Below are 69,906 nucleotides of genomic sequence, written 5' to 3'. Positions count from 1 at the left end.
TGATGAGTACGCTATGAAAGTCACGAGGAATACAAAGTACATACCACTTGGCTCAATCCATGGAAACCGAAGAGCGAAAGGATAAAGGCAATCCAGATTTTCAGTTGTAATTCGTATTAGGTTTGGTTGTATTTGCATAACTCATAAGATATGATGCGAAGCTCAAATTAACATATAGACTGACCTTAGGATGCATGTTCTTTATGACATATTCATATTCATTGACTTAGGTTGGATCAAGCTGATTAATAGGCAGCTCGTCGATGAATCCCTTGGATTCGTCGACGAATGACTGAGGCCACTCGTCACCGAATGTTGTCATATCATCAACGAGAAAATACCGAGGCCCTATTTTTCTCAAACAGCCCACACGTCGATGAATCCCCTGTTTTCGTCGCTGAATGAGTGTAAAACACTCGTTGACGAATGTATCAACTTGTTGATGACTTTATAGTGCAGAACGACATTTCACTGCAGACACAGATGAAAATCTTTTATTTTAAATTATCCAATGGCCAAAATTCTTCCAAATGGCGAGAATACTTATAAACACAAATTCTAAACCCTAGGTCATCACTTTTTGCATATTTTTTAGAGCTGTGAATGTTGTTGAAAAACTTTGCCCGCACTTCAAAGCATTCATATCAAGTTTGGGCATTCGTCAACATTACCTTCAAGATCCAAGTGCTTACATTCATCATATTATGAAAAATTGATTTGCTCTTGAGGTTTGATTAAATTGATTGTTGAACATTCAATTCTATATTTTTTTATAAGCCCATCTACTCGCGTATTCTTTTATTTAATATTTTTTCGAGGAACAAGAACTTGAGTATTCTATATACTTATTTGAAAAATATTTTGGGAAAATTTTCTAGGGCTTATATCTTTGTGATATTCGAAGTTATATTTTTTATTCAAAATATTTTATATTTGAGAGCAAAAGGTTTGAATGTTTGCGATTTATAAAGTGATACTTCTATTCAAAGGATAGCTTATTGTTTTTTTCGAAAGTTGTTTAAAAGAAAATTTTAGGATCTTCAAAGCATATATCTTTAAGAAATTATTTTGTTTAGAGAAATATTGAATAAGCATTAGATCTTTAAAGCATCTTATTCATATATATTTTTATAAAGATCACAATTTTTATACATCATTGGAAAAATCACATACTGCATCTGAGCTTCATATTATATCTTGTGAAAGTGCTTAGGATTTGTATTGTACTCATTAGCTTTTTCAAAAGCATATGAGTGTTCAAGAATTTTATTCATCTATTGTATTAACAGTTCGTTTTGTGAATTGTGAGGAGGAAACTACACCCCTTGTAAGAAGTGGATTAGGAGAAAACTACGTCTCTTGTAAGCAGTGGATGTAATGGGAAGTTCCATCCCAAGTTAAGAAGCAGTATAGTCGAATCCTTGAGTAGTTTACCCAAGGCGAGGACGTAGGTCGGGTTGGCTAAATCTCATAAAAATCGTGTTTGCATCTCTCTTCCCTCAACTCTTTTAATTTCCGCTTGCACTTAATTATTTGTTTGTTGTGTATATTAAGTAATTGGGTAATCTTGTTTGCATGATAAAATCACACATTAAAATTGATAAGTTGAGAAACACTAAAATTCATGACATACATTATACAAAGCTAAACTACATGCATTATCTCTCAAATTAATATGCACAACAAATCTCACAACCATTGGCCAGATAATTGAAAACATTAGACTCAATGATGAATACTCAAAAGGAATGATAAAATTATGATCACATAGAAATAAGATTTGGACTTGTCATGAAGAGGTTACATCGTAGTCTTAGCAATAGCAATTAGCTCATAATAGAATCAAAACAATCCATAACAATTTTAGAATTCATAATGAAAATTGTATAAAGATAAGATGAAAGAGTTAATATGGAAATTGTATGTAGATTGAGAACCTCAGTCGTCAACAACTCCAATTTGGCCTCCGTATTCTTCTTCTTTTTCCAAGCTTCGAATTCCTCCTCTAATGGTGAAGAAAATCCTTTTTTTTTTTTCCAGCCTTGAATCCCTTTCTTTTATAAAGCTCTAGTCATCCTCCTTTTTTATCTCCCCAAAATATGATTCTCCAAATCCCCTCCTTTTCTACTGCCGCCTTGATGTGTGATTTTCTTTATTGAGATCTTCTCATCTTTGAAAATCTTCAGCACAAAAGTTGTGGTATTATTTTTTAGCTTTCCGTAGATACCCAGATCACCCTTTTTAGAGTTCTCTAGCAAAAGTTATGCTCCAAAAACTGAAGGGTGTTTCAGAAAATTCGAGAGAGGAATTTGAGTTTGAAAATGACTCTTGATAAAGGGAATTTGAATTTGAAAAGAAAAGTTTCCTCCTTATTTCCCATAACTCCTATAATTTATTTATTCCTAAAAAAAAAAAAAATAATAAATAAATAATATAATAAATAAGAAAAATAAACACAAACTAGCATATATACAAATAAAAGTGAAAGTAGGACAAAACTTGTATAGAAAGTAAACACATCACTGGTCATGGTAAAGGCATAGGTTGTCGGGACAGTAGAAATGGTGTTGGCGGAGGGCTAGGATTTGTAGCAAGAGTTGGTGTGGTGGAAGTAATGGTGTTGTCAATGATCAGCAACACAAGAGTGACTCTACCGCTTTCACTTATGCACGAAATTTTATTTTTTGAGTATGTGTAGTTTCAGGTGGAGGTGTATGTCTGAAAGCTCCAAATAATGAATATGAGCCAAAGTGGAGATTGTTGACTTGTGACTTATATTTAGGGTATAGTTTGAAAGCTCCAAAAAGAGGTGAATATTTGTCAAGGTGAAGATTATTGAGTTGTGACTCATATTCAGAGGATATAGTATGAAAGCTCCAAAGGAGTGAATATTCGTTAAGGTGGAGATAGTTGAGTTGTGGCTCATATTCAGAGGTTATACATTTGAAGGCTGTTACAAATTAGAGTCACAGTACAATACAGTTGTGTAATAACCCAAGAAACTTTCTTATGGCCTCGTCGACAAACACAGTGCATTCGTCAACGAGGGTACACGAGGGTCTCGTCGACGAGAACATATTTCGTCGACGAGAAGATACCGAGAGGTCGTTCCTAAGCTCTGAATTTCGTCAACAAGAAGATGGCGTTCGTCGACGAACCTCCTTCTTAGACTCGTCGACGAGATGACGTGGCTCGTCGATGAAACCTACAGTATAAATAGTGCTAATCTTAGTTTTTTATGTAGAAAACTCAGTGGAACGCTCTCTCTCCTCTCCCGTACGGTTTCTCCTGCCTCCCTCCTTGATTTCGGCCCCATCGACTGCCAGATCGACAATCTGAGGCCACCATGACGCTCCTGGGGAAGTTCTCCCTAAGTCTGCCGGAGCGGATCGTTGGTGGGACAAAGTTGGATTTCATCCTAGATTCAGGGTAATGTCTTTTTGTCAAAGTTTGGCTTCTCAATAGTTGTAGGAAATGTAGTATGCAAGGAAATAATGATATTTTGTTCTGGGATTTATGATTTTCAAGATGATGAGTGGAGAATCATGCATGTGTAGGACCCGTCATAGTAGGGGATTCTAGCGAGAATCAAGTAAGGAAATTATGTTATACTAGGCAATTCTAGTATGATTTTAGTATAAATTATATGTTTTATCAGTTTATTATTCAGAGTAGGAATTTATACAGTTTATCAGTTATTTTTAAGATGTTTTAAATTACCGTGTGGCATGAGAATATAGATATAGTACAGAATTATGCTTTACAGTATTTATACAGAAACATGTTTTACATTATTTTCAGAATTATTTTTTTATAGAGTATACAAATAGGGAATATGCTTAATAGTATACCATGATTATACAATTTTACAATACCATGACATGCAGATTTACAGTTAATAGCAGAAATGCAATTAATATAGTTATAGTTTACTACAGCGTCATGGTTAATACAGTTATTACAGAATAATGGTAAAACATATAGTTGTATATAGAGATTTATTATATAGTATCAGACCCTAATGGACCATTACAGATATAGTTTACAAAGCACAGTACCGTAGCTATATACAGTTTAGAGTGCAACCACATATTCAAATAATACGTGGTAGATAAGTCAATCGTGCCTATGTTGTGGACAGGCTCCCCGCATATTCAGATAATCGGTGAAATGTTTGAATTAGTGAAAAATATTTTAAAACCCAATTCACCCAACCCCCCTCTTGGGATCACACCAATTCCAACATGATTGCCCCAGCTGTATTCATGAACTTGATGAATAGAGTCTTTCACCAATATCTAGACCAATTTGTAGTGGTCTTTATTGATGATATACTGGTTTACTTAAAGAATTTTGAGGATCATGGGGTACATTTGAGGCTAGTACTGCAGACACTCAAGGAGAAAAAGTTTTACATCAAGTTTAGTAAGTGTGAGTTTTGGCTTTAGCAAGTTGCGTTTTTGGGTCATGTGATTTCAAGAGACGGTATTTCAGTGGTTCCCAGCAAGATTAATGCGGTGGTGAATTGGGCCAGGCCAAGGAACGTGCAAAAAGTCAGAAGTTTCTTGGGACTAACAGGCTATTATCGTTGTTTTGTGGAGGGGTTTCAGCCTTATCAGGACCTCCCACACGGTTGACCAGGAAAAATGTCAGGTTTGTGTGGGATGAAGAATGTGAGCAGAGTTTTCAAGAATTAAAGCAGCGGCTCGTTACTGCATCAGTACTAACGATTCCATCAGGAGGTGATGGGTATGTGATTTACAGTGATGCGTCTTTGAGAGTGCTCGGTTGTGTACTGATGCAGCATGGTAGAGTGGTAGCGCATGCTTCCAGGCAATTGAAAGAATATGAAAAGGACTACCTTACTCATGATTTGGAATTGACTGTTGCAGTGTACGTGCTAAAAATCTGAAGACATTACTTATATAGTGAGAGATGTGAAATATTTTCCAATCATAAGAGCCTAAAGTATTTCTTCACCTAGAAATAATTGAATATGCGGCAAAGGAGGTAGTTAGAACTCATCAAAGATTATGATTGTACCATCAGTTACCACCCAGGTAAAGCTAATGTGGTGGCTGATGCTCTGAGCCGTAAATTAGAAGATGCAGCACAATTAGCAGCGGTAATTCAGCACCCGATACAGATGGACTTGGAAAGGCTCAGCGTGGAATTAGAGAAAGATGATCCTTAGGCGATTATGGTCAGTCTAGTTGTACAGCCTACACTTTATGAAAGGATTAAAGCTGCTCAGGGGGATGATCCAAAGTTAGCAAAAGTAAGAGCTAGAATACATGATGGTTAAGGAGAAGAATTTAGCATTTCTGAAGATGGGGCTTTAAGATTTCGCACCAAATTGTGTGTGCTTGCGGATGACAGTATCAAGAGGACGATTCTAGAAGAAGCACACGGATCCTTGTACACTGTTCATCCTGGCGGTACGAAAATGTATAGGGATCTATGAGAGTATTTCTGGTGGAGTGGCATGAAGGGAGAAATAGCAAAATTTGTGCAGCAGTGCTTGATGTGCCAACAGGTTAAGACTGAGCACTAAAGGTCGGCTGGTCAATTGCAGCCACTTTTCATTCCTAAGTGAAAGTGGGACCATGTATCCATGGATTTTGTTACTAGTCTACCACCGGCGCCGCATGGTCAGAATGCCATCTAGGTAATTGTGGATAGGTTGACAAAGACAACTCATTTTCTACCCATTAGAGTTAACTACCCTATAAACAAGTTAGCAGAGATTTACATACAGGAGATTGTTTGATTCCATGGAGTGCCGGTATCCATAGTCTCATGCCGTGAACCACATTTTACATTGCAGTTCTAGAGGAGCTTGCAAAAGGCATTGGGTACTCAATTAGTGTTTAGAACCGTTTTCCATCCTCAGACACACAGTCAAACAGAGAGAATGATTCAAGTGCTTAAGGATATGTTGCGAGTGTGTGATTCAAGTGCTTAAGGATATGTTGCGAGTGTGTGTATTGGATTTTGGGGGTAGTTGAACTCAGTATATGCCATTGGTGAAATTTGCCTACAACAATAGCTACCAGGCTAGCATTGGCATGGCTCCTTATGAAGCCCTCTATGGTAGGAGGTGTCATTCTCCTTTATACTGGAATGAGCTAGGTGAGAGGCAATTTTTGGGGCTAGAGATAGTACATCAAGCATATGATAAAATTTGACTTATTCGAGATAGAATCAGTGCACCACAAAGTCGGCAGAAAAGCTATGCAGACACTTGCCGCCAGGAATTGAAATTTGAAGTGGGTGATCATGTATTTATGAAAATAGTACCACTAAAAGGAATCATGAGGTTTGGGAAGAAGGATAAGTTGAGCCCTAGATTTATTGGCCCATTTGAGATACTTGAGAAGATTGGGTTTGTCATTTATTAGTTAGCTTTACCACCATCTTTATTTAGGATTCATGACGTATTCCATGTTTCCATGTTAAGGAAATATGTCTCAAATCCTTCCCATATCATCAGCTACACATAATTGGAACTCAGTGATGTTCTAGCGTATGAGAAAGCTCCAGTGCAGATCCTAGATAGGAAAGAACATGAATTACGCAGTAAGAAGATATCATTAGTAAAAATCCTATGGAAGAATCACGCGATAGAAGAAGCCTCATGGGAGCTTGAAGATGAGATTAGATGGAAATATCCCCACTTGTTTAGTGAATACAGCAGCTGTAACGCTATGAACCCTTAAATCAGGGTCCGGTGCGTTATTCCTAATCATATCCTGATAAATCATAATCCATAACATACGCAGTGGAAAAAATAAATATAATATCTCAATTATAATACCAGAGTTTTCTAAAATCTATCTATAATTCATAATAAATTATCCATCACCTGCATTTCCATAAATACAAAACTCCTAAAATAATTCAGTATTTTCACAATCATTCCTTACTCAATAGTCTTAAAACATAAATATTTACATTTCCCAAAATTAACATAGAAATATACCATTTTCTTTTTTTATTTCCTAATAATGCTATACCTCGAGCTCTCAAAGCTCGATCTTGAGGAAATCCTGAAAAAAAAAAAAAAAAAAAAAGATAAATTCATATTCGGATAAGACACATCTTAGAAAGGGAAGAAACAATATATTAAAACAGTGTGTAGCCAACATGAGTTTATAATTAACATAATATTTAACATTTGCAAATCTTAACATAATTTCTGAAATCATTTTCTGATCCTATTCAAACACATGCAAAATATTTATCTCACAAGATTTCCTAAGGATAAGGGTGATTACCCGTCCATACAAGTAGCACTCCTCTGCTTTGATATTTAGGCAACCCAAAGGTCATAGCTAAAGCATACCAGGGCACTCACCTTACTCAGTAAACCCTCAAGTGATAAATTGATCTCGTACTCACAAAGTTCATACAAAAGTTTACCAGCAAAGGCCCTAAAGATAGAGAAATCTACCCACCCATACAAGTAGGTTCCCTCTGCCCTAGTACGTTATGCGGCTACTACCACATCTATAGCTACTAGTGCACACCTTACTCAGCAAACCCTCAGGCGAAAGGTACGCCTTGCCCAATCATAACATGTTCTACGTACATACATATTTCTAATATCATAATACATCATTCTTTCTATCATTATTCAATCATTCACATCCTTTCATGTTCATAACTTAACATTTCATTATGTTTCACTTTAAGTGACTCTTTTCCATTTGTATCATTCACATTTCACATTTCATTTCCTTGCATTGTCATTTCATTTCATAACATTTTCATTTCATTCCTTTGTACTACAGCCACTCTTTAGCCGTCATCAATTAGTCCACATAAAAATGCGTTAGAATCTGCTAACATATCTCCTTTTAGCTGTCATCAGTTAATCCACATAGAAATGAGCTAAATCTACTAACCCGGCTTTCAGCTGTTGTACATTTACCCAACATCTTTCAGCTGTTTTACTCAGCATATTTCAGCTATTTACATGGTTGCATTAATACACACAAGTAACATAGTTCATGTCATGTTTTATTCACAATGCATTACTTACTTAACCTGCATCTCATACATTTAACATATATTTCCACACATCATTTTATTTACTCATGCTACACAATTTAGCAATAAAATTCATACACTGCCTGTAAAATAAGCCAACCAACATTTAATATTCATAAACTAAAAATACCTTTCATTTCTTACATAATTATCTTGAAAATATTTCCCACTTTCATCAGTTCATTTTCGCATATACATATCTAATAAACAACCCTAAACTCGAAAAAAATATAATTTAAATAGTTGGCATTTTACCCATACCGAAACATATACACGTACATATAACATAATTTATTTTTCCATTAAATTCATAAAAATTCTGATTTAATATATATTTTTTTCCTTACCTGGTTTCTTGAACTACACCAATAGGGACCCCGAAAAGATACCTGCGGCGCTCACCCGGACCCTGAAATTAAATTTCTAGTTCCAATAAATTATTTCTGAATAAAATATTATTTAAATATTTCCTAGGGTCATAATTCCTAAATAAATAATAATACCCTTAAATATAGCCAAATTTCCCAAATCTTACTCTCGCTTTGGTCTAGGCCCTGAAAAATCTCAACTGAAAATTTACCTATGTCAAAATGACGATGAGGACGACTAGGACCACGTGGTGGTGTCCGATCGTCAATTTAACCGCATATTAATAGCGAAATTGAGAAAATGGAGAAAATTACCTTTCCCTAAGAGCAGTACCTAAGTCATTCCCATGAAAAATTTGCTCCAGCAGAAATGTCGGCAGTGGAACCAGGATTCCAACGGCACCTTCTGTTTCCCGATCCGTTGCAAACTCGTCGAGAAATTGAGAGAGAAAGAGAGAGACGGACGTGGAGCGCGCTGTAAGAATGAAGTTCAGAGGGGGGGGGGGGCGTTCTGTTCCAACATTTTCTTCTTCTTCTTCTTTCTTCTTTCACTTTATATATATATATATATATATATATATTTCTCTTATTTCAATTAGTTTGTTTTTTTTTTTAAATTAATGTAAAAATGTTTAATTTAATAATTAATTATTTAATTATTTAATTTATCTTAATTTAATTTAATTTTTTTTCTTAATTAATTTTTTTAAAATTTTTTTTCTTTTTCCCACACCATTCTTTTTATTTATTTATCTGTTATTTTATTTATTATTATTTTTAAATTATTTTAATCCTTTTAAATTTTTGGGTTTTTACATTCTCCCATCCTTATCTGTTATTTTATTTTTATTTTTTTCAAAATTATTTTAATCCTTTTAAATTTTCGGGTCTTTATAGCAGTGATGTATAATTAAGGTAATAGTAATTTTATTTTGTTTAGCATAGTGGAATTGTAATGTAGTGTATAGGATAGGTAGTATTTTGGTTTTGGGAGAATTTTCTTTTATACTTGCAATCTCCTAGAACTACACATGTAACCATGGTATTCCTCCGCCATAAGTGAGGGTAGGTAATAAGATAAGTAGACTATTTGTTTTAAGAGATAATGGACCATGTGAATAGTAAATTTTGAGGATGAAATTTTATAAGGAGGGGAGAATGTAATAACCCAAGAAAATTTCTCATGGCCTCATCGACGAACACAGGACGTTCGTCGACGAGGGTACACGAGGGTCTTGTCGATGAGAAGATACCGAGAGGTTGTTCTTAAGCTCTAAATTTTGTCAACGAAAAGATGGTGTTCATCGACGAATCTCCTTCTTAGACTCATTGACGAGATGACGTGGTTCGTCGATGAAACCCACAATATAAATAGTGTTAAACTCAGTTTTTTACGTAGAAAACTCAATAGAATGCTCTCTCTCCTCTGCCTTACGATTTTTCCTCCCTCTCTCCTCGATTTCGGCCCCATCGACTGCCAGATCGATAATTTGAGGCCACCACGATGCTCCTGGGGAAGTTCTTTCTAAGTCTGCCGGAGCGGATCATTGGCGGGACGAAGTTGGATTTCATCCCAAATTCAGGGTAAGGTTTTTTTGTCAAAGTTCGTTTATCAGCAGTTGTAGGAAATATAGTACAAGGAAATAATGATATTTTGTTTTGGGATTTATAGTTTTCAGGGTGTTGAGTGGAGAACCCTGTATGTGTAGGACCCGTCACAGTAGGGGATTCTAGTAAAAATCGGATGAGGGAAATATGTTATGTTAGGCAATTCTAGTATGATTTCAGTATAAATTATATGTTTTATCAGTTTATTATTTGGAGCAGGAATTTATACATTTTATCAGTTATGTTTAAGATGTTTTAAGTTACCGTGTGACATGAGAATATAGATACAGTACATAATCATGCTTTACAGTATTTATACAGAAACATGTTTTCCAGTATTTTCAGGATTATGTTTTACAGAATATACAAACAGGGAATACATTTTACAGTATATCATGATTATACAGTTTTACAGTATCATGACATACAGATTTACAATTAAGATCATAAATGTAGTTAATATAGTTACAGTTTACTACATCTTCATGGTTAATATAGTTATTACAGAATCATGGTAAAACAGATAGTTGTATATAAATAATTATAGTATCAGACCCTGATGGACCATTATAGATACAGTTTACAGAGCATGGTACCGTAACTATACATAGTTCAAAGTGCAATCACATATTTAGATAATACATGGTAGATAAGTCGATCGTGCATATGTTGTGGATAGGCTCCCCATCAGATATGGGTTGAGGAGGGCAGATCTGACTGACAGAGTATAGTGGTTTATCCTGGTATGCTAGTCATTGATAGATCCCTCTTATGGGCTGCACAACCTTGTCATGAGGGGTTAAATCATGACATACAGTTATCCATAGGAAAGTTTTTTAGTTATTATTATGTATATACAGTTTCATAGAAACAAAGAATATACTTATGTACATTAGAAGTATTATGAGTAGAAACTTAAAATACCGATATGTTATGCAACATGGATATAGGTGATGGTTTATATTATTTGCACGGTATTTACAGATTCAGTTATACATGATTATATAGAATCAGACTTTTATAGAATTGTAACTCATTTGTTACATACTAGCAATAGCATATGTCGTCTTACTAAGCATCGTCTCATCCCATTAAATTGATATTTTTCAAGTGATCCATCTAGGCGAGCAGATTAGGCTCATAGGTAGAGGGGCTTTAGTCTTGCCCTGTCAATAGAGTGAATATTTTTGGGAGATTGATTTTTGTATAGCTCTAGTACAGATGAGGGTGTTTATGAGGAACAATTGTATATGCATATCTTGGAGATCATCTTAGCACCCTAGTATTATGTATGCATGTGTGTATGAGAAGGTATCAGAGATACGAAATTTCATAGTATTTATTATTGGAAAGTCATAAGATATTCATAGAATATAGTAGGTCGTTACAAGTTGTATATCATATGAGGGTACAATATAGAGTCATGATGCAATACGACAATATATTATATGAAGGTACGTTACAAAATGCTAGAGTCATGGTTTAATACAACTATATATATATATATATATATATATATATATTATATGAAAGTATTTTGGGGGTTTCATATGAGGCTATATATGCAAAGAATAGTTGAGGGTTGAAACAACTCGAAAGGTAGCTTTACATTGATAGTGAAAATTGCGCAGGGGCTCCGAGGACGTATGCATATTGTCAAATTACGTAAATTTGTGTTCTTCTTCTCTTTTTAATTTTTCTCTAATTTTCGTATTTATTGTATGCACGTGCATAATCTTAGGGCATAATTTCTCAACAATAATAATATCAGAGGAAATGAACCAAAAAAAAAAAAAGGAAAAGAAAAAGCAGGAAAAGGAAAGGATAAAAGACATAAGCCTTCTTAAGGTTTCAAAAATTTTACAGACCTCTTGACAATGATGATTTGTATTATAAATTTATTATGTGTTGCTCCAACTCTTTATTATCAAATGCAACCTCTTTTATATTCACGTCATTATATAAAATATTGCGATTGCATGTATTTAAATTTTGATTAATGTGCAATTAGTTTGGCTTGATTGCTATATAGTGTCATTTATTTGATTCGATAATTTTTTTTTTTAAATGAGATGATATATTTATCAATATAAAATATTAAATTTTGTAAATACATGTGTATATATAAATATTAATCTAAATAAAAGATACATGATTCTTAATGTGATCATTCGATCGAGTGGATGAATGTTGGAATTTCGTGTGATCATGAGTGGCTAAGTGTATGACAAAAACCATGTATCGTTAGTGATTAACAAAGAGTCTCCAATTAAAATATATTTAAATAATGGAGATGCATTGGTTATAGTCATGGATCTCCCTAACCAATGTATCATTAAGTATGTGTCATATTATATTAAGATACATTCACTTTGGAGAAAGAGAAAGACCATTTTTATACAGTTTTTATTTTTTGCATTTAGCCACTCATAAAATCGTATATAAAGAATTTTTTGTCCCTCTCACCACTAAATTTTGTTTGATGAAATTTTCATCGCTAATTTAATTATAAGAGTGAGTCCCTATTAATCAAGTAATCTTCGCATTATATCTGAAGATAAAGAAAAGAAGATACATTGAGATGTAAGTTCAATTATTGGAATAAAAAATACAAAGTATTTAGTTTATTTTTGATATCCTTACTCTGCTATTTGTTATGAAGTGTATAGCAGCCCAAATAAGTTGTCATTTACTCCTTTTACTCAGCAAATTTGAATCTTAAAATCACAACTTTAACATTATGGAGTCGCTGCAATTTTGATGGGTGGAGAGGAACACTCAGTCACTGACTGTGACTGAAACTCAGTGAGGATAAATTCCAAACAAGTATATTTCAATCTGAAACAATAATACAGAGGAATTCAAACAACAAAATCTCTTGCTCACTCACTGGCTTTCAACTCTCAACACACCACATTGCTCACATTTACTCACACACAACTCAGCTATTTATAGTAATTATAGAAATCAAATAATGAACAATGGTGGGTGCAAATCTTCAATAGAGGTGGGCTGGTAGGTGGAGTAGGTTGCCTGCAAATCTCCAATGTCCACAACGGTGGGCTGCCGGTCTTCAATGGAGGTGGGCTGCCGGTCTTCAAGTTTAATCTTCAACAAATTTTTCATTCCAATAGTATTTTGGTCAAATTTTATTTACCATTCCAATACATTCCAATCTCCATTGTAAACTTTCTTTCTAGCAATAATGAAATATGTTAAAGACATTCTTAAAGAGCCACATGTACCTATGCCTGCAGAAAAAGAAAGAGGCATATCTATTAATTAAGTGATTCTTATTTTTTCAATTCCATTACAATTATGGATTGGGTTCAACTATTTAACGTGGAAACATAGTAAACAACCTTAATTAGGATGGGGAAAAAAATGAAAAATCGGAAGACAAAGGTTAACTAGTTAATTAATTTAGGTACCCTTGATAGTTTAGATTACGTCAAAGCAAAGTGGGATTTTTTTCCCGCAAGCAAATGTGTCAAAAACAATATGAGAGGAAATGAATAGACAAATGGAGAAGGCAAGAGGCAACCTGCTTTAAGTTTCAAAGATTTCATAAACCTCTTTTTACTATCAAACACAACTTTTTTATATTTACATTATTATATATATTGCAATTATTTTACATATTTAAATTTTGACTAATGTGCTATAAGTTTGGCTCAGGTGCTATATATTGTCCTTTATTCGATTTGATAATGAGATGATATATTTTAACAGTATGCAATATTAAATTTTGTCGTATATATAAATTTAATCAAAATTTTATTTGAATTATATATAAATCTCACACTTGGGTGTGTGTGTGTGTGTGTGTGTGTGTGTGTGTGTGTGAGAGAGAGAGAGAGAGAGAGAGAGAGAGAGAGAGATGTGATTTTTTTTTTCATTTTAGATTTATATAGGTGTGTACTTGACAAAATGCAAAATGTTATTTCACAATAAGCATTTAGATCATCAATGTCAAGTTAAGATAACCTAACTAATTGTTTCTAATTAAGTCATGCGAAGGCTAACTACGCAGATTTTAACAGTGAAAGATTCTCAATTCTTGCGACTATTAATTTGATATTAATGCTGCCAAAATTTGTCTAGAAGAATTTAGATCAATCAGGACTTGGATCACTCTGAAGAATGAAAGAAAAATAGCTTGGAACACCCAGGGTATACTCCAGAGAATCACTCATATGCTTAAGTAAGGGAATTTTGAAGGATTACATGATCGCAACAGTAGAGGAGTGAGTGAGAAAGAGATAAGACGCCTTACCTTCCTTAAAATGTCCTCTTTCTATACATTTAGGATACCTTCTTATTGATATTTATTTATGCATAAGAGTTACGTTTTTGCTATGCATAGGTTACTAGAGGATAAAGATTGGTGTGCTAAACCCTTACTTTAATTAATGGACGTTAGCTCCTTTTTATTGATCTCTTGATATCTTTTCATATTATGACTGCAAATATCTCTCTTTAATTAATTAAAAGTTAAGGGGTCTAAATCACTTAAATCACTTTTTAGATAGGATCATTTAATCATTTTATAAATTTTTCAACAATTCTCAAGTTCAAAATGGTAGGCTTTAAGATTACGAAACTGCTGCAATTTTTATGTTTTGATTTGGTCAAATTTTATTTACCATTTCAGTAGATTGAATCTCTCCTTGTAGACTTTCTTTTTTAACAATGATGAAATATATTGTTTATGAGACATTCTTAAACCACCACATGTACTTGTGTTCATGGAAAAGGAAAGAGAGACATATCCATTGATAACATATTAAGGGATGCTTATATTTTTAACTTATTACAATTAAGCTACATTTGGAAGCATGAATTTCAAATCTTGAATTTAGATTTTAATGGATTTAGGCAAATTTAAATATAATTGTACATTATGTCTTATCTAAATCTAAAATAATTCCAAACATAAGATCTCTCCAAACATAGAGTTATGCGTTGGATTCAATTAGTTAATAAAGAAACATTTGGGTAGTAAACAACCTGAATCAAAATGGGAAAAATATAAAAAAGAAAGCTAATTAAGTTAATTATTTAAATCATTAAGATAGGTACCCTAGATAGTTTAGGTCACGAAGTAAAGCAAGAAAACTAATTAGGTTAATTATTAATTAATTAAGATAGGTACCCTAGATAGTTTAGGTCATGAAGTAAAGTGGGATTATTCCCTATAAGTAGATGTGTCAAAAATAAGATAAGAGGAAAGGAATATAAAAAACAAAAATAAAAGGTAAAAGACATCAACTTCTTCATAGATGTCAAAAATAAAAGTAAAAATAAAAATAAAAGGTTGATGTCCATGATAGAGGGAAAGGATGATGATGATGATGATGAGGAGGAGGAGAGCATAGCAGAATCACAGAAGAAGAAAAGAATGAGGATTCATTTTTCGTAGAACATGTCAAATCAAATTCTCAAATTTATGAACAAACTTTTGATTTTACACATAATTAGTATTTAGTTTTTCTTAATTTTTAATTATATTAAAACAAAATTTCATTTTTTATAGTATTTAATAGCGAAGGAAAATATAAGAAAAATGAATTCTTTCTTATTTTCCGTTCTTCTCATTTTTTCAAATAAAATTCCTATTTCAAATGGAGCATAAAAGTTATAAAATGCGACTATAAACTAATTTTATAAATTTTTGGGTTTGATTTTTTCAAAAAAAAAATATTTCAAGATACTTGCTGATAAAAGATTCATCATCATGGGCTCAAGAAAAATGATGGGATGGATAGGTTGTCTAAAGACAAACACCAATGAGTTCCAATTTTTCTTTTTATGGATATACAAATTTAAAGATGACCTTAAAGTAGTTTGATGAATAATATGACAACGCGAAATAAATTAGAGAATGAGACACAAACCGACATTCCTTTACTCCATAGTTTCTTATATTAGCCCTTCTAAATTTGAAGCAATACATATAATGAGAAATCCAAAATTGTCATGCTGTGTTGAAATACCTTATTCATGCATGATAAACTGTTAATCATTTAGATGTAGTATGTGTATATTTAAATTATTTGAAAAAAAAAAAAAACAAATTCTTAACAAATTCTTTTAACATTTTATTTAGTATGGTTGTTAGTTTATTCATAGAATTTAGAAATAATTTTGCTTAAGGATCGGACACTCTTGACATATTCCTTATATACATTTCGTGTCTTATCGGCTTCCTAAATACAATTCTCGAAACTACCAATACTTTTAAAAAGAAGAAAGTGTAAAAATAAATTTAATAGAAGAGGTCTTCTTTGTGTACATGTCTTAATTCCTTTTTATCTTGTGTTGGATACTTTGATTAAGCATTTTATCTTAGATACAGCAAACAGATTGATCAAAGGCATTTAATATTTACTGCAAAATTTGTAGTTAAGAATATTTTAGTCTTATGAAAGAAGCATTTTCCCATTGAGCATATAAATAAATAAATAAAAAGTGGTCATGGGTGCAAGAACTTGTAACTAGAGAGGAGTTTTTTTTTTTTTTTAAGAAGGGTAGCACCTCCATTTATTTATTGATAACCTCTTACTTTTGGCAAAAGAATAACGTGATTACAAGATAGATAACAAAAAACAACACGTTAAAAATTTCTCAAAAACCAACACTAACATCCAACCAAAAATCGGGTTATAAGTCCAAATAAAATAAAATAAAATAAAACATGACTTACAAAACAAATTTCACGTAACAAAATAAAACAAAAAATAAATAACATAAAGCATAAGGAAAATCAGCTAAATACACCTTATACAATTCGTACCCATCTTCTTCAATTTATACAAATCATTGCTAATTTTAGAAAGTTGACTACCATTGATAAACAAACTATTCCTTCTCATAGCCCATTATCGAGTCAAGTCTTCTGTCACTTTGTTCTCTTCTCTATACCAACGATTTATTGAAAAATATACTTCCTCCAATAAACCAATAAGCTTCTCCAAAAAATCCAACAAAACAGTGCCTCACCCGTGGCCTCTGATAACCACGTACTTACTTGATTCTCTATCTCTATTTGCAGTAAACAATGTTGGATCACTATCCTTTCTTATTTCCCTACCTCTATTTGCGAGGGAAAATGGTGTAGTAAGTCTGGAGGCAACTCAGAAAAATGGAAACAATTGCACCAGCAAAAGCTAGAAACGTGAAGTTGGAGCGCAACCACTCTCTCATCCAAATTTGCGCCTTGTTCTCAAAATGCCTTTCAATGCATACTTTAGCGTGAGAATAAATTTTCGGATTGGGGACCAAACTGTTTGCCATGTCATTGAAGAGGTCCGCCACTTGCTGGTTGGTGCCGAGCAAGTTATGAAATACGCCATTGGAACCCAACTCCGTGACGTCTTCGACATCGTCGATGAGTGAATCCATGAAGCATATGTAGGAGGTGACCCACGAATCCTCCACATTGTAGCATGTTTCGTAGGCTGCCAAGTTCAGAAGAATGGTTTTGGTCTGGCTATTGATGGCTATGGGGGGTAGTCCAAGTTTTGCGGACAAGCGAATGGACTGGAAACGAACATCTGTGAGATGAAGAGTTTTGCTTGGCCTGATGTGTATTCCCGCAGACTCAAGCTTCTTGGCAGATCGATATCTGTACCAGTTACTCATTGCAGTATGATATCCCACTTCCTGGCCCCCTTCCGGACCAACAAGGCGTATGTGCACAAGATGGAGAAGATGAAGGGGGAGTTCGGCATACAAATCCCTATGAATGATCACCATCTGCTCCCTTCCTAATATAGGCACCTCAATGTACTTAACAATAAAGTAATTAATCAGATAATTTCTTAGAAAAGGCTTCCAATCCATCAATTTATCAACTACCATGAGAGGGAGCTGATTCTCCATCAATAACAAGTCGCGCCTAATGAAGCCTTCGTCGCGACTCTGTATCTTCAGTTCCGAGAGCCGTCCATCCAGACATGAGTCCACGAACTGCAGAATGAAGCAAGCGTCAATGAACATCAGCTGCGCAAAAGCATAATCGTTGAACTTATCTGTGGAGTCCCTTTCATAGCGGTTTCTTGCTTCTGAAACCATCTCTTCTAGCTCAGCATAGATGGACTCGATCTCCCTCGTCTCCCTACCCAAGAGAAAGTGGCTTGCCAATCTCTTCTTTAGTGTCTCCCCTGCCTGGAGATGAGGTTTGCCGTAATGGATAGGGCCAATGGAAACCATCATGGGATCGTAGCATTTGGTGTTAGCTTTGACATCGCGGAGCATGGTTGGAACCCTCTGAATGCAGCCGGTTTTCTGCGATGCAGTGATGCTTCCATCTCCTTGCTCGCCCTCTCTTTCTTTGTCATCGTGATGATCGTGAGCATTCTGTAAGGATATTAGCCACTCATGGGGGCTGCTTCTTCTGGGGAGTTCTCTCATCCCCGTCAGAGGGGCAGGCTGCTCCTCCATGGAAAGCTGGAAACCACCTTCACTGCCTCCAGCATTATTGTGTTCTGGTAAGTATGGACTCTTTTCTTTTTCTTTTTCTTTTTCTTTTCCTTTCCAGCGCATAATTTGCTGTCAATAGTTTGCTTTGGCGAGTTTTTTCCCGCGAGATTTACTTCAACTTTCCCCTTTGCCTTTCTATCCAACAGGAGATCTTTGCCAGATTTGCCCCACACACACACACACACACACACACACACACACATATATATATATATATATATATATATATAAAATTAAAAATGCATTAAACCCAATTAAAGAAACAAAATATTTTTTACCTTCTAAAAAAAAAGACAAATATTTTTAAAAATAAACTATATTTAATAAAAAATAAACTCTATTTAATAAAAAAAAATATAAACAAAAATATCATTACCTTCTAATAAAAGAACTTGCTTTCATTTAATTGTCAATTTTTTGTTTAACTATTTTTGATTTTCTATTTGGGATTTGTACATTTCAACTATTAATATGTTAATTTCATTGTCATTAATTTCCAATTTGAATTTCATTACGAAAAAAAAATCCAATTGTAGAGGACTAAAAGTTCTAATAAATGTTACTCGAATTATTTTAACTTCTAATTTAATTTTAAATTACCTCATAAATTGTGTTATGTTTTCTCAAAGCACTTGGAGCTATAATTGTCTTCATTGAATCATTGATACAAATTGATAATGTTAAACCCAATTTCTTTAAAATTTGGCATTTGAGTCTACTTCAAATTGTTTTTTTGGGTATTGAGTTGTCTTTTTTCAATTATTTTCTAACAAGAACCGCCATTCTAACTACTAAAAATCTAGCATCGCATACTGTTGTCCTTTAATCTTCCTTTCTTAAAAAATTTCATGGAAGATGAGTTATGTGATTATGATTGATAAATTTGAATTAATTATTGCAAACAAACAAAAAAGGAAAACAAAATAAAACCGAACACATCTAGGGTAAAGGATTAAAGTCAAAAGTCAAGCACAAGGTTACCATGTGCTCTCCATAATTAGTTATCATTTAAAACTTAACAAAAAAAACAGGAGATTTTATGCTCAAAACATTTTTAAAAAATCATAAAATTAACGTAGTATAAAGTTTTCTCCAATCCTCTACAAAAGAGAGAATGCTTCATCACGGCCTCTACAAGATCAAATAAATATGTAGAAGATTTGTATGATGTAAAAGTAAACATCATAAAAAGAAATGTCAAATCCTCTCAAATCAAACCAAAAATATAAAAATACAAATATTAAAAGACACAAACATAGACAATATATTTTTTTATATAGAAATTTTAATTCAAATAAACATATTTACAAAATTTTAAAGAATTTTAAAAATAATAAAAATTTTTTTTTTTACTATACGCATAGCTGCGTAGGCAGTTGTGCACAACATTCATTCTTATATATATATTATTAAATTAAATATCTATCAATATCTTCTAAATTTTTTAAAAAAAATTTTGTAAATATGAAGTTAATTTTGAAATCTATTAATTTGTAAATATTATTGTAACAACCTGGAGAATAATGGTATTTAAATTATAATAAAGAGAAGAGGAATTGGAAACCAGAAACAGAAGGAAGCAGTCGCCTTCGTTCGAAAAAAATACTGAGAGAGGTTTCTGAGCCGCCTAAATTTCGTCGATGAAATTAATGAAGGATTCATCGACGAAGGACGTGGCTCATCGACAAATTCAGTTCTATATATATGTAAAAATCCGATTTTTAACTTACTAAAGAAGTCATCTCTCTTTTCTCTCTCTCCCCTTCGATATTCTCTCTTTCTTTTGTTGATTTCGGGCCAGATTTACGCCAGATCGACAATCCGAAGTCACCACAACGCTCTTGGGGAAGTTCTCTCCAAATTTGCCGGAGCAGATCGTTGGTGAAAGCAAGTTGAAAATCATCCCTGAGTTGAGGTAAGGTTTTTTAAGCCAAATTTGATCTTATGGTAGTTGTAAGAAATGATGTATGCATGAAAATACTGAAGTTTAATACTGAAAATTTTCGATTTCAGGGTATTGGTCAGGAAATCCTACAGGGGTTAGACTAGATTATTTTGGGAGCTTTTCAAGAATCAGGTAAGGAGATAAACTAAGCTAGTATTTGTTGAAATTATGTATACTGCTATAACATCTAGTTTCGAAAAAAGTAAATATGTGTATATGTATATATATGATTTTTATTTGGGAAATTATTGTTAAAATGATGATATATTGAATATGGAAAATCTGTTTAGTGTGGCATGAGTATAGAGTATAGAATGCTATAAAATACTGTTTCTCGAATTGTGTTTATGATACGAATTTTTATAATGGGAAAAACCGGTGTACAGGCCGAGATTTTTATATGTGATATGTTTGTCGGCGTAGGGGTTATGCTATGATGTGATTTTCCAGTATACGAGCTGTGCTATGATATGTTTGTCGGCGTACGGGCCGTACTATGATGTGATTTGTCAGCGTATGGGCTGTGCTATGATATGTTTGTCGGTGTACGAGTCGTGCTATGATGTGATTTGCCAACATACGGGCTGTGCTATGGTTTACCGGCGTACGGGTCGGGTATGATAAAATGTGTAATACCGGCGTACGGGCCGATGATTTTCATGATATACGTATATATGTGAAATGATATGATTAAAGTGAAAATTAATGATATGAAATATCCATGTATCACAGTTTCAGTATATGCTATATGGTATTAGAACCTGGTTGGATTGGTCTAGGCCAGCACTTGCACGGTATCGTTGCTATGTGTCCATGGTCTTCGTGATCATGATATTTGTGTTAACGCCGTTGTACGGAGTGGTGTGAAATTGGATTGTCGATGTGGCTTTTAAGAAGTGTGTATGATCGCCCTTGCTGTACGAACCAGGTCACGTAGGGCCATCGGACGTACAGACTGTATGTTTGACTTGGCAATGGTCGGCCAACCATTGTCCCGTCCCGCCTTTGGGCCACACAACCCAGTTGTAAGAACCCGAACTATGAGATGTGGGTTTATATTGTAAAAGAGGGGTAAAATGGAAATTCTGCAGACTTCGTCGACGAGGCCATAATTCGTTGACGAAGGTAGAAGAATTTTTGTCGACGAAATTCAGAGGTTCGTCGACGAAGAAAAGCCGAGAGGCGAAAATTGGAAATATTAGGCTTCGTCGACGAAATCTCCGATTGCTAGACGAAATTTGTAACGACCTCCATTTCTAAATAAGAAATATAACATAATAAATGGAAAAGTGGTCAACTCGAACCCGTGGGTAACGAGTATACCTGTCAAACACAGCGGAATTCTACGCAGTAGTAAACATAAAATCCAAACATCCATCCATAAAGCATAATACCAGAGCTTTCTATAATATTATGAAATTGTACTTTTATACATCCTCATATACATCAAAATATCTCTAGGGTCAAACACAAAATAACTCTAACCCTATTACAAAATCTTACCCTCCTCACAGGGTAATCTCACTGACTCAGCGGCGGCCTTGACCCGCCTGTCTCTCAGGGGCTCCTGAAAAATTAATTAAGTTTGGAGGTGAGACACTTCTCAGTAAGGGAAAATAAACTAAATACAGCTATGTGGCAACATGAACATTTAAGGCATTTATACGTATACAGTGCATTTCATATTTTCATAAAAATATATCATATCATACTGAATAATCACATGCTTTCATATTTTCTAATAAGTCATATCATACATAAAACATCTATTATAACTGAATAGTATTGAAAACATACACAGGATGAATAGCTAGCAATGTCATGTTAAGTATGATGGACCAGCCACATCCTGGTCCAGACTGCCAGGTGGACGTCCACACTCTACTGAAAGCCACATCGACTATCCATCTCTCATCCCCTCGTGGGATGGTTAGCACTAATCTGATGTAGATATCTGATCTATAATACAGCTACGGTACCGAGCTCCTGAACTAAACTAAACTAACATCCGGGTTCTGATAACATATAGTACATAATTTCGTAAATACGGCCTTGTGCCGAACATTTTACAAATACGGCCTCATGCCAAAATCATACATACAGCCTCGTGTCGGAATCATAGTAAATACAGCCTCGTGCCAAAAATCGTAAATACGGCCTCGCACCGATAACATAAATACGGCCTCGTGCCGATAACATAAATACATGGTCTCACACCAATAACATAAATACGACCTCGCGCCGAAATCATACATGTGGTCTCGCACCAAAATCGTTTCAGGTATTTACATTCTGAAAATAACTCATTTATCATATATTCGTCAAACTCAATATAGCATAACTCGTCTTTTCAAGATACCTGAAAATATGCTTTGCTCATAAAATCATTCATATCATGATTCACTTCACATAAAATAATGTTCATGTCATACATGTGTCATTTAAAGTCATACCTCATATTCCAAAATCATCATTTCTAACATCTTATACATACATATACATTTTAATCATAATAGCAGTATTTTCCAAACATACATTTCATATGTGATAAACAAATATAGCATATGCTTTTTTGAAAATAAATGTGCTCATAATTAATAATAACTTGCATTGAAAATAACTTCTTTAGTTTATTCCCTTACCTAACTACTAAGAAGGCTCCCAAAATATCCTAGGCTAACCCCCGTATGACTTCCTGATCAATACCCTGAAACTCAAAACTCCCAGTATTAAACATCAGTATTTTCATGCGTACATCATTTCCTATAACTGCCATAAAGTCTAATTTGGCTTAAAAAGTCTTACCTCTACTTAGGGATGATTTCCAACTTCGTTTCCCCAACGATACGTTTCGGAAAACTCATAGAGAACTTCGCCAGGAGCGTCGTGGTAGCGTCAAATCTTCGATCCAGCATAAAACTAGCCCAAAATCGAAGAGAGAGAGTGAGAGGGCCGAAGGGGAGAGAGAAAAAGTGGAGAGGAAGCTTAATTGTGAAGAAAAATTGGATTTTTACATATATATATATATATATATATATATAGACAGGGGATTTCGTCGACGAGCCGCATCCTTCGTCGACGAATTCTCACTAATTTCATTGATGAAATTCAGTCTTCGTCGATGAATTTCAGTCAACACTAAAACCCTTCTCGGTATTTCTTTGTCGACGAAGCCGACTTCCTTCTTCTGTTACCATTTCCAATTCCCCTCCTCTTATTACTTAAATCCCATTATTATTCGGATTATCACAAAATCCCTGACTTTTCGTCGATGAAGGCACCTTTTCGTCAATGAAATCCCTCGGGTCAAAGGTCTATAAAAGGATCTTTTGGGTTTCTTCATTGCTAAGTTATGGATTATCTCTCTCTTTCTCTTTCTAGATTTCAAAGCTCTCTCTCTCTCTCTCTCTCTCTCTCTCTCTCTCTCTCTCTCTCTCTCTCTCTCTCTCTCTTCGATTTCTTTGCTGTTTGTCACCGGACTCACAAATCCAAAGTTACTGCGAGGATCAGTGAAGGATTCTCTACATTTCTAAGCAGATCGGAATCTCGTTTCAGAGGATTTTGGGTTTCGGGCTAAAATTGAGGTAAGGCTCGATTTTTATTTCTGATTCATTATATGTGTGGTAGTACGGATTGTAAGCATGTACTGTACTGTGGTTTGTAGGTTTTGGAGTCTCAGTTCGTAGTTTTGAGGACCGCAGAGTTCGTAGTTGGATTTTGGGTTAAGGTAAGGGGATTCTGTTTATATCAGTCCATTTTTGAAATTAGGATTGGTAAGCCTATAGGCTACGATCGTATGTATGTGTTGGCTACTTATTTGGGGAAATCTATCGGGTAAAAATACGGAATTTTTGGGTTACAGTTTTCAAGAAAATTGGGGAATTCGGGTATCATCTCTACTTTGTTTGGAAAACCATTCGTCTTGTTTAAACTATATTATTGAGGTGACCGTAATCCATATTTGCATAAATTGTATACTTGAAAGTGTAAATGATATTATTTGCCGTAAACCAAATAAGTGTGGTATGTATGGATGTATGTATTTGTTCCAGGTATTTGTAAAACAGCTATGTGGCAGCTAATTACTGTACGCTGAAATGTATAGGGACGTGAGTTCCAAAATGATTCCAGGTTTTGTGAAATTGGCTAGGGGCGGCTAATTACTGTCCGCCGAGAGTGGCCGGCTCTATATTCGGGGTGTGAAATATCACCAGTATGATTCGGCTGGTCATCAAAGGTGTGATCTACACCGTATGTAGCAATGGATTCACAGTGGGCCTAGGTCGTCGCAGCATAGTTTATACGTGCTAATGTAATTGGGGTTAGACCAGGTGACCTTGTGTAGTTGCGTATGTAGCAATGGATTCACTATTGGGCTTGAGTCGTAGATCTTCGTAGTTTCATGTGTTGGAACGCAACCGCTGTGAGACTAGGTGACCTTGTGTAGTTGCGTATAAAGCAATGGATTCACCATTGGGCCTCAGTCGTCGCAGCGTAGTTGCGTGTGTAGTAATGTAATCCCTGTGAGTCTGTGGTGACCTGGTGTAGTTGCGAACTAGTGTAACAACACTGACCGTATGTATGTATGTATGTATGTATGATGGGTATCGTATGAACTGGAATGGTTTTTGTGAAAATACTGGAACTGTATGGAACTGTATGGAATTGTTTTGAAACTGTACAAATTGTTTCAACTATATCGTATGTAAAGTATTATGAAGTATGTAAAATGACACTGGTATGCCACACACTGATATAACATGTTTTCTCCCTTACTGAAAGGTGTCTCACCCCGAATATCTACAAATGTTTTTCAGGTCCTTCGGGTAGCCGAAACTAGCATCTTAGCATCCGGAAGCGAGGGGTGTTGTTTAGCTACTACTAGTGCCTGATAGGTACAAGTTTTGTAATCGGGTTGTTGTGATGGATTTTGTAGACGCCCGTAGTATGTATGGTATTCGTAGGGATGTATATCCTTGTATGGTACGGACTCTGGTATGATACTGGTTATGTATAAAAGATCATATTTCACTGCGTATTTTGATTAGTATGGACGTTTATATGTATGAATATAGGGCATTCGTTCACCCCACGGGGTCGGACCCTCTTTGTATGTCATATCATGTATGTTTTAATTGATACAGAGACAGGTTAGGTTACTTAATTTCACCCCTGGGTCCCATTTTTGGGTTCGGGGCATGACAGCTTGGTATTAGAGCTAACTAGGTTGTTAGGTCTTGTAGACTTGGTTAAGAGTATTGATGTGTACATACCAGAGTAAGGATGTAGGAAATGGGTAGTGTTGGTCGAGGGTTATTTTTTTGCTAGATTGGGATGTGTCGGCGGTATTTTGTGTTTTTCCTAGAATGACGATTCCAGAAAAGGCAGGGCAGACCATTGATGGATTCGTGTCGGTGTGACGGGACAGGCTTAAACCTGTGAGAGTGATAGTTGACATGATTATGACTATAATTGTGTTAACTGCGTACATATAGGAATTCTAACCGATTCCTATTCTGATTTCAGAATGGAGCCCAAGGATAATAACTTGGAGAGTGGCTCCGAGGAGACGACAAGCGATGAGTCTCCTTCTGTGTCTCGTGGTTTGGCGAGACAAATGATCCGAGAGATTAGGCGGAGTGTTAGGAGACGCGAGAGTTCTCCTATTGATGCAGGGTGTACCATCGAGAGGTTCACACGCATGCACCCTCCGACATTTATGGGAGGACCTGATCTGATAGTGGCGGAGGACTGGATTGAGAAGACCGAGAGGATTTTTGGAGTCCTCCACTGCACTAAGAAGCAGAAGGTCTTGTACGCTACCTTCCAGTTGACTGGGAAGGCAGGGTGATGGTGGACAACAATGAGTCTGCTTAAGAGGTAGAGAGCTGGTCCATCTGATATGACGTGGAGCCACTTCAAGGAGGTATTCTTTGAGAGATACTTTTCGGTCTCCACTCGGGATGCGAAGGCAGATGAGTTTTCGGGCCTGATACAGGGTACTTTGATGGTGCAGAAGTATACTGCTAGATTTATCGAGTTATCTCGATTTGCGCCATACTTGGTTCCGAATGAGTACGAGAAGGCTCGGAGGTTTGAGAAAGTTCTGAGGAAAGACATCCGCCGTCTTGTAAGGATGCTGCAGATCCGTGAGTTCTCTGTTCTAGTGGATAAAGCCACCATAGTTGAGATTGACCTTTGGGGAGATGAGGTAGTGCAGGTTCAGGGGAAGAGGCCAGTATCTTCTATTGCTCAGAGTGGTCCCCGGCAGAGTTAGTGGAAGAAGAAGAAGAAGAGTTACGGCTCTAGTTATTGGCATAACACCGAGCAGCCAAGTTCTCAGGAGGATCCACCCTCCACACCATGTGCCAAATGCCATAAATGGCATGATGGCGAATGCCGGCCATTCTGGGGTGTCTGCTACAATTGTGGCGAGACAGGCCACATGGCGAAGAGTTATCAGGAACAGAGGAGGATTATGCCTGCACAGAGCCAGAACCGTGGGAGTAATTAGATGCCTCGAGGGAACCACCAGGCAACCACGGCTCCAGCGAGAGTATATTCACTTACTCCAGCAGATGCGGAACACGGTGGGAACGTGGTGACAGGTACCATGTTATTGCTTTCGAATAGAGCTGTTATTTTATTTGATTCGGGGGCAACCCATTCGTTCATATCTGCTAGTTTGGTGAAGTTGTGTGGGGTTGAAACCTAACTTTTGGATGAATGTTTGGCTATTACTACGCTGACCGGGAGTATAACAATTTGTAGTAAGATATTAGGAAACTGCCCAGTTGTGATTCAAGAGAGACTGTTACCGGCGAATCTTGTAGTATATGACATGTCAGGTTTTAATGTCATACTGGGAATGGATTGGTTGTTTTCCAGCCATGCGGTGATTGACTGTCAAAAAAAGGTGATAGTGTTCAGGCCTCCTGGGAAGCAGGAGTTTGAGTTCGCCAAATCGTGTGTGCTTTCTACGCCACAGATTCTATCAGCTTTATTGGCAAGGAGGTTACTCTTGGATGGTTGTCAGGGGTACCTAGCTTGTATGAAGGAACCACATTGTGATGAGTTGATACTTAAGGACATTCGGGTGGTCAACGAGTTTTTGGATGTGTTTCTAGACGACTTACCCGGTTTACCTCCGGATCGTGAGGTGGAGTTTACGATTGAGTTGCTGCCTGGTAAGGCACCGATCTCTAAAGCTCCGTACCGGATGGCTCCAGGAGAACTTCGGGAGTTGAAGGAGCAGTTGCAGGAATTACTGGACAGGGGATTCATTTGACCTAGTGTTTCATCCTAGGGAGCTCTAGTATTATTTGTGAGAAGAAGGACGGGTCGACGCGTATGTGCATTGACTACCGTGAGATCAACAAAGTGACGGTAAAGAACCGTTACCCATTGCCTCGTATGGATGATCTTTTTGACCAGCTGCAGGGAACGCAAGTCTTTTCGAAGATCGACCTACGGTCAAGGTATCATCAGGTGAGGGTTAGATCTGAGGATGTAGCAAAGACCACTTTCCGAACCAGATACGGCCACTACGAGTTTTGTGTCATGCCTTTTAGGCTTACGAATGCTCCGACAGTGTTCATGGATCTGATGAGCAGGGTGTTCCATGAGTACCTGGATAGGTTCGTGGTGGTGTTCATTGACGACATCTTGGTATACTCTAGGAGTATGGAAAAGCATGTGGACCATTTGAGGTTGGTGCTGCAAATTCTGCGAGAGAAGAAGCTATATGCTAAGCTGAAGAAGTGTGAGTTTTGGTTGAATCAGGTCGCGTTCTTAGGCCATGTGTGTCTGAGGGCGGTATCTCTGTTGATCCTAGCAAGATTGAAATTGTGTCGACTGGGCTAGACTGAAGAGCATGCAAGAAGTTCGGAGTTTTCTAGGACTAGCGGGTTACTATCGTTGGTTCGTGGAGGGATTCTCTAAATTTTTTGGACCTCTGACACAATTGACTAAGAAGGGAGTGAAGTTTGACTGGACTAGTGATTGTGAGCGGTGTTTTCTTGAGTTGAAGCCCTGGCTGGTTATTGCCCTAGTGTTGACCATTCCTTTGGGGGATGGGAGTTTTGTGATTTATAGCGACGCAATCCTGAAGGGTTTGGGATGTGTGCTTATGCAACAAGGTAAGGTGGTAGCTTATGCTTATCGACAACTTAAGGAATATGAGAAGAACTACCCTACGCATGATTTGAAATTGGCTGCTGTTATATATGCACTGAAGATTTGGCGACACTATCTGTATGGTGTGCAGTGTGAGATCTTCACTTATCATAAGAGCCTCAAGTATTTCTTCACGTAGAAGGAGCTGAACATGAGGCAGAGGTGATGGCTAGAGTTGATTAAGGACTACGATTGCACGATTAGTTATCACCCAGGAAAGGCTAATGTGGTAGCAGATGCACTGAGTTGGAAGCCAGAGCATGCAACAGTAACTGCAATTGTAGCTCAGCATCATGTCAGACGAGTTCTAGAAAGCCTTCGCGTAAAGTTGGTGTCTGGTGATCATCAGGCTTTCATTGCTAGCTTGGTGATCCAACCGACCTTGTTTGAGCATATCAAAGCTGTGCAAGCTAATGATACAGAGTTAGCTAAGATTGTGGAGAAAGTGCAGCAGGGTTTGGCTACGGATTTTAACATTTCTAACAGAAGTGTGTTGAGGTTTGGGACCAGACTGTGTGTTCCAAATGATGATGAGATCAGAAGTACGATTCTGGAGGAAGCGCATCGTTCTTTGTATACAGTACATCCCAGTAGTACAAAGATGTATTGGGATTTGCACGAGTCCTTCTGGTGGAGAGGTATAAAGAAGGATATTGCCTGGTTTGTGGAGCAGTGTCTGACGTGTCGGCAGGTGAAAGTTGAACATCAGAGACCAGCAGGGCCATTGCAGCCTTTGCCTATTATGGTGTGGAAGTGGGAGCATATTTCCATGGACTTTGTTACCAGATTACCGACAGCGATTCACGGGCAAAATGTCATTTGGGTAATTGTGGACAGGTTGACGAAATCTGCTCACTTTGTACCAATGAAGGTTAGCTACCCTTTGAGTAGGCTAGCTGATATGTACGTGCTTGAGATTGTGAGAATGCACGAGGTACCGGTATCCATTGTTTCAGATCGGGATATGAGGTTTACTTCTCGATTTTGGAAGAGCTTGCAAGAAGCATTGGGGATGAAGCTTACTTTCAGTACAGCGTTTCACCCCCGGACTGATGGACAATCGGAGAGGACAATACAGACCTTGGAGGATATGTTACGGGCTTGTGTATTGGACTTCGGTGGTAGTTGGATTTAGTTTCTACCATTGGTGGAGTTTGCCTATAACAACAGCTTCTAGGCTAGTATAGGGATGGCACCGTTCGAGGCTTTGTATGATCAGAGGTGTCGATCTCCTTTGTATTGGGATAAGGTCAGTGAACGGCAGGTTTTAGGACCTAAACTCGTGCAATAGGCGTCTCAGAAAGTAGGTTTAATCCGAGAGAGGATTAGATCGGCTCAGAGTCGACAGAAGAGTTATGCGGATGTTTGCCACCGCGAGTTGGAGTTCGAGGTAGGGGTAAAGTATTCCTTAGAATCGCTCCGATGAAGGGAGTGATGAGATTTGGAAGGAAGGGCAAGTTGAGCCCGAGGTATATCGGACCATTTGAGATACTTGAGCGAGTGGGTCCTGTAGCCTACAGAGTAGCATTACCTCCAGCACTTTCGAGGGTCCATGATATGTTTCACGTATCCATGTTGAGTAGGTATGTGTTGGATCCTTCACATGTTATTAGCTACGATGAGTTGAAAATTGGGGATACTTTAGCGTATGAGGAGATACCTATTCAGGTTCTAGACCGTAAAGTTCAGTAGCTTCTTCGTATTAAAGAAATACCGTTGGTGAAGGTATTGTAGCGTAATCACGAGGTTGAGGAAGCTTCTTGGAAACTGGAAACGGAAATACGCCAGAAGTATCCGCAGTTGTTTTGAGTAGTATTTGGATAACAGGGTAGTATGAGTATGTATGTATGTATGTAAACCCCTGTTATCGTATTGTATCTAGTGGTTAGTCTTAAGGAGAGTCCTGTAATATTGTGAGCTCCTGAGACCGTGTATGTATGTGACCACGGTATTCTTCCGCCATAAGTAAGGGAATGTATGTATGTATTGTGACGGGGCTGCGTATAAATGGCCATCGTATTCTCTAAAGTATGTATGTATGTATCATGACGGGACTGCGTATAAATGGCCGCCGTATTTGCAGAGTATGTATGTATCGTGACAGTTTGGTTTCGTTTCAGAGTGAGTATGTATGTAGTAGTATGAATGTGTTGGTAATGAGAGATTGCAAATTTCGAGGACGAAATTTTATAAGGAGGGGAAATTGTAAGAACCCAAACCGTGAGATGTGGGTTTATATTGTAAAAGAGGGGGAAAATGGAAATTCTGCAGACTTCGTCGATGAGGCCATAATTCGTCGACAAAGGTAGAAGAATTTTCGTCGATGAAATTTAGAGGTTCGTCAATGAAGAAAAGCCGAGAGGCGGAAATTGGAAATATCAGGCTTCATCGACAAAATCTCCGATTGCTAGACAAAATCCCTGACTTTTCGTCGACGAAGGCACATTTTCATCAACAAAATCCCTCGGTTCAAAGGTCTATAAAAGGATCTTTTGGGTTTCTTCAGTGCTAAGTTATGGATTATCTCTCTCTCCTTCTCTCTCTCTCTCTCTCTCTCTCTCTCTCTCTCTCTCTCTCTCTCTCTCTCTCTCTTCAATTTCTTCGCTGTTTGTCGTCGAAATCGCAAATCCAAAGTTACTGCGAGGATCAGTGAAGGATTCTCAACGTTTCTAAGCAGATCGAAATCTCATTTCGGAGGATTTCGAGTTTTGGGCTAAAATCGAGGTAAGGCTCGATTTTTATTTCTGATTCAGTATATGTGTAGTAGTATGGATTGTAAGCATGTATTGTACTGTGGTTTGTAGGTTTTGGAGTCTCGGTTCGTAGTTTTGAGGACCGTAGAGTTCATAATTGGATTTCGGGTTAAGGTAAGGGGATTCTATTTATATCAGTCCATTTTCGAAATCAGGATCGGTAAACCTGTAGGCTATCATCGTATGTATGTTTTGGCTACTTATTTGGGAAAATCTATCGAGTAAAAATACTGGATTTTCGGGTTACAGTTTTTAGGAAAATTGGGGAATTCGGGTATCATCTCTACTTTATTTGGAAAATCGTTCGTCTTGTTTAAACTGTATTATTGAGATGACTGTAATCCATATTTGTATAAACTATATACTTGAAAATGTAAATAATATGATTTTCCGTAAACCAAATAAGTGTGGTATGTATAAATGTATGTATTTGTTCCAGGTATTTGTAAAACAGCTATGTGGTGGCTAATTATCGTACGCTGAAATGTATAGGGACGTGAGTTCCAAAATGATTCGAGGTTTTATTAAATCGGCTAGGGGCGACTAATTACCGTACGTCGAGAGTGGTCGGCTCTATATTCGGGGTGTGAAATATCACCAGTATGATTCGGCTGGTCACCGAAGGTGTGATCAACACTGTATGTAGCAATGGATTCATAGTGGGCCTAGGTCGTCACAAGCGTAGTTTGCACGTGCTAATGTAATCGGGGTTAGACCAGATGACCTTGTGTAGTTGCGTATGTAGCAATGGATTCACTATTGGGCCTGAGTCATCGATCTTCATAGTTTCATGTGTTAGAACGTAACCGCTGTGAAACTAGATGACCTTGTGTAGTTGCGTATAAAGCAATGGATTCACCATTAGGCCTCAGTCGTCGCAGTGTAGTTGCGTGTGTAGCAATGTAATCGCTGTGAGTCTATGGTGACTTGGTGTAGTTGCGAACTAGTGTGACAACACTGACCGTGTGTATGTATGTATGTATGTATGATGGGTATCGTGTGAACTGGAATGGTTTTTGTGAAAATACTGGAACTGTATGGAATTGTTTTGAAACTGTACAAATTGTTTCAACTGTATCGTATGTAAAGTATTATAAAGTATGTAAAATGACACTGGTATGCTACACACTGATATAACCTGTTTTCTCCCTTACTGAAAGGTGTCTCACCCCGAATATATACAAATGTTTTTCAGGTCCTTCGGGTAGCCGAAACTAGCATCCTAGCATTTGGAAGCGAGGGGTGTTGTTTAGCTACTACTAGTGCCTGTACAAGTTTTGTAACCGGGTTGTCGTGATGGATTTTGTAGATGCGCATAGTATGTATGGTATTCGTAGGGATGTATATCCTTGTATGGTACAAACTCTGGTATGATACTGGTTATGTATAAAAGATCGTATTTTGCTACATATTTTGATGAGTATGGACGTTTATATGTATGAATATAGGGCATTCGTTCACCCCACGGGGTCGGACCCTCTTTGTATGTCGTATCATGTATGTTTTAATTGATGCAAAGACAGGTCAGGTTACTTAATTTCACCCTTGGGTCTCATTTTCGGGTTCGGGGTGTAACACCAGTCATGTGGGGGTAATACATGACAACAGCCAGCTAACCTACCAGGATTGTTATTATGTTATTATTACTATATGAGATGAGATATGTTTGTAAAAATGCAAAATATTCTGCCATGATTTGATATATACATGTTTTCCCAGATTTGACAAAACAGTTATTGAATATGTTATGTATGGTATATGTACAACAAAGAATACTCATGTTGTCACATACTAGTATTAGTTTATTTCCCTTATTGAGAGGTGTCTTACCCCTAAATCTTATAAACTTTTCAGGAGCCCTAGAGAGGAGAGCGGAAAAAGTCCTGCTGATATAGTGCTATTTATCTGTCCTTTTGAAGGGTAAGTTTTTGTAGGGACAAATAGATTTTGTGGGGAATGTCCCTAGATCTAGTTTTTGGGATGTATATATTGAGATACAGTAATTGTAGTAACTCTGGTATTGTGTTGTATGACATGATGGTATATATATGATTGTATATTTTCTACAGCTTAAGCTTCTGTTTTGTGTTATGATGTATCCCTGGTACCCACGGGTCCAGGTGGATTGTGATCTGCTAAACTGGAATGTATGATGTTGATATTATTGTATATAAAAAAATGAGGAAATTAAGCAAGTCGTGAAAGTTTGGTATCAGAGCCTAGGTTGCTAGATTCTGTAGACTCTAGAATGCAGTGGAAACAACACCAGAGTCTAGGAAAAGATTTAAGGTTGTTCTACAATCTAGAGGCAGGACTTCCGTGGTAGTTTCTGTGTTTATCCTAAGATGACGATTTCAGGAAAATCATAGTAAGCTATTATTGGGTTATGTTCCTAGAATGTAGGACTGGGGATTAGAAATGAGTTGGAAATGTGGAGATAAGTGATGAGGATAGGTGGGTAAATTATAAGGATAGAATTTCTAAGTTGTGTTTGTTGTTTCTAGGATGGATCCAGAAGGAAATAGTGCCCATGCGAGTGGGAGTGATGGAGTAGGACCATCAAGTGCAGCTAGGACCAACTCTGATGCGGTATTACGTAGCGTGGCTCAGCAGGTTATGACTGAGATTGCTAGGAGCTCGAGGGAGTAGAGTGGTCCATCTGCAGGCCTTGGGTGCACCATAGAGAAGTTTACGAAGATGAATCCTCTGACGTTCTCAGATGGGGTTGATCTGATTGCTACTGAGAACTAGATGCAGGAGATTGAGAAAATCTTGGTTGTGTTATAGTGTACCAAGGAACAGAGAGTCCTCTTCGCCACCTACAGACTGACAAAAGAGGCCGAAAGGTGGTGGACTGCGGTGAGACTATTGGAGTAGCAGAGGGTGACTCCGATAGCCCTGAAATGGGACCGGTTCAAAGATTTGTTCTTTGATAGGTATTTTTTGGCTACTGTCAGGGAGGCTAAGGTAGAAGAGTTCCTGAGTCTGAAGCAGGGAGAGCTATCCGTCCAGCAATATGCAGCACGTTTTATCGAGCTCTCTCGTTTTGCCCCATATATTGTTCCTGATGAAGTCAAGAAGGCGAGGCAGCTTGAGAGAGGCTTGAGACGGAGCATATTCAAGCAGGTGGTAGTGCTGCGGATCCAGGACTTTGCTGAGTTAGTCGACAGGGCGGCCTTGGCAGAGATTGGTGAGCGTCTTGATGCAAAGGAGCAGGAATAGAAGAAAAGATCTGCATCTACCGGCTACCAGCAGGGTCATAGACCGGGTCAGTGGAGGAGAGGTAACCATAGCAGAGGGCGGAGACAGGAGGACGTGAGGTGCAGACAGGGCAAGGTCCTCCTGTTTGTCAGACTTGTGGTAGGAGGCACTTGGGAGAGTGTCGAGTTAGTGGTGTGATGTGCTATCACTGCGGTAGATCGGGGCACATGGTACGAGACTGTCCTACCCCACCAGATGCAGTTCCGGTGTGCTATCGCTGCGGTAGATCGGGGCACATGGTACGAGACTGCCCTACCCCACTAGATGCAGTTTCGGTGTGCTATCGCTGCTGTAGATCGGGGCATATGGTGCGAGACTGTCCTATCTCACCAGATGTAGTTCCAGCTCCTAGACCATATCGGGGAGGTTATAAAGTGCCACGTGGGGGCCAGCAGAGGAATACGGCTCCAGCCAGGGTGTTTACTCTGACGCCGGTTGAGGCTGAGACGTCAGGCGACGTGGTGACAAGTATGGTTACTATGTTTTCTTTTAAAGTTATTGCAATATTTGATTCAGGAGCTATACACTCGTTCGTGTCCTCGGGGTGTGTTAAATTATGTGAGGCTAAAACACAACCATTAGAAGTTGAATTGTTGGTATCTACACTGACTGGGTTAGCAGTGAGGTGTAATAGGGTGCTCCGAGATTGTCCAGTTGATATTCAAGGGAAGGTTGTGCCTACTGATTTGATAGTGTTGGACATGCACAAGTTTGATGTTATATTTGGCATGGATTGGCTAGCGGCCAATTTTGCTAGCATAGATTGCCGAGCACGAGAGGTGATATTCAGATCTCCGGGGGAAGTAGAATTTAAGTTTGTAGGGTCACGAGTGCAATCCCCGCCTCAGCTAGTTTCAGCTATTTAGGCTAAGAGACTACTACTGAGTGGGTGTCAGGGGTTTGTGGCTGTTGTGAAAGAGATGTTAGAAAATGAATCGAAACTTGCTAGCATGCCTGTAGTAAAGGAGTTTATAGATGTCTTCCCAGACGAGTTACCAGGCTTTCCACCCGATCGTGAGGTAGATTTTCCTATTGATCTACTTCCAGGTATAGCACCGATTTCTAAAGTACCTTACCAGATGGCACCAGTAGAGTTGACAGAATTGAAAGATCAGTTACAAGATCTACTTGATAAAGGCTTCATACGAACCAGTGTATCTCCGTGGGGAGCTCCAGTTTTATTTGTGAAGAAGAAAGCGGGACTATGAGGATGTGTATAGACTATAGGGAGATTAATAAAGTGACAATCAAGAACAAGTATCCTCTACCCCGTATCGACGATTTTTTTGATCTGCTCCAGAGTACACTGGTGTATTCGAAGATTGACCTCAGATTTGGCTATCATTAGGTAAAAGTGAAAGCAGAAGACGTCTTGAAGACGGCCTTCAAGACCAGGTACGGGCATTACGAGTTTCTTGTTATGCCGTTTGGTTGGACGAATACTCATGCGGTATTTATGGACTGATGAACAGAGTCTTTCACCAATACCTAGACCAGTTTGTTTTTGTGTTTTTTTTATGATGTAATGGTCTATTCGAGGAGCTATGAGGAGCATGAGACGCACCTGTGGCAGGTTTTGCAGATACTTCGGGAAAAGAAGTTGTACGCTAAGTTCAGTAAATGTAAATTTTGGTTGGAGAAGGTCGTGTTCTTGGGGCATGTTATATCTGGAGACAGTATTTCTATGGATCCTAGTAAAATTGAGGCGGTAGTGAATTGGGCTAGACCGAGAAATGTCCAGGAGATCAGCAGTTTCTTAGGGCTAGCTGGCTATTATCGTTGTTTCGTTGAGGGATTCTCATCTTTGTCAGGACCTTTGACATGAATGACGAGGAAGAATGTCAAGTTTGAGTGGGATGACAGCTATAAGCAGAGTTTTCAGGAGCTGAAGTAGAGGTTAGTCATAGCGCCAGTGTTGATCATTCCATCTGGGGGTGAAGGTTATGTCATTTACAGTGATGCGTCCTTAAAGGTACTTGGCTGTGTATTGATGCAGTATGGCAGGGTAGTGGCATATGCATCCAGGAAGTTGAAAGAATATGAAAAGAACTACCCTACCCACGATCTTGAATTAACTGCAGTGGTACACACGTTGAAAATTTGGAGGCATTACCTGTACGGTAAGCAGTGTGAGATTTTCTCTGACCACAAGAGTTTAAAGTATTTGTTCACGCAGAAGAAACTGAATATGAGGCAGAGAAGGTGGTTGGAGCTGATTAAGGATTTTGATTGTACCATCAGTTATCACCCGGGAAAAGCAAACGTGGTAGCTGATGCTTTGAGCAGGAAATCCAGGGAACCGGTGTTGACGGCTATAGAGATCTAGTATTCGATCATGATGGACCTAGAGAGACTCGGCATAGAGTTAGTATAGAGTGATCTTCCAGTGTGTATTGCCAGCTTAGTAGTACAGCCTATTCTACAAGAAAGAATTAAAGCAGCTCAAAAGGAAGATCTAGAATTAGCAGAGATGATAGACAGAATACAAAGTGGTCAGGGGGAAGAATTCAGTATTCCAGATGATGGAACCTTGCGGTTCCGTACCAGATTATGCATTCCTGCCGATACTAAGATCAGGAAGACCATTCTAGAGGAGGCTCATAGATCTTTGTATACAGTTCATCCCGGTAGTACGAAGATGTATAGAGATCTGCGAGAGTCGTACTGGTGGAGTGGTATAAAGAGAGAGATCGCCGAGTAAATAGCCTAGTGTTTGACGTGCCAGTAGGTAAAAGCTGAGCATCAGAGACCGGCAAGGCAGTTGCAGCCGTTATTTATCCCAGAGTGGACGTGGGATCATATATCTATGGACTTCGCATCAGGACTGCCGACGGTGTTACATGGCTAGAATGCCATTTGGCTGATCGTTGATCGGTTGACGAAGACCGCGCACTTTATTCCTATCAAGATCAGCTACTCCCTCAGCCGTTTAGCGGAGATTTACATTCAAGAGATAGTTCGTTCTCATGGAGTGCCAGTATCGATTGTGTTAGATAGAGACCCACGTTTTTCATCACGTTTTTAGAAAATTTTGCAGGAGGCTCTGGGGTCTCAGTTATCGTTTAGTACGACATTTCATCCTCAGTCAGACGGGCAGACTGAGATGACGATACAGATACTAGAGGATATGCTCTGTGCATGCATATTAGACTTTGGGGGTAGTTGGACTCAGTTCATACCACTGGTAGAGTTTGCATATAATAATAGTTACTAGTCCAGTATTGGCATGACACCGTTTGAGGCTTTATACGGTAGGAGATGCCAATCTCTTTTGTTTTGGGATGAAGTGGGTGAGCGGAGAATAGTGGGTCCAGAGCTGGTGCAACAAATGTGTGATAAAGTTCGGCTTATCAGGGACAGGATTAGTGCAGCACAGAGCCAACAGAAAAGTTACGCTGATAATCGCCTTAGGAATCTGGAATTTGATGTGGGTAATCATGTGTTTCTGAAGATAGTTCTGATGAAATGGGTTATGCGATTTGGGAAGAAGGGTAAATTTAGTCCTAGGTTTATCGGTCCATTTAAGATTCTAGATAAAGTGGAACCGGTAGCCTATAGGCTAGCTTTGCCACCTGTGTTGTCTAGGATCCACGATGTATTCTATGTTACTATATTGAGGAAATACGTCACAGACCCTTCTCATGTCATCAGTTATGATGAATTGGAGCTTAGTGATTCACTAGTATATGAGGAGGTACCAGTACAGATTCTGGATAAGAAAGTACAGGAGCTACGTAACAAGAAGATTCCTCAGGTTAAAGTTTTATGGAGAAATCATGCATTTTGAATAGGCTTCTTGGGAATTTGAGGAGTAGATGAGAAAGAGGTATCCGCATCTATTCCAAGAAGTTTGATTGGATAAAATGTAAGTGGTTAGGTAGTTTTCTTTTGTAGGTACTTTTAATGGTTTAATTAGTATAGTATTTTAGTTTTGGGAGAATTTTTCTTTTGTATATATAATCTCCCATAACTCGGGATGTAACCACGGTATTCCTCCTCCATAAGTGAGGGTGAGTAATAAAATAAGTAAACCCTTTTCTTGCTAAGGGATGACGAGTTACGTGAACAGTAAATTTCGAGGACGAAATTTTATAAGGAGGGGAGAATGTAACAACTCGGAGAATAATGATATTTAAATTATAATAAAGAGAATGGGAAATGGAAACCAGAAATAGAAGGAAGCAGTCGACTTCATCGATGAAGAATACCGAGAGAAGTTTCTGAGCCGCCTGAATTTCGTCAACGAGGAATGAATTTCGTTAACAAAATTAATGAAGGATTCGTCGACGAATGACGTGCTCGTCAACGAATCCAGTTCTATATATATATAAAAATCTGATTTTTAACTTACTAAAGAAGTCATCTCTCTTTTCTCTCTCTCCCCTTTGGTCTTCTCTCTTTCTTTTGTCGATTTCGGGCCAGATTTACGCCGGATCGACAATCCAAAATCACCACGATACTCATGGGAAAGTTCTCTCCAAATTTCCCGGAGTGGATCGTTGGTGAAAGTAAGTTGGAAATCATCCCTGAGTTGAGGTAAGGCTTTTTAAGCCAAATTTGATCTTATGGTAGTTGTAAGAAATGATGTACGCATGAAAATACTGAAGTTTAATACAGGAAATTTTCGGTTCCAGGATATTGGTTAGGAAATCCTACGGGGATTAGACTAGATTGTTTTGGGAGCTTTTCAAGAATCAGGTAAGGGGATAAACTAAGCTAGTATTTGTTGAAATTATGTATACTGCTATAACATCTGGTTTCGGAAAAAGTAAATATGTGTATATGTATATATATGATTTTTATTTGGGAAATTATTGTTAAAATGATGATATATTGAATATGGAAAATCTGTTTAGTGTGGCATAAGTATAGAGTATAGAATGCTATGAAATACTGTTTTTGGAATTGTGTTTATGATACGAATTTTTATAATGGGGAAAACCGGTGTACGGGCCGAGAGTTTTATATGTGATATGTTTGCCGGTGTACGGGTCGTGCTATGGTGTGATATGCCAGCGTACGAGTTATGCTATGATATGTTTGTCGGCGTATGGTCCGTGCTATGATGTGATTTGCTAGTGTACAGGCTGTGCTATGGTTTGCCAGCGTATAGGCCGTGTTATAATAAAATGTATAATACCGGCGTACAGGCCAATGATTTTCATGATATACGTATATATGTGAAATGATATGATTAAAGTGAAAATTAATGATATGAAATATCCATGTATCACAGTTTCAGTATATGCTATATGGTATCAGAACCTGGTTTGTTTGGTCTAGGCTAGCACTTGCACGGTACCGTTGCTATGTGTCCATCGTCTTCGTGATCATGATATTTATGTTAACGCTGCTGTACGGAATGGTGTGAGATTAAATGGTTGATGTGGCTTTTAAGAAGTGTGTGTGATCGCCTCTGGTGTATGGACCAGGTCAGGTAGGCTCATCGGACTTATAGACTGTATGTTTGACTTGGCAGTGGTCGGCCAACCATTGTCAAGTCCCGCCTTCGAGCCACACAACCCAGTCATGTGGGGGTAATACATGACAACAGTCAGCTAACCTACCAAAATTGTTTTTATGTTATTATTACTATATGAGATGAGATATGTTTGTAAAAATGTAATATGTTCTGCCATGATTTGATATATACATGTTTTCGCAGATTTGACAAAACATTTATTGAATATGTTATGTATGGTATATGTACAACACATAATACTCATGTTGTCATACACTAATATTAGTTTATTTTCCTTACTGAGAGGTGTCTCACCCCTAAATCTTATAAACTTTTCTGAAGCCCCGGATAGAAGAGCGAGAAAAGCCCTACTGATATAATGCTGTTTATCTGTCCTTTTTGAAGGGTAAGTTTTTGTATGGACAGATAGATTTTGTGGGGAATGTCCCTAGATCTAGTTTTTGGGATGTATATACTGAGATCCAGTAATTGTAGTAATTCTGGTATTGTGTTATATAACATGATGGTATGTATATGATTGTATATTTTCTACTACTTAAGCTGCCGTTTTGTGTTCTGATGTATCCCTAGTACCCACGGGTCCAGGTGGATTGTGATTTGCTGAATTGGAATGTATGATATTGATATTATTGTATATAAAAAAAATGAGGAAAAGAAGCAGGTCGTGACAATTATGATCTTTCATACTAAAAAAAGTTAATTAACTATAGATAATAAATTATTACTATAATCTATGTATTATTGCTTCTAATGCATAAAATCCACTCCATGGACAACACATGTATCCCTAACTAGTAAACAAAAACACATAATTGAATGTATGTTTGTTTTTGTCTTTAATTTGGACTAAATAAAAATTAGGAAACATGGTTAAGATAATAAAAATCATAATATATTATACTAAAAATAGATATTAATTATAATTATTTTATATTGCAGTTATTTTCAAAATTTAACTGCTACAAAAAATAATCTTGTAGACACTTAACAAATAGTAAACAAAATATTTTTTATTATTTTTAAAATTTTTAAAATTTTGCGAATATGTTTATTTGAATTATATTTTTAAATTCACATGGTCGTTTTATTTTACTTTCCATTAAAATTTCTATATAAAATGAATAAATTTATCTCCAGAAACTAATTTTACATATTAAAATATTGTTATAACAATGAAAAATCTTCAATTTGTTTGGTATTATTGTCAAGAATTATGAAACTAAAAACTAGGAACAAGAACTGAAAAATTAGAAATAAGAAGAAAAAATTAAAAATTAGCAAAATTTTTTGTTAGTATTTTGAAAACTAAAATAAATTAAAAACCTAATTAAATCGATGCTTTTTTTTTTAATCAAATAGCTATTAAAAAATATGACTAAAATTAAAAAAAAAAAAGTGAAAAAAGGTACAAATTAGATCTTGGCTAGATATATATAAGATTCTCAACTAAACATTCATTAGATAGGATAGCTTGCATTTTATTTAACATTTATAAATTTTTTGCACTTATTTTTTTGAATTAAATGGATTTTTTTTAGGTCTAGTCTTGCTGAATTCAAATAAATTTTTTAAAAGTTGAGTTTTTTCCCGTTTTATTATTAAATTAAAATAAAATATTAAATAATACTTTATTTGGAAAAAATATGACTAACATGGATTTTAATTAATTCGATTTTTAAAAACTCAACTTTCATTTAAAATGAATTTTAATTATAATTATTTTGTATTGCAGTTATTTTCAAAATTTAACTGCTACAAAATGACAATGACAATAAAATTAACATATTAATAGTTGAAATGTACAAATCCCAAATAGAAAATCAAAATTAAGACAAAAAATTGACAATTAAATGAAAGCAAGTTCTTTTATTAGAAGGTAATAATATTTTTGTTTATATTTTTTTTTATTAAATAGAGTTTATTTTTAATTAAAAAGAGTTTATTTCTAAAAATACTTGTCTTTTTTTTAGAAAGTAAAAAATATTTTATTTCTTTAATTGGGTTTAATGCATTTTTAATTATATATATATATATATATGTGTGTGTGTGTGTGTGTGTGTGTGTGTGCGTGCGCGCGCGACAAATCTCGGAGGAAGATCCTGCGAGATTTAATAAGATAAGAAAGTCAAAAGAAAAACATTGAAGCAAATCTCGCAACACCAAGTTACGAAATTATGTGAGCATTAATTTTGAAATTTTTTCTCAATTGAAGTATTATTTAATATTTTATTTTAATTTAATAATAAAAAGGGAAAAAACTCTGCCTTTGCTTCATTGCAATAACAGACCCACAAAGAGTTCTGCTGCCACAAAATTTTTAAAAATAGAATTTTTTGATACGTGAAGTGACATAAACGTAAAAGAATTTTACTGGTAAATAAATGTTATTTGAAATAATTTTACTGGTATCAAATAATGTGAATGTATGTGCATTCAAGCGCAGATCCAGGGGGACTCCAATTTTCTTTCTTTAATATTATCATACTTCAAACTTGTTTTCATAGAATACAAGACGCGTGCTCCACGCGGCTCCTTCCTTTCTGCGTTCAATAATATTTTAGTCAAAAACAGACGAGGGGTAGTCTTAGTCCAAGTCCTTATTTTTTTTTTAAAAAAAATTTAAATTAGTTATTAAATTGCCTTTAATAAACAAGCTAGATACTATTTTTTTATATTTTATATTTTTTTAAGATATTAACAAATAAAATAAATGAGTGCTATTATATATATTTTTTTTAAAAAAAAATTAAAAAAAATAAATTAAATTTTTAAACAAAATTTTAATGAATAATCGTTTATTAAACCAAAATATTTGAATTTATATATTAGTCATCCGCCAATAAATAATTTATTGCAAACCTAAATCTATTTAATCCTTACCTTCAAATCCGGTTCATTAAGCATTTTATGACCGACTTTTCATTAAGGCTACTGAGGTGCTTGCCTAGGCCTAAAAAATTTTGGAACCTCTAAATTTTTTTTTAATATAATAATATTAACATTATTTATGAAAAATCACGGGTTTGGTGGATGGAGTACACATGCATTATTTGATATATTTAGAAATTTTAATTTTAAATAAAAATAAAAATTAAATAAAATATTAAGGATTTCTAATTAAATCATTTGCTTAGGGCCCCATATTGTAAAGAGCTGCTCCTCTTACCAGCCCTATGTGACAATTTTATTTTTTATTAGTTAGTCCGATCCTTAATATTTGTTTTTTAATTTTAAATTAGTTATTTAATTATCTTGACCATGAAAATCAGTAGACTATAATGATTTAAAATATTTAATATATATATATTTAAAAAATGTCAGGGTCTCAAGTTTTGACTTGAGAAAATGGTTTCAATATCAACGTTATCAAATTATAAATAAGTTTTGAAGAAGGCACAGGTTGAGCTAGTCTAAGGTGTATCTCTGCAATGCAAATTAACAATTAAACCCAGAATGATCACAGTTGTCCAAAAAATAACATAGAATAGGATAGGTACCTGGGCTACTAAGCCGAGTGAGGAACAGCCGATTCCACGTGTCCAAATCGTAGGCCGCGACTACACGATATGGATTACGCATCGGGTTTTCATGTGTCTATTTTACGGTCCATGTGACTAATCCCGCGCCCCTTGAAGCCGATCCCACAACTCTAAATGGAGGTAAATTTCGAGAATTCAGGGGTGAAAACAAATTCGTGAGGGTTTGAACACCTGACCTCATGAGAGACACTCTCGCAACCCGCACTACCACCTGAACCACACCCTGGGGGTATAACTGCACTATATGTGTTCCTTATCACGTCGGCGATCGCCGCCACGACCTGATTTCTCGGGTGGTCAACGGTGAGTCTGAGGGTAGAGTTTCCGGCGACGTCGGCGTCCTTGACGACGGTGATCTCGTCGAGAGCAGTCTCCGGGGAGACTTGTTTCTTTTTTCCAAAATATCTCTCATCCCTATTTAAACTTTTGAATCGAATGTCTGATTAATGTATCTAATGTTTCCCTCCTACTTAAGAAAATGTTTGAAATATTCTATCTCTTTTTTTGTTTGCGTTAACTTATAAAATCCAAATACTTAGTCAAATTTCAAATTTCCTTTGTCTTCTCATTTTGTTAAGCTTCATGCTTTGACAAATTCGTCTATAATGCACCATAACAACATTCTAATAAACTGTAATGAGGCAAATAAAATATTTATATTTCTTTTTACTCCTCGAAGACTGGTTTATACAAAATCACTTTTAAATTGATAGAGTCATATTTCAATAATAATTTTGTTTCATAGTCTTATGTAATTTATCTTTTAATGACACCGTACTTTTATTTTTTGAGATATGTAGGCATGCATTTTTGTTTATATAATTCATACATTCATATTTTTTTATATAATGAAATTTTAATTTTGTCAATTTTAGATATTGAATCAACAATTTCACAAGCATAAAGAACAATAACAACAAATCAAGTCTTAAGTCCCACTAGGTAGGGTTGGTTATATGAATCATTTTTCGTTAATTTTTTGAAAAATGATAAATTTATATTAAAGGAGCAACAAGCAAAAAGCTTCAATCCTCCCGAGCAAAAGAAAGATGCAGTAGAAAGGGGAAAAGATGAACTTAATCACCCTCCCAAATCATTGATTATATAGGAAAACTCTTCCCAATCTAGATGAGACAACAAAGAATTAGATCTACTAAAGGTACAAATTTGATAAACATTTACATTACACCTTCATGGCAATGGAGTAGTTTTTCTTGAAGATTCTTCATTCCTTTCCTTCCAAATTTCCCAACAAATGACTGCCGGAATAGCTGCTTTCATCCTTCTAAAAAACCCTTGAGCTTTGAACAAATCCATGTTAAGAACGTTGATTTCAACGTATTCGACATGACCATGTGATTACACGTCCTCTGGCACACAGTAGCCCAAATCTGCTTGCTAAAGTAACAATGCAGGAAAATGTGATCCACACCTTCACTTTCTTTCTTGCGCAAAACACACCTAGGGGCCATCCTCCAACCTCTATTTTTTTTTTTTTTTTTTTTTTTTTTTTTTTTTTTTCAGATTATCCAAGGTAAGAATTTTGTTGTTTATTGCTAGCCAACATAAAACACTCACCTTTGATGGAATACAAGAATTCCACAACTGGTTGTATGAGATTTTTACATAATTGGAAGTGTTCCTGCTAGTAAGATGATTGTAAAGGCTTGATACCGTGAAGTTCTGAGATATATTGAGGATCAAAGAACACAAATCTTTTCTCCCCTTGTTAATGTTGATATTGTATAGCAATTTGAACAACTCCATGACTTTGTTGATCTCCTTGCCCTTGACATGTCTGTCGAATAGCAAATCCCAAAAGGGCCTTTTGTTGGGAAAGCTCGGTTAATCTGCTACTTAGCATTCTTTTGTCTAGCCACATAGAAAAGGCTCAGGTGGAGATCTTGGAGTGTGGCTTTAGTGGCCCATTTATCCAACTAAAATTTTGTTTTCCTCCCGTCTCCCACAATGATCTTCATGTGTTCCCAATTGGGAGGTTTGATTTTGCTAAAAAATTTTCAAAAGGCCCCAGCTTGTACTTCTGAAATTATATTTTGGGTACCAGTATAGGACACCATACATGTGCTTTATGCTTATCACCACTTTCCATAAAGCTTTGTCTTCCCTGTTAAACCTCCATATCCATTTTCCTATAAGAGCTTTGTTCATATTCGCTAGTTGCTTGATTCCCAGTCCGCCTTGTTTTTTTTATTGAATAATTAAGCTCCATTTGGCGAGGGGGAATTTAAAGCTTTCCTCTGTTCCCCTCCAAATGAAGTCTCTTTGGATCCTTTTAATAACTTGTACCACTTTTCTGGGAATGGGAAACATAGACATGTAGTATATGGGTTGATTGGATAGCACAAAATTTATGAGGGTCAATCTACCTCCCATAGAACGGAACTTTGATTTCCATGTGGCCAGTTTCTTCTCCATCTTTTCCACCACCGAGTCCCATATGTGTTTAGAAGATGATTTATCTCCAAGTAGGAGCCCCAGGAACGAAAGGGAAATTAGGTGTAACGGTAAGGTTGTCATCATGTGACCTGAAGGTGATTACGCGCTTAAACTGCGTAATTAGGCGTTTTAATCTGAGCATTAGGGCTTATATTTTTAACTAAATGCCTAATTACTCTCAATATTTTAACAAAGTGTCCTATTTATAATATTTAGGTTTTATTGAGTAATTTATGAATTTTTGGTATTTTTTTATCGCAAGGAAATTTTCAGGAGCTAAAACTGGCATCAGTTTGTAATTCGGGCATAACTTTTCCGTACGAGCTCTGATTGAGACAATTCAAAATCTTGGAGAAAGATGAGAAGATTGTCTACAACTTCTGTGTTTTGAGTTTCAAGAGAAACGGGATTTAGAAGGGTCAAAATCACCTTTTTTCATCAAGAAACAAAAAAAAAAAAGGAAAATAATAAATAAAAAAATATACAAAAAAAGCTTGATGTGACCTGGCCATGTAGCCTGGTCAGGTTCCTTTATCCGGGCACAGTTGTTGCGTAGGGCTTTCCTTCTTTTGTATATAAATTCTTCTTCTTCTTCTTGAAGCCAGCACACCCCCTCTCCTTTTCTCTTCTTCCTCTCTTCTCTTCCCCCTCTCCTTTTCTCTTCTCTTTTCCTTTTCTCCTGCACTTTCCTTCCTTTCTTCTCGACTCTCCCCTCTCTACCACAGCTCCCTTAATCTCTCACTCTCCCTTTCCCTCTCTCTTTCTCGGCTTCCCTTTCTTCTTGATCTCCCCCTAACTCTCCCCTCCTCCCTCAGTCTCTTACTCTCCCAAGAAGGCCAGCAACACCCACCGCTGCCAACTGTTGTTCCTGCAACAGCTGATACCAGCCGGCTGTCTCCACTAGTCCTGCCAGTTTCTCCAGAACACCCGAGGAGGTCCTCTGCTGTTGCTCTAGTTAGCCACCCTTTGCTCTCAGTTGCCTATTGCTCGTGAAGACTCTCGGCTGTCTGCTGCTTCTTCCCTTTGTTCATGCAACTCTAGCAACACCTCGTGCTCTCTTCCTCCTCCCATGCCTGCTACAGCCACCAAGACCAGCCATAGCTATATATCTTTTTCTCTCTCTTATCTCTTTTTCTTTCTTTCTTTTTTAATTTTTAATTTTTATTTTAGTTGAATAGTGTTAATGTTTTTTTTTTTAGGTTTATTTAAAAGTTTAAATTTTAATATTATTTAAGGTGTTTTATTATTATTGCAGTATTTATTTATTTATTTTCTCAAGTAATTTTAGTGGTAGATTTAATTAGTAGTTCAGTATTTAATTACTTCCGTTAAGTCCAGTTCGGTTCTAAAAAAAAGAAAAATAAAAAATATTTATTTTTGTTTTTAGAAATTAAATTAGTTGTTTTTCTGTTCAAGATTTAATTTTTTGTTGAAGCTCGATTTAGTTAGGGTCAGTTTTATTAAAGTTCGTATTTTTATCGTATCTAGTTATTGTTCAAGTTCTTGGTTGCCTTTTAATTTTGATTTTGGTTTAAGTTTTTAATTTTGTTAAAGATTCAGTTTTTATCGTTTGCGTTTGTGTTTGTGTGAGTTTCATGTTTCAGTTACATGTTAAAGTTATCGTCTTTTTTATTCCAAAGTTTAACGCATGTTTCGATGTCTGTCTGATTAGCCATAGGGTTTCCATTCTTGCTATTTAATTCAGTACATAATAGGATTAGGATTTTAATATGTGTGTTCATTTAATTTGTTAAAGTAAATCTAAAACAATCCTGAAAATCATGAATCTGAACTAAGTTCAATAACTTTTTATTTTTGATTGGAAAAACGTAAAATTTGAAATTAAACCGCATTCCCTAAGGAGACGATCTAGCCTTTGGGCTGAATATTATACGACCCTATATTTGGGATAGCTTCCAAGTTGCTCATTTTTTGAGTGAGTCAAATTTTTAGCGCCATTGCCGGGGAATGTCGGTCTTAGTTTCAAATTAGAATTTTTCCTATCATTTTAATTAGTCTCATGAAAAATAAAAATAAAAAAACAAAAAAACAAAAAAAAATTAGTTTTGAAAAAAAATATGGCTGCACCTGCACCATGCACACTTATGAATTTTTTGCAGCTTCAATACACCACTGCACCATTTTCCACTATTTTACCTAATGAAGAACTTGATTTCATGATGCAGTGTGAAAGGACGTCATTGCTACCTCAATTCTATGGGACAGAATCTGAGTGCCCTTATCGGCACCTGTCAGAGTTTGAGTTAACTTGCAATATTTTTTTTATCTTATATTAGAACTGATAAATCTACTAGACTACATTTATTTCTTGCCTCTTTGAAGGATAGGGCGCAGATGTGGTTTAATTCCTTGAGACCTCACTCTATCACTAATTAGGCTAATATGGAGCGTGAATTTCTACATATGTTTTGTCTCTCATGGAGAAATCAATTTTTGCAGGAACAGATTATTCAATTTATGTAGAAGGGTGACGATATTTTTCAGGCTTGCTGGGCAAGATTCAACGATCTGCTAAGTACTTGTCCACATAACGGGTTTGACTCATGGAGGTTAGTTAATTATTTTTATACTGCCCTCTCCCCTGATTGCAAACACCTTGTCCAGACCATGTGCAATGGAGAATCCTTTAGCGAGGAACCGGATCAGGTACTATCATTCTTTGATTACCTAGCTGAAGGTGTCTCACACTGGAATACACGATATAATCAAGCACCCATGACAGTACAACCTATCAACATAGTCAGTGGTGGAGTTACATATGAGCCAACATATTCTGCAGACACCCTTCTGCCTCAGTATCCGCCACAAAAAATCCCTCAAAGTTGTGCATCGTTAGGATTTCTTGATGATAGCATGAAGCAGATGACGAATATGTTCTAGCAATTCATGCAAATTCAAATCAATCAGTACACTCAGGACTTAAATGAATTGCAGGACGCCGCTAAAGCGATAAGCATGCAGTTGGATATCATAGAAAAAGAAGAATTTTCTGTGAAACCTCAGTCTAGTCCTTAAAAATACCAGTAGCAACAATATTAAATACATAATGTTTATCTTGAGACAGCGGACACCGCCATTACTTCAAGAAGTGGGAAGGAAGTTCCCCAACCTGAAATGCTCATTGACAGACAACCAATTGTCCTAACACCTGAAGTTATGGTTGAAACAGATGAACTCAAAGAAAAACCAGAGGAAGCGGGCCTAGAAGTGAAGCAGTCGGTTAAAGAGGAAGCTGATATTAATAAGGAGTACCAACCTGTGGTACCTTATCCTCAGAGCTTGGCAGCCATGGAACCGTCACTCCCGACTGGAATAATTGTCGAGGAGCCCAATACTGAAGCAGATCCCTGTAGTGGTAAGATGATTGGTACACCCGATAAAGAGGGTGAGCAGAATGGCGAATGATTAACTTTCAATGAACCAGGTAAAACTTTTAATGCTAATGCTTCTAAAGAACTAAAGGTAACGATTCCAACAACTTTTCCTCAAACACCAGTTCGTAAAGAAGTACTTTTTTTTTTTGGAAAATATGCTAAATAAAGACTCTTTCTTGTTAAAACAAGAAAGTCAATATGCACATGCATTGTCTGGTATTTTGAAGAGTATTAATTGATTTAAGGCTGACTTTCGTGCAGATATAAAGATTGATTCATTGTGGCGGCTCAAATTTGGAGACCCGCTAGTTCAATTTATAGACTTGCACCTACTAGACAAAATTCCTCCAGAGCCTCCGTCAAAAAATTGTGATGTTTTTCTTTCCCTTTTTTTCCTTTTGTTTTACCTTATTTTATTTTTAATTAATTTTCAGGTACATTTTCTTATAGTTCAGTTTTTCTTTTCCATTACTTCGCCACCCAGGTACGGCCTACTTCTCCCATGCATAGTTTTTCTATTTTCCCTATACTTTCACATTAAGGACAATGTTCCACTTTGGTTAGGGGGTGAGCAATTGCATGTGACATTATGCACGTATACTTGTTGTGTTTTATATTAATTTGAAAAAAAAAATTCAAAACAAGAAAGAAAGAAAGAGTGTTGAGGATAAATGATTATGTTATGATTAACACTGACTTATACCCTTCACATACTTGCATATAACCTAAAAATTACACACTTGAGCCATTTATGCGTAGTTTCTCTTTATATGACTTTGTAACTCCATGAAAATTGATTGGTAGTACACTTGTGTTAATTTGGTTATATAATTTCTTGTATTTACACGACATCTCATGAGGCTGAATAGACACATTCACGTGATTCATTGCACTTAGGGTTCCTCGTGAGTACTGAGAGAACACCCATGGCGATTATGACACCTTATAAGATAGCTTTGAGCTATTTATCATCCTTTTGAGTGTTAACATCAAATAAGAGTTCATGAAACTCGATTCTCTTTTCTTTTGGACGGTTCTTTGTACACTAGTCTCTGTTTTTAATTTGCTAGCCTAGAGGTGACATCTAGAGGGGAGATAGAAACCTAGGTCTTGTAGCTTACTTAAGATATGAAGGCTGAGCCACCCCTAGAGATAGACTTAGTTCATGGACTACTATTCGATCTTAATTCCCATTGATGGTATGAAGATAACAAAAGAAGTGTAATGATTGTCCTAATTGACCAAGAAAAGACAAAAATGAAGAATGAGCAGAAGAAAGAATAAGAAATAGAAATGCACATGAAATGAAATGTTAATGCGTGCTCCACATAAATACCACCAAAAGTAAAGGATACGACACATGTTTTTCACGTATGAAGATTCTTCAACCGATTAATGTCTTAGATGTATTCACATCAAGTTTGTGAATAAGTTGATTTAGGGTGGTCTCGATTGGATATGACGAGTATGTGAGAAGATGTTCGGGTGAAGGACCTGACACCTCATAGATAGGTTAGATCATTCTCAGACTAGTCCACTCCATATGCTTAGCGTTTGTTCCTTTCAATATGTGGGATGTATAATCGTGACACTCCTCCTCACATATGATGAGTGAACTCATTCTTTTTTAGTATTTTTAGGGTATACCAGTTAGGCCGAGTCAAAACGATCGTTCTGCAGGCGTCCATTGGTATCGTAAGTGTAATGAGTCACACACATCACACACACCTCGAGATTTTACCTGTGCATACTCGAACTTATATGACCGCATTAACTCTGAATTGTGTCGCTGGTTAACTTCATGTGAGTATATTGTTCTTAATTGCTGAAACTTCCATGAATGACGTGCTTTGGGGTTGTGTGCATTGAATATGAACGAGCTTGTATGAAATTCAGTTATATTCCTATATGTGAAACGGTATGGTTGTAATACATGAGCATTAAATTTCATATTTTCTGAAGTTAGTAATTGTGGAAACCACCCTGAAATTCATTCACGTCATTTGCTAGAGACTAACAAAATGTTAGTTAGGGGGTGTGATTACGCGCTTAAACTGCGTAATTAGGTGTTTTAATCAGAGCATTAGGGCTTATATTTTTAATTAAATACTTAATTACTCTTAATATTTTAACAAAGTGTCATATTTATAATTTCTGGATTTTATTGAGCAATTTATGAATTTTTAGTATTTTTTTTATCACAAGAAAATTTTCGAGAGCTAAAACCGGCATAAGTTTGTAATTCATGTATAACTTTTCCGTCCGAGCTCTTATCAAGATGATTCAAAATTTTGGAGAAAGATGAGAAGATTGTCTACAATTTCCATGTTTTGAGTTTTGAGAGAAACAGGCTCCAGAAGGGTCAAAATCACATTTGTTCGCCAAGAAAAAAAAAAGGAAAATAAATAAAAAATAAATAAAAACAAAAAAAGCTTAATGTGACCTGATTACGCGCTTAAACTGCATAATTAGACATTTTAATCTCGATATTAGGGCTTATATTTTTAATTAAATGTTTGATTACTCTCAATACTTTAACAAACTATCCCATTTACAATATTTGAGCTTTATTAAGCAATTTATGAATTTTTGGCATTTTTTTTATCGCAGAAAAATTATCGGAAGCTAAAACCGGCACTAGTTGGTAATTCAAGCATAACTTTTCCGTCCGAGCTCCAATCGAGGCAATTCAAAATCCTGAAGAAATATGTAAAGATTACCTACAACTTTTGTGTTTTGAGTTTTGAGAGAAACGGACTTCAAAAGAGTCAAAATGAGGATCAAATAAAATGAAGAAAAAAAAATAAAAATAAATATAGAGTTGATGTGACCCAGCCATGCAGCCGGGTCGGGTTACCTTTTGGCTGGGCCATGCGTAGGGCTTCACCCCCTCCCCTTTTATTTGTTTTTTCTCCTTCTTTTCCTTCCAGCAAGCCCGTGGGGGCTCTCCTCCCTCTCCTTCCCTTTCGTATACTTTTCCTTACTTAATTCTCTTTTGTCTGCCATAGCAACCTCTCCCTCGTGCTTTATTTCTCTCATTCTCTTTTCCTCCCTCAACCTCTCACCCTCTCCTTCCCTCTCTCTCTCCCTCAGTCTGTCTCTCCCGCGAGACCCCAACACCAGCTGCTGCAACTGCTGGCTAGTCGAGACCCTTCTCTCCATCTACTGCACAACTACTGTAACTCAGCCACGAACCAGCCTAACTCCTCTGCCTTATCTGCTGACAGCCACCACGAGACCTTAAGCACAGCCTACACTCACCAGACATCCATAGACCCGAACATGCCCAGCTCTATACGACCACACCTGAATCCAACCTCTTGCTGGTTCTACTGCACCATAGCCACGACTGTTAGAATTGGTGTATTCCCAAGAGGGGGGGGTGAATTGAAATTTAAAAGCTTTTTCTCCTAGGTTAATCTATCCAACAACAGTATATGCACAGCCTAGGGTCTGTCTATGCAATTTCCAAATGCGTAGATAAATATAATGTGGAAATTAAGTCATACGCATCATTCACCCATAACATACATGTGCGGTAAATATAAAATGCAGAAATATAAACAAACACACGATATGTTATCGAGGTTCGGCCAATTGTGCCTACGTCCTCGCCTCTAGCTCGCAAGCCCTAGGATTCCACTAATAGCTCATTTAAGGGTGGAGCAACACCGATTACAACCAAGTCAACTAGCACAGGGCTGACCTCAACAGTAACCAGGTCAATTACCGGGACTGACCTCAACCTACACACCTTAACGGGATGGCGCACCTAGCTTTCCTAAACGGGTCTAAGCCAATCCGGGACTATTCCAGGGCTAGTCTCCCTCTTCAGGCCCGTGCCTAGAAATACAACAGATGTGTATTACAATCAAATGGTACAGTGATTGTGGTTTCGTGTAAAGCATATATGTACCCAAATACGCGCAATTACATACACCACAAATGATATAATATGTAAGCTCACTATGGTCCAATATTTCAACTCTTAGATATATATATATATTTACTATCAGTGTAATGAGTGCGTGAGAGTATTAATCAAGAAATCACAAGATATTCAGGTAAGATGTTCACACAAAGATACTATCCAAACAATGTATATTTCAATGAGCGGGTTTTCTCAATCGTATGATGCTCTAGTAAAGTATATGTTTGGTTTGCAAAAGGATATTCAATCTTTGTATTCAACAAAGGATATATGAGTTAACGAGTATTGCAATAAAGATTTTATCACACAAATAAATATCTCTTTAAAGGGTTTAACAAGATAAAGCGCACTAGATATTTGAAAGTATTTTGAAAATATTTTGTAACCAAAAACAAATACAATCTTCTCAATATGTTGCAATGAAGGTGCAATCTTAGAAGATCTATCAAAGTCTTCTTGGGATAGACTTATTAACAAAGTCTCCTAAGTATCCTTTTGGTTTGACTCTCAATAAAAATAAATCAATCGATCCAAATATAGGAAAGCAAACCTAATCAAGACAAACACTCAAAAACAACTTACAGATTATGTAGGCAATATGGGAAGGTAAGATTGAGTGTGTGGAGCTTGGAAATGAGTATTATAGGATGTGGAAATTTCAGAGAATTTCTCCTAATCAAAGTGGTTAATCCCCCACTAATTTTCACAAATGATCTCATATATATAGACATGGGAAGAGATATGACCGTTAGGGACCTTTTGGGTATTATTAAGAAAGTTTAATGACATTTCAAACCCTATTTAAAAAATATTTAACTACGGTAAAAATCAGGGCAACTGAGGTCCGGTCGACCAGAACAATTTTGGTCGACCGGGTCTCATATGATTCGGTCGACTAGGGAATTTTTGAACAGAGTGGTCCGTCGACCAAAAGTTCCTTTCCAAAGGTGATTTTTCATTTTATCGAGGTTCGGTTGACCGGGCCACTTTGAACTGGCTGGTTCGATCGATCAAACCCTTGGGATTTTTCCCGAGGACCCTCGGTCGACTAAGTAGTTGGAGTACAAAAATGGCTCGATCGACCAAATGGTCAATTGTTGACCAGAAAGGGTTTCGGTCAACTAGGAGTTTTGAACTATATTGGTTCGGTCAACCAGGACCTTGGTCAACTGTTGACCCAAGTCAGTTTCAGTCAACCAGGGCAAAATGAACTGCCTTGGCCAGACGACTGAAAGAACACCATGTGTGCATTTTGGTCATGTTTCAATATACATTCACCCTATTCAAGTGCCTAAAACATGCAAGTGCAAAGGTGAGTATCCTAAGGTCACTTAGGGTCCAATTTTGAAGACATCGAAAAAGTTCAGTGTCGGTCGATCGAACCCTAAGGTCTTTCTAAGGTCATTTTTCATTTATGGTTTATTTGAGCTTACGTATTAATATTCATGTGATGTCTGTGAGATTATTACAAATGAAAGCCCTAATTACTATTACAAACCAATTAAATGAAATATATTACAACACTGAATATAAATTGGTCTTCAAACTTTGCTTGCTTTGTACCCATCTTGATCTTAACAATCTTAGTTCCTGCACAAAACCTCAAACACCCATTAGATACAATGAGTATTTGTCATAATCAAAACCGGGCGTGACCTATAAGGTCAACAACGGCCATTGTTCTCTCTCTCTCTCTCTCTCTCTCTCTCTCTCTCTCTCACACACACACACACACACATCTTTTCTTTTGTTTTTATTTATTACTTAGTTGAGTATTGTTTAATTTCTATTGAAATTTACTAAAAATTTTAGACTTTGAATATTGGTTAGGATTTTTATTATTATTGAAGTACTTATTTATTTACTTTATTTATTATTAATTTCGCAATAGATTTAATTAATGCTCGATTTATTAAATTAGTCTAGTAAAGTTCGGGTTGGTTCTAAAAAAAAAAAGAATACAATACAAAAAAAGAAAAAAAAAGTGTTTTTGTTTTTAAGAAATTAGATTAGTTGATCTTTTCAAAATTTAAATTAATTTGTCGAAGCTCGATTTAGTTTAAGGTCAAGTCTTATTAAAGTTGTCATTTTTATCGTGTTCAATTTAGTTTAGGTTGTTAAAGCTTAATTTATGTCTGAGTTCTTGGTTGCATTTAAATTGTGATTTTAGTTCAAGCTCTTGATTTTATTAAAGGTTCGATTTTTATCGTTCGCATATGTGTTTTGAAATTACCTGTAACGCCCCGAACCTTTAAACCCGGGTCCGGCGCGTTATACCTGATCATATCCCTGATAAATCATGATCCATAACATCCGCAGCGGAAAACATGACCATAATCTCCATATAACATAATACCAGAGTTTACTAATTCTAACTATAATCTATAATAAATCATCCCAACACCTGCATTTCCATAATTACATATATCTCCAAAACATTTCAGTATGTTCACAACTTTCTTTTCTCCACAGACTTAAAATATAATGACGTAAAACATAAATTTAAATATTTACTTTCTACAAAAACATCATTATAATGCTTATACCCTTTTTCTTATATCTCCCAATAATGCTATAAAAACCTCGAGCTCTCTAAGCTTGATCTCAAAGAAATCCTGAAAAAAAAAAAATTCATATTCAGGTGAGACACATCTCAGTAAGGGAAGAAACAATATATTAAACTCAGCGTGTGGCCATCATGAGATTATACATATCATTTTATAATATTTGCAAATCATTAACATAATTTCCTAAAACCATTTTCTGATCCTAATCAAACACATACAAATGTTTAACTCACGAGATTACCCAAGGATAGGAGTGATTACCCGCCCATACAAGTAGCACCCCTCTGCTCTGATACTTAGGTAACCCTAAGGTCACAATTAAAGCATATCAGGGCACTCACCTTACTCAGTAAGCCCTCAAGTGATAAATTAATCTCGTACTCACACTATTCAACAATAGCTTACCGGCAAAGGCCCTAAGGATAGGAAAATCTACCCGCCCAAACAAGTAAGTTCCCTTTGCCCTAGTACGTTATGCAGCTACTGCCACATCTGTAGCTACTAGTGCACTCGCCTTACTCACCAAGCCCTTAGGCGAAAGGTACGTCTCGCCCAATTGTAACATGTTCTACATACATACATACTTCTATTATCATAATATATCATTCTTTTCTGTCATTATACATTCATGCACATTCATTCCTGTTCATAACTTAACGTTGCATTTCGTTTCACTTTAAGTGACTCTTTCCCATTTACATCATTTACCTTTGTCATTTCATTTCATTGCTATTTCATCGTCATTTCATTGCATAACATTTCATTTCATTACTTCGTACTACAGCTGATCTTTAGCCATCATCAGTTAGCCTACGTAGAAACGTGCTAGATCTGCTAACACAGCTCTTTTTAGCTGTCATCAGTTAGTCTACACAGAAGTGTGTTAGATCTGCTAACATAGCTGTCTTTCAAATGTCTTACATTTACATGGTTGCATTTAACATACACAGGCAACATTGTCCATATCATATTTTATTTTCACTGCTTTACTCACTTAGCCTACATCTCATACATTTAACATATATTTACACAGAATCTCATGCAACACAATTTAGCAATAAAAGTCATACACTACCTGTAAAATAAGTCAACCAACACTTAATGTTTATCTGTTGAAAATGCCTTTCATTTCTTACTTAATTATCTTGAAAATATTTCCCACTTTCATCAGTTCATTTTCGCATATACCTATCTAATAAACAGCCCTAAACTCAGAAAAAAATATAATTTAAATAGTTTGCATTTTACCCATACTGAAACATATACACGTACATATAATACAATTTATTTTTCCATTAAATTCATAAAAATTCTGATTTAATATATATTTTTCCCCTCACCTTGTTTCTTGAACTACACCAACAAGGACTCCGAAAAATACCTGCGGCGCTCAGCCGAACCCTGAAATTAAATTCCTAGTTCCAATAAATTATTCCCGAATAAAATATTATTTAAAGATTTCCTAGGGTCATAATTCTTAAATAATTAATAATACCCTTAAATTTAGCCAAATTGCCAAATTTCTCAAATCCCACTCTCGCTTTGGAGTAGGGCCTAGAAAACCCCAATTGAATAATTACCTACGTCAAAATGATGACGACAATGATTAGGACCCTGTGGTGGTATTTGTTCGTCAATTTAACCACATATTTAAAGCGAAATTGAGAAAAATGGGGAAAATTTATCTTTCCCCAAGAGCAGTGCCTAAATCGTTTCCATGAAAAATCTGCTTCAGTAGAAATGTCGGTGGCAGAACCAGGATTCCAATGGCACCTTCCATTTCTTGATCCGTCGCAAACTCACCGAATAATTGAGAGAAGGAGAGAGACGGAGACGGAGTGGCTGGCACGCAGGAAAAATATTCAAAAGGGGGGGGGGGGGCGTGTCTGCTTCTTCTCCGGCTTCTTCTTTCTTTCTTCTTCTCTTCTTATCTCATTCTTTTACTTTACTTTATATATATTATAATAACTTACTTATATATATCATTTTAATTAATTTTAATAATTTTTTTAAATCTAATGAAAAAATATTTAATTTAATAACTAATTATTTAATTATTTAATTTATCTTAATTTAATTTAATTTCTTTATTTTAAATTTTTTTCTTTTCCTACGCCATTCTTTTTATTTATTTATCTGTTATTTTATTTATTATTTTTTTTCTAAATTATTTTAATCCTTTTAAATTTTCGAGTCTTTACATTACCTGCTAATAAAAATAAAATTATTTTCCCCTATTTTAATATCCAACAATAACCTAAACAGTGGAAGACCAATCATATAAAAAAAAAAAGTCCACATATAGTACAGTACCAGAGTGTCAAATCATTCCATGATATACAAACAATAATGTTTCTCTCAAAACTACCTTTTGTAATACTAAGGGTTTACAAAACATGCCACTCAAAAAGTAATACTCACTCTCAAAAAGGGCAATACAATAGCCCCTCTACCTGCGAACCTGCTCCGCTCGCCTAACTGGTTCACTTGAAAAATAATTCAATACTGGGATGAGCCAACGCTCAGTAAGACGAAACATGCTATTACTAGTGTGTAGCCACTGAGCTGTAGTCAGTAAAAATAATCTGATTTAGGAATAATATGAATAATTAAATCTAAAAATGCTGATATTACATAACGTATAATAAAACCATTAACTATATTATTTAACATGCCAATCTGTATGAAACTACTTTTCATATTATACTACTATTTCTGAAAATTCTACTTATACTTATAATATCTGAGAAAATTCCCCTAGATGGTTGTATGACATGATTTAACCCCTCATGATAGGGTTTTGCGACCCGAAGGTGGGACCTATCCTGGCTGGCCGACCAGGGTAAGTCAACTGAACTTCGACAGTCTGATCGGCCCCCTCAATCCATATCTGATGGAGAGCCTATCCCGACGTGGACACGATCGACCTCATACCACTTACTATTTGAGTAAAGTGGTTGCACTCTGAACTGAATATCTGTAGCTACGGTACCGTGCTCTGCTTTCTGATCCATTAGGGTCTGATACTATATAGGTAACTGATACTGTGGTTTCTAAAACAACCATAACCTCATAAAATTTAATTGAAATTCTAAATAAGCTGACTAAAAATTTGTTTTCTGTATAACTGAACTACTATCTGAATATCTGTATATTGGGGCGTTATGGTACTGATAGACATGTTATTCTATAATTACTGAAAATGTATATTTCTAAGTATACTGTTCACTGAAAAATTCATCATTCTATATCATGCAAATATCATAGTATTTCTGTTAATAACTATAAACATGGTATTCACAAATTCTATAATTATAGTACTGTTTCTGTTATCGACTTAAGCCACACAAATACATACTAATATAATCAAGTCTTGGAAACTATAATATATGGCCTGAATAGTAATTTGATAAAAATATATAATTCATGTTAAAATCATAAAATAGTTTCCTAGCATAGCATGTTTCCCTTACCTGACTACTAGAAAGCTCCTATGGTATACTGGTCTAACACCCACAGGGCTTCCTACTCGACACCCTGAAAACAACATTCGTTAGAACAAAATATAATTATTTCTTTACCTACTTCATTTCCTACAACTGCTAGAAGGTCAAAAACTGACTAAAAGACCTTACCCTGATTCTGGGAAGAAATTCAACTCGATTCCACCGACGATCTGCTCCGGTAAACTTGAAGAGAACTTCGCCAGAAGCGTCGTGGTGGCCTCAAATAATCGATCCGACAACTGACGAGGCCAAAATAAAAAAGAGATGGAGGAGAGGTCGTAAGAGAGAGAGAGAGAGAGAGAGAGAGAGAGAGAGAGAGAGAGTGAGAGAGAGGAAGTTGCGATGAATTTTTTGTGATTAAACTGAGTTTAGGGCTATTTATATTGTGGAATTCGTCGACGAGCCACGTCACCTCGTCGACAAGTCCTGTAGAAAGTTCGTAGACGAATCAACACTCACGTCGATGAATTTCAAACTTCCCAAAAATTCTCTCTCGGTATCTTCTCGTCGACGAGGCCTGGAAAAATTTCTTGAGTTATTATACCCAAAATGCGATGTCGTCGACAAACGCAAAGCGTTCGTCAACGAAATCTGCTGCCTCCTTCTATTCCTGTTCCCATTTCCCTTTCTCTTTATTGTTTAAATAACATTATTGTTCGGGTCGTTACATTCTCCCCTCCTTATAAAATTTCGTCCTTGAAATTTATTATTCATATGATTCCTCCTTCTAAGAAGGAAAAATGGTCTCCTTATTTTATTACCTACCCTCACTTATGGCGGAGGAATACCGTGGTTACATGGGTAGTTCTGGGAGATTACAACTATAAAAAGAAAATTCTCCCAAAACCAAAACACTACCTATCCTATACTCCATACTACTATTACATTATACAAACAAAATAAAATTACTACTACTCTAATCTATACATCACCGCTGGGTTCACTAAATAAGTGGGGATATTTTTGTATGATCTTATCTTCAAGCTCCCACAAGGCTTCTTCTACTGCATGTTTCATCCACTAGATTTTTATTAATGGCATCCTCTTGCTGTGCAATACCTGCTCTTTTCTATCTAGGATTCGCACCGGAGCTTCTTCATACGCTAGATCACCACTGAGTTCCAAATCTGCATAGCCAATGATATGGGAAGGGTCTAGGACGTATTTTTTTAACATAAAGACATGAATCATGTTGTGAATCCTAAATAAAGATGGTGGTAGAGCTAGCCGATAAGCCACTGACCCAATCCTCTCCAGTATATAAAATGAGCCAATGAATCTAGGGCTCAACTTACCCTTCTTTCCAAACCTCATGATCCCCTTCAATGGTGCGATTTTTAGAAATACGTGATCACCTACTTCAAATTCCAGTTCCCGATGGTGAGTATCCGCGTAGCTCTTCTGCCGACTCTGTGCTGCACTGATTCTATTTCGAATGAGTCAAACTTTATCGCACGCTTGTTAAACCATCTTCAGACCCAAAACTTGTCTCTCACCGACTTCATCCTAGAAAAGAGGAGATCGACATCTTCTGCCATACAAAGCCTCGTATGGTGCCATGCCGATGCTAGCCTAATAACTGTTATTATAAGCAAATTCAACTAGCGAAAAAAATTGAGTCAAGCTACATCCAAAATCCAGTGCACACACTCGCAACATATCTTCAAATATCTAGATCATTCTCTTTGTCTGGTCGCCTGTCTGAGGATGGAAAGCAGTGCTGAATGCTAGCTGAGTCCCCAGTACCTCCTATAAGCTCCTCCAGAACCGCAATGTAAAATGTGGATCACGGCCCGAAACTATGGATACCAGAACTCCTTATGGTCGAACAATCTCCTGTATGTAAATCTCTGCTAACTTGTTCATAGGGTAGCTAACTTTAATAGGCATAAAATGAGCTATCTTTGTCAACCTATCAGCCACCACCCAAATGGCATTCTGACCATGTGGCGCCTGTGGTAACCCAGTAACCAAATCCATGGATACGTGGTCCCACTTCCATTCGGGAATGAAAAGTGGATGCAACTGACTAGCCGGCCTCTCGTGCTCAGCTTTAACCTGTTGGCATGTCAAACACTGTTGCACAAATTCTGCTATTTCCCTCTTCATGCCACTCCACCAGAAATACTCCCGCAGATCCCTATACATTTTCGTACTGCCAGGATGAATAGTGTATAGAGATTTGTGTGCCTCTTCTAGAATCGTCCTCCTGATACTGCCATCTGCAAGCACACATAATCTGATACGAAATCTAAGAGCTCCATCATCAGAAATGCTGAATTCCTCTCCTTGACCTTCTTGAATTCTGGCTAGCACCTCCACTAATTCGGGATCATTTCTCTGAGCAGCTTTAATTCTTTCATAAAGTGTAGGTTGTACAATTAAACTGGCCATGAACGCTTGAGGATCATCTGCTACTAACTCCACACCAAGCTTTTCCAAGTCCATTTGAATTGGTGCTGAACTACTGCTGCTAACTGCGCCGTATCCTCTGATTTACGGCTCAAAGCATCAACCACTACATTTGCTTTACCTGGGTGGTAACTGATGGTACAATCGTAATCCTTGATGAGTTCTAACCACCTTCTCTGGTGCATATTCAACTCTTTTTGTGTGAAGAAATACTTTAAACTTTTGTGATCAGAAAATATCTCACACCTCTCACCATATAAGTAATGTCTCTAGATCTTCAGTGCATGTACGACCACAGCCAATTCATCATGAGTAGGGTAGTTCTTTTCATATTCTTTCAATTGCCTATACGCATACGCTACCACCCTACCATACTGCATTAGTACAAAACTGAGCCTTTTCAAAGACGCTTCACTGTAGATAACATAACCATCACCTCTAGAAGGAATCATCAGGACTGGTGCAGTGACGAGCGGCTACTTTAATTCTTGGAAACTCTGCTCGCATACTTCATCCCACACAAATCTGGCATTTTTCCTAGTCAAACACGTAATAGGTCCTAACAAAACTGAAAACCCCTTAACGAATCGACGGTAATAACCTGCCAGTCCCAAGAAACTCCTGACTTCTTGCACATTCCTCGACCTGACCCAATTCACCACTGCATCAATCTTGTTGAGATCCACTAATATACCATCTCCTGAGATCACATGGCCTAGAAATGCAACTTTTTCAAGCCAGAACTCATACTTACTAAATTTGGTGTAAAGCTTTTCCTCCCTAAGTGTCTACAGTACCTACCTTAAATGCCCCTCTTGATCCTCAAATTTCTTTGAATATACCAGTATAATATTAATGAAAATTACCACAAACTGGTCTAGATACTGGTGAAAAACTCTATTCATTAAGCCCATGAACACAGTTGGGGCATTCGTCAGACCAAACGAATTAATGAGGAATTTGTAGTGCCCATACCTAGTCCTGAAGGCTGTATTCGCAACATCCTCTGCCTTTACTCTCACCTGATGATACCCTGATTTGAGGTCGATCTTGGAATATACCCGTGTACCCTGGAACTGATCAAACAAATCGTCTATGCAGGGTAGAAGATATTTATTCTTGATAGTAACTTTGTTGATTTCTCTGTAATCAATACACATCCTCAAAGACCCGTCTTTCTTCTTTACAAATAACATCGGAGCTCCCCATGGCGATACACTGGGTCGTATAAACCCTTTTTTAAGCAAATCCTGCAATTGCTCCTTTAATTCTCCCAATTTAACTAGAGCCATATGGTAGGGAACCTTAGAGATCGACGCTGTCCCTGGAGGCAAATCTATAGAAAAATTCACCTCGCGTTCGGAAGGTATTCCTGGTAGTTCCTTAGGAAAAACATCTGGAAATTCCCACACTACTGGGGTACTGTCGAGCTTCGATTAATTTTATAAGGCTTCCTTTATAAAAGCCATGATTCCCTAACTTCCATCCCGAAGTAATCTGCTTGCATGTATAGCTGACACTAGCTGCGGTGGAGTACATACCCGTGAACCAACATGTAACGCCCCGAACCCTAAAACTCGGGTCCGGCGCGTTTTACCTTCACAACATACGCAGCGGAAAACATAAATATAATCTCCCAATTATAATACCAGAATTTTCTAAAATCTATCTATAATCCATAAAAAATTATCAATCACTTACATTTCCATAAATACGTAACTCCCCAAACAATTCAGTATTTTCACAATCATTCCTTACTCAATAGCCTTAAAACATAAAGGCATAAAAAATAAATATTTGCATCCCAAAATTAACATAAAAATATACCCTTTTCTTTTTCTATTTCCCAATAATGCTATAAAAACCTCGAGCTCTCAAAGCTCGATCTCGAGGAAATCCTGAAAAAAAATAAATTTACATTCGGGTGAGACACATCTCAGTAAGGGAAGAAACCATATATTAAAATAGTGTGTGGCCAACATGAGTTTATAGATAACATAATATTTAAAATTTGAAAATCCTTAACATAATTTCCGAAATCATTCCCTGATCCTAATCAAACGTATGCAAATGTTTAACCCACGAGATTACCCGAGGATAGGGGTGATTACCCGCCTATACAAGTAGCACCCCTCTACTCTAATATTTAGGCAACCCAAAGGTCGCAGTTAAAGTATACCAGGGCACTCACCTTACTCAGTAAGCCCTCAAGTGATAAATTAATCTCGTACTCACACTGTTCAACAATAGCTTATCGGCAAAGGCCCTAAGGATAGGGAAATCTACCCGCCCATACAAGTAAGTTCCCTCTGCCCTAGTACGTTATGCGGCTACAACCACATCTGTAGCTACTAGTGCACTCGCCTTACTCAGCAAGCCCTCAGGAGAAAGGTACGTCTTGCCCAATTGTAACATGTTCTATGTCCTATGTTCATATTCATGGCTTAACATTGCATTGTATTTCACTTTAAGTGACTCTTTCCCATTTTACATTGTTCACATTTCACATTTCATTTCCATTTCATTCATTTCCCTTTTCATTTCATTTCATATCATACCCAGCATCTTTCAGCTTTTTTACCCAGCATCTTTTAGCTGTTATACATTTACCCAGCCACTTTCAGCTGTTTTACATTTACCTAACTACTTTCAGCTATTTCACATTTACCCAGCCACTTTCAGCTGTGACACATTTACCCAGCCACTTTCAGCTGCGACACATTTACCCAGCCACTTTCAGCTGCGACACATTTACCCAGTCACTTTCATCTGTGACACATTTACTCAGCCACTTTTAGCTGTTTTACCCAGCATATTTTAGCTGTTTACCCAGTATTTTTCAGCTGTTTACATGATTGCATTAACACACATAGGCAACATTGTCCATATCATATTTTATTTTCATGGTTTTACTTAGCTTGCATCTCATACATTTAACATATATTTGCACAGATTCTCATGCCACACAATTTAACAGTAAAATTCATACACTGCCTGTAAAATAAGTCAACCAATATTTAATATTTATATATTAAAAATACCTTTCATGTCTTACATAAATATTCTGAAAATATTTTTCCACTTTCATCAGTTCATTTTCACACATACATATCTAATAAACAGCCCTAAACTCGAAAAAAATATAATTTAAACAATTGGCATTTTACCCATACCGAAACCTATACACGTACATATAACACAATTTATTTTTCTATTAAATTCATAAAAATTATGATTTAATATATATTTTTCCCCTACTTGGTTTCTTGAACTACGCCAACAGGGACTCCGAAAAATACTTGCGGCGCTCACCCGGACCTTAAAATTAAATTCCTAGTTCTAATAAATTATTTCTGAATAGAATATTATTTAAATATTTCCTAGGGCCATAATTCTTAAATAAATAATAATACCCTTAAATTTAGCCAAATTCTCAATTCCCACTCTCGCTTTGGAGTAGGGCCTAGAAAATTCCAATTAAAAAATTACCTACGTCAAAATGACGATGACGACGACTAGGACCCCGTGGTGGTGTCCGTTCGTCGATTTAACCACATATTAATGGCGAAATTGAGAAAATGGAAAAAAATTACCTTTCCCTAGGAGCAGTGCCTAAGCCATCCCATGAAAAATCTACTCTAGTAGAAATGTCGGCAGCGGAACCAGGATTCCAACGGCACCTTCCGTTTTTCGATCCGTTGCAAACTCGCCAAGTAATTGAGAGAAAAGGAGAGAGACGGAGACGGAGCTCGCAGAAGAAATAAAAATATTCAGGAGGCCTCTGTAACTCTTCTTCTTCTTTCTTCTTTCTTCTTATCTCTTCTTCAGATTACTTTATATATATATATATATAAAGTATATGTTGAAGTAATATATATATATATATATATATATATATATATAACAGATTACTTTAACTTATATATATATATATATATATATTAAATTAATTTTATATATATATATATATATATATCTTATTTTAATTATTATTATTTTTAAATCCAATACAATAATATTTAATTTAATAACTAGTTATTTAATTATTTAATTTATCTTAATTTAATTTAATTTTTATAATTATTATTATTATTTTTCCCACGCCATTTCTTTCATTTATTTATCGGTTATTTTATTTATATATTTTTTTCAAATTATTTTAATCCTTTTACATTTCCGGGTCTTTACACAACGAATCTGAATTTCTGCTCTCTAGGAGGTCTGAAAATTACTTCTTTCTGACAACAATCAATGTTGGCATGATTAGCAGCCAACCAGTCCATACCCAGTATTACATTAAACCCACACATGTCAAATACAATCAGATTTTCTGGTAGCACTCTCCCCTGAATTTCTATTGGATGACTTCTTAGTACCCTTTGACATCTCATCACTGACCCTAATGGTGTAGCTACTGACAATGCTATATCTAACAATTGGGTCTCACTTCCAGATAATTTAATATAAGATGCAGAAACAAAAGAATGAGTGGCACCTGAGTCAAATAGAACAATAACCGGATATGATCAAACAGTAAATGTACCTGTCACCACACTAGTAGTAGACTCAGCATCACCCGACGTTAGAGCGTAAACTCGTGCTGGGGCTGCATTCCTCTACTGGCCTCTGCGAGGTGCCTGATATCCTCCTCGAGCTACCTGATGTCCTCCTCGATAGGTCCTAGGAGCTGGAACCTGGTCCTGCGGCCTTGGGCATGCACGTGTTATATGGCCAGGTCTCCTACACCGGTAACATACACCTCTCCCTTCCTGACACTCTCCCAAGTGTTGCCTCCCACATGTCTGGAACACTGGAAAGGTCTGTATACCTTCGTACTCCCGAGGTCCTGCCTCCTGCCTCCAGTCTTCTCTATCACGACCTCCTTTCCATGGACCCCTACTGAAGCCAACCTAATAACCCTGAGGCGTCGGCCTCTTCCTCAAACTCTGCACTGCTAAACCCCTCCAAATACCACTCTTAATAATTGCAACTCTCTCAACAACCTTGGTAAATTTCTGAGCTCTGAAGCCAATCACCTGCTCAAATAAGTTCTGCCTCAATCCCTCTTCAAACCTCCTGGCCTTTTTCTCTTCATCAAGTGCTAGATGTGGAGCAACTTGATAAACCGAGTTGCGTACTGGGATACGGTCATCTGCCCCTGTACCAAATGCAGAAACTCTGCTGCCTTCGTGCTCCGAATGACGGAAGGAAAATATCGCTCGAAAAATAGCTCCTTGAATCGATCCCAAGTCACTAGCACCGGAGTCGGCCTCTGCTCCTCTATCAATCACGCTGATCTCCACCAGCACTTCGCCTCCCCTCCCTTATTGGAGCCAGCCTAATAACCTTGAGGATCCAGCCTCTTCCTCTGACTTTGCACTACTAAACCCCTTTGAATACCATTCTCAATAATCACAACTCTATCTACAACCTCTATAAATGTCTGAGCTCTGAAGCCATTCACCGACTCAAATAAGTTCTTCCTCAATCCCTCTTCAAACTTCCTAGCTTTTTTCTCTTCATCAGGTGCTAGATGTGGAGCAAAACATAACAACTCGATAAACCAAGTTGCGTACTGGGATACATTCATTTGCCCCTGTACAAAATGCAGAAACTTTGCTGCCTTCGCACTTCGAACGACGGAAGGAAAATATCGCTAGAAAAATAGCTCCTTGAATCGATCCCAAGTCACTGGCACTGGAGCCGGCCTCTACTCCTTTATCAATCACGCTAATCTCCCCCAGTGCTTCACCTCCCCTCCCCTATTGGAGCCAGCCTGATAACCCTGAGGTGCCGATCTCTTCCTCTGACTTTGCGCTGCTAAACCCCTCTAAGTACCACTCTTAATAATCACAACTCTGTCTACAACCTCTATAAATGTCTGAGCTCTGAAGCCAATCACCTGCTTAAATAAGTTCTACCTCAATCCCTCTTCAAATTTCCTGGCCTTTTTCTCTTCATCAAGTGCTAGATGTGGAGCAAAATGTGACAACTTGATAAACTGAGCTGCATACTGGGATACGGTCATCTACCCCTGTACCAAATGCAGAAACTCTTCTTGCTTCGCGCTCCGAACGACGGAAGGAAAATATTGCTAAAAAAACAGCTCCTTGAATCGATCCCAAGTCACTGGCACAGAAGCCGCCCTCTGCTCCTCTATCAGTCGCACTGATCTCCACCAGTGCTTCACCTCCCCTGTCAGTTTAAATGCTGCAAATACCACTTTCTGTTCATTCATACATGGAAGCACAGCCAGCGTCTCTTCGATATCCTGGACCCAATTCTCAACTACAATCGGGTCATCTCCTCCAGCAAAAGATGGGGGCTTCATCCGTGTAAATTGCTCGATCAAACAGCCACACTCCCTAGAGCTCCTGGCCATCTCAACCATCACCTGCTGGGTGACGCTGCATAGAACAACATCAGTATCGGCACCTCCTAACGTTTATACCGCTACTTCCTAGATCCATCTTGAATAACAAGAACACACTTGAGAAGCTTATCCTCTGCACAGACCCTATCTATTTCATGCTATTCAAATCCTATATTTATAATTAACTACTCTCCCCAATCTTAACTCAAAATCTAGTTCTACAACCTAGACACACAACCCGACAATAGTTTACTATGATTTTCTTGAAATCGTCATCCTAGGAAAAACACAGAAACCACCATGAAAAATCCTGTACTCAGACCACAGAACAAACCTCAAATCATTTCCTATACTCTGGTATTGCTTCCGCTGCAATTCTAAAGTCTATAGAACCTAGCAACCTAGGCTCTGATACCAAATTGAAACGACCTGCTAATAAAAATAAAATTCTTTTCCCCTATTTTAATATCCAACAATAACTTAAACAGCGAAATTCCAATCATATAAAATAAAAAAAAAAGTCCACATATAATACAATACCAGAGTGTCAAATCATTCCATGATATATAAACAAGATTGTTTCTCTAAACCACCCTTTCTAATACCAAGGGTTTACAAAACATGCCACCCAAAAAGTAATACTCACTCTCAAAAAGGGCAGTACAATAGCCCCTCTACCTGCGAGCCTACTCCGCTCGCCTAGCTGGTTCATCTGAAAAACAATTCAACACTGGGATAAGTTAACGCTCAGTAAGAAGAAACATGCTATTACTAGTGTGTGGCCTGTCATAACCTACTCATTTTTCACATATTTTTTTTTATTTTCTATATAAATACAAATCATCATCATACATTCCAACTCAACAAGTCACAATCCACCTGGACCCGTGGGCGCCAGGGATACATCAGAACGTCCAACGGAAGCCTAGGCAGCAGGAAATATGCAATCATATACATTACATGTCATATATTACAATAACCAGAGTTACTACAATCACTGTATTTCTATATATATATATATACAACCCAAAAATGTAATCTAGGGACAATCCCCATAAAAACCTAACTGTCTTGACCAAAAACTTACCCTTCAGAAAGGGCAACAACTGTTTTAGATCAGTGGGGCTTTTCCCGCTCTCCTATCTAGGCCTCCTGAAAAGTTTGTAAAATTTAGGGGTGAGACACCTCTTAGTAAGGGAAATAAACTAATACCAGTGTGTGGCAACATGAGTATATCGTGTTCTACATATACCATACATAACATATCCAGTAACAGTTTATCAAATCTGGGAATATATATATATATATATATATATCAAAACATGGCAGAACATACTGCATTTTTATAACATATCTCATCTCATACAATAATAATAACATAAAAACATTCCTGGTAGGTTAGCTGGATGTTGTCATGTATTACCCCCACATAACTAGGTTGTGTGGCCCGAAGGCGGGACCTGACAATGGTTGGCCGACTATTGCCAAGTCAAATATCTAGTCTGTAAGTTCAATGGGTTTGCCAGACCTGGTCCATACACCAGAGGCGATCACAGCACACTTCTTTAATAACTACATCGACCATCCAATCTCACACC

The 69,906-nt window shown here is 36.9% G+C and overlaps 1 protein-coding gene across 1 annotated transcript; it reads right to left on the bottom strand.

The window, feature by feature from the left end:
- Nucleotides 1-16,669: 16,669 nt before the first annotated feature.
- On the bottom strand, nt 16,670-18,475 carry LOC131168062 (UPF0481 protein At3g47200-like). Its single transcript, XM_058127236.1, has one exon. The coding sequence runs from the start codon at nt 18,471-18,473 to the stop codon at nt 17,124-17,126; it is 1,350 nt and encodes a 449-aa protein (XP_057983219.1). The 5' UTR covers nt 18,474-18,475; the 3' UTR covers nt 16,670-17,123.
- Between the last annotated feature and the right edge of the window lie 51,431 nt (nt 18,476-69,906).

Source organism: Malania oleifera, chromosome 11 (genome assembly GCF_029873635.1).
Source record: "Malania oleifera isolate guangnan ecotype guangnan chromosome 11, ASM2987363v1, whole genome shotgun sequence".
Taxonomy (NCBI): domain Eukaryota; kingdom Viridiplantae; phylum Streptophyta; class Magnoliopsida; order Santalales; family Ximeniaceae; genus Malania; species Malania oleifera.
This window is presented reverse-complemented; position numbering and strand designations above follow the sequence as displayed.

Excerpts from the sequence above, each read along its gene's own strand:
- LOC131168062 (XM_058127236.1), bottom strand. The coding sequence starts at position 18,473 with ATGGAGGAGCAGCCTGCCCCTCTGACGGGGATGAGAGAACTCCCCAGA.